This window comes from Artemia franciscana, chromosome 12, assembly GCF_032884065.1.
Source record: "Artemia franciscana chromosome 12, ASM3288406v1, whole genome shotgun sequence".
Lineage (NCBI taxonomy): Eukaryota > Metazoa > Arthropoda > Branchiopoda > Anostraca > Artemiidae > Artemia > Artemia franciscana.
The window spans coordinates 2,091,063-2,162,211 of record NC_088874.1 but is presented as its reverse complement, the minus strand read 5'-3'; the positions used below and the strand labels follow the sequence as shown (position 1 = coordinate 2,162,211).

At 35.7% G+C, this 71,149-nt stretch overlaps 2 protein-coding genes across 4 annotated transcripts in view; both read left to right on the top strand.

Annotated features, from left to right (window-relative positions):
• The window catches only part of LOC136033572 (membrane-bound transcription factor site-1 protease-like), a gene marked incomplete in the record, with an annotated part of 67,459 nt that extends 55,683 nt beyond the window's left edge, over nt 1-11,776 (top strand). Inside the window, 2 exon segments of one of the 2 annotated variants that reach the window (XM_065714330.1) lie at nt 6,091-6,555; nt 11,579-11,776. In XM_065714330.1, the coding sequence (XP_065570402.1) occupies nt 6,091-6,555; nt 11,579-11,734 (621 nt within the window). 2 annotated transcript variants of the gene reach the window in all.
• Nucleotides 11,777-20,305: 8,529 nt separating this feature from the next.
• LOC136033573 (peptidyl-prolyl cis-trans isomerase NIMA-interacting 4-like) lies at nt 20,306-54,594 on the top strand. Of its 2 annotated transcripts, none has more exons than XM_065714332.1 (4): nt 20,306-20,406; nt 42,906-43,053; nt 48,276-48,395; nt 54,421-54,594. In XM_065714332.1, exons 2-4 carry the CDS (start codon nt 42,967-42,969, stop codon nt 54,577-54,579), a joined length of 366 nt encoding a protein of 121 aa, XP_065570404.1. In that variant the 5' UTR covers nt 20,306-20,406; nt 42,906-42,966; the 3' UTR covers nt 54,580-54,594. The 2 variants fall into 2 exon arrangements, with proteins under 2 accessions (XP_065570404.1, XP_065570403.1); XM_065714331.1 differs by having other exon boundaries at nt 20,313-20,450.
• Nucleotides 54,595-71,149: the final 16,555 nt, after the last annotated feature.

Genomic DNA, 71,149 nt, shown 5'->3' with positions numbered 1-71,149 from the left:
GTGTCCTTTTAATGGTCGAAAGTGGATGGAGGGTAACTAACACCCCTCCCGCACTCAACATTTCCGCAAACACATCCCATCGAAATTTTGAGATAGCCATTTCGTTCAACGTAGTTGAAAGGCCCAGAAACTATGTCCGAGGATGCTCCCCTACAGCCCCCTGGGCAAGGGTTGTAAGTTATGCCCTTGGGGTATATAAGGTATATAGAAAGGGTGATCGTATAAATATCGGAGGAGGCTCAATGGATTAGTCTTCAGAAGTTTTTGTGCCTTTTTTGAGATTCAGAAAGATGGGAGGTTGGTTATCCCCCTACCCACACCTCGTATTTTCCCAAAATGCATATGATAGGAATTTTGGAATGGCCATTTGTTGTCGTAGAAACTTTGAAAAAGGCTCATTCTATTATAAATTGAAAAGGCTAGTGCCATTTTTAACAGTCTAAAGTGATTGGTCGGCAACTAACACCCCCCCCCTCCACATGCCCACCATTTCCCCAAACACATCCAATCAGAATTTTGTTCAACGTAGTTGAAAAGGTCGGGAAATTTTGTTTGAGAATGACACCCCCCTCCCACATCCCCCAGGTTAAGGGTTTTAAGTTATGCCTTGGGGCATATAACGTTTATATTGAAAGGGGGATTGTTTAAACTTCGGAAGGGACTCATTGGATTGCTCAAATAGTTGCATTATAAGTAATAGTAGTAGTAGTAAATGTAGGAGTAACAATAGCATTAGCAGTAGTGCGCATATATTACTTTTTGGTAACATGATCTTCCCCTTTAAGTATTCTCTGATTATTTCAACTTAACACCCAAATGAATTCTTGAGATACGCTATTTTGACAATGTGCATGCACAAAGCTTCGTTTGATTTAGTTCGAATTTCCACTTTATACTGTAAATGGAGTAGTGTGATAGTAGTGGTGGTGGTAGTTGTAGTAGTATTGATAGCATGCAAATATTACCTCTTTGATCATCTCCCTTATCATTTCCTGAACTTTCCAAATTAATATACTCAGTTATTTCTGTGTTGTACCCTTTTGACAATCCGTATACACATAGAGAGTTTTGATTAAAATCAATATTTTCTGAAAGGCTCAACTGAATACCCTTTATCGTCTTGGAAAGTAAAGTTCAAACATGCTTACCTGACTTAATAACATGGACTATGTGTAACCAATGAACGAATTCCCTAACTTACATCACTCGTCCTGAATATTGTGGGGAGGTTTACATCCCTACTGCTGGACCTTTCAATAATGCTGAATAAAATAGCTCGCTTAAAATTTCAATCATATACCTTTTGGGGAAAGATCGACTTGGGCGGGAGGGCTGACGTCCTTCCATTCACTTTTAACTCTTAAAAAGGGCACTCAAACTTCCGACTTCTAATCAAATGAGCTCCATCCGATCCAAAGTTTACGCTACTACCCGTTCCATGAAAACCTTACTTGCCCTGGGCATAACTTACAACCCTTGCCCATGGGGTATGGGGGATTGTGCCCACCCTAAGGACATTGTTATATGATTTTTGGACTATTCGTAACAAAATGGCTACCTCACAATTTCAAGTGAATGCGTTTTGGGAAAAGAGGATATCAGGGAGGGGGGCTAGCTGCTCTCTCTGTCATTTTTGAACTAGAAATATTCATTCAGATCAAATCAGCCTCTTCTAAAGTTCACACGACTACCGCTTCCAAAAAAACCTTATATGCCCCTGGGGCACAGCTTACAACCCTTACCCCCAAACTCTGGGGGATTCAGTCCACCTCAAGGGGTTTATATGATCTTTGGACTATTTTTGAGCAAATAGCTATCTCAAATTTTTGATCGGATGCATTTATGGAAAATAAAACGCAGAGGGGGGGGGGGTTGATTGGAGGTGTTTGGGGAAATGGTGGGCGAAAAATGGAGTGGGGTGTTAGTCGCCCTCCAATCACGTTCGAGTATTAAAAAGGGCACTAGCCCATTAAATTTCCAATCGAATGAGCTCTTTTCGAAGTTTATACGACAAAAATGGCCATTTCAAAATTTCTATGAGATGCATTTCGGGAAAATACGAGGTGTGTGTGTGGGGGTGGGGTGTTTCCACCACCTCAGCAACATCTTGAGAACGACCGGGAGTATTAACTTGATACTTTTGGAAGCTACTACTACTACTACTACTACTACTACTTCGGCTCTTAGAATTTAAATAGATAAAAAGAGTGTAAGTGTATCCAGGTTGTCAAAGAAAAAATATCGTTTGTGTCAGGATTAAAACTGATTGAGTAAGTCTCTCCAATATACAAATAGCAACCCATACTATGGATTCTTTTAGAAGAAACTAAAAGATATAAAATATTATTTTTTCCATGAAAAAGACTATGTCAGTTAAAAACGAACAGAAATTAATTTAAAAACTTTTTCGACAAAAAAAGCTTTTCAAAGAAAAGTAACGAGCTCCATTAAGCCAAGAATGAGCAAAAATGAAGTCAAATAATCTTCCAAACGTAAAACTACCACAAATCACTATCAATAAATAAATGAAACTCAAAACAAACAGAAATTACAATAAATAGCCAAGTTAAACTCAAAATGAGCAGAAATTAATATGAGTTGGGCTGATAACCCCCATGCCTTCTCAAGACCAGAACACAATTTTTGCATTACTGAAAACAAAATACATTTGAAATGTTTTCACTTTTCTTACTTTCATAAATAAAAAATTATCAAAACTTTTAAGGAATAAATATCAGTATATATCAATTACTATCAGTATATATCAATTACTGAATAAAATTGCTACAGGAGAGTAGTATTAAATTACAATAAAGTTACGATTAAGCCACGGCTAATTGGAGAAAAAGGCAAGAAAGATAGTCTGAGTGAAAGACAAATCCATGGGCATTTGATTTTTTTTTTTTTTTTTTTTTTTTTTTTTTTTTTTTTTTTTTTTTTTTTTTTTGCTAAACGGAAAGCAAGTCGTCCTCATCTGGGGTGGGAGGATTTCATAAAGAAAGATTAAAGGAAATGGAAACTTCCTGGGAGGGTATAAAGAGGGAGGCTTTGAATAGAATGGGATGTAGGAGGAGCGTGCTTAGCTTGGTGGCCTCAGGTGGCTTGATGCTGCGGTGAGTTGTTAGTAGTAGTAATAGTATTTTAGGGAAAACTGTCACAATAGTTTTTTTTTTCAAATAGCCTATTCAATGAATAATCATTTAAAGGAGAATGCAATGAAGCGCGATACTTCCGTAAGACGTTACAAAAACAAATTATTTATATATATATATATATATATATATATATATATATATATATATATATATATATATATATATATCTATATTTGTGTGTGTATGTGTGTGTGTATATATATGACTATCTGTCTTAGTTCTGCCCTAGGGTGGACGGATGAGAGACTATATATCAAAAAGTGAAAATGTCGTAATTTTATACAATCCTGAAAATGGCTTATGCCAGCTTTGTCTTTCACTCAGACTATCTTTCTTGGCTTTTTCTCCAATTACCCGTTGCTTAATCGTAACTTTATTGTAATTTAATACTACTCTCCTGTAGCAATTTTATTCAATATAAACTTTTCTTTAGAACAACTCAAATTTTGTCATATTGAATCTTAAATAGCTATATCAGTTTCTCCTTCTCCGCTAAGGTCACTGTCAATTTAATTACAAATTGCGTTTTATGGAAAGCTCTGTTTTAATAAAATATGTTATCTTCTTGAAGGAGCATATCAACTGAAAATTAATCGAGTGTCTTCTATAAGTGAAGATTCCGTAACCAACATGTTCAAGTCTACTTTAAGCTTTTGGAGGAAGGGGATGCAGTGCCAAAGCGCTTGACTGATTCTCTGTTTTATACTGCTACAAGCATTGTCTCCTCTCGCTCTCTCTAAAAAAAAAAAAGAAAAAAAAAAAAGATTATATTAATAAAAATTAGGAATAATAAAAAATGTTTGCTATCGTATAAGCCTAGTTCAAGCCATTCTGCGATGCATTTAAGAACACCCCATATTCAGGCGTCTAAAAATATCCCCAAAAAATTGGGAATTTCTAACGTCAAAACTTTAAAAACAAAAGCAGTTTTGAATACTCTATTTGAATTTTTTTCAACTTTTTTTTTTCAAATGGTCAGATTGGCTTGTGAAAGTTTCACATTTGGATTTTGGGCATTTCAAGCTTAAGTTTATGAATTGTACTTTTCTTCATAGAATCACAGTTATTTCAAAAATTGTTCTCATTCTGTTAAAAAAAAAACTATTGAGGGGTCGCCACTTTCCCCTGTCCCAATATAAATTACCTAAAAGATGCAGATTCGATAGTATTAAACCCTGCTCATGATTTATGCATTGCTCTTTCTTTAATAGACAGATAATTATTTCAGAAGTTAGTCTCAGTTCGTATCAAAAAAATACGAAGGGGGTCACCGCTTTCCCTATAGCAGTCTATATTAGCTAGAACATTCAGATTTGACGGGAATTTTATTTGAAATCTGTTGGAGTCAGGGGGGATAAGATGAAACTAGGATTTATTGTGAGTGTATATTTGTCTTCAGAAGGTGCTGAAAATCACTGTAAATTTCAAAGGGCAATTACAATGAAATCCCGCTTTATAACCTACAACGCAAAAGGAGCAATTTTTCTACGAGAATATTTTTAGGAAATAGTACTACTACTACCAACAACCAACCGTATCAACAATCTGCCTGCGGCCAACACAGCTACACATGCTCCTCATTCTATTTAAAGCTCTTTGAAACTTCCCAGGAAGTTCCCATTTCCCTCTAGTCTTTCCTTATGACATCCTCCCACCCAAAGCGCCGAGACCATATATCAACCAAAAATATATATATATATATATATATATATATATATATATATATATATATATATATATATATATATATATATATATGTATATATATATATATACTACTACTACTACTACTAATAACTCACTGCAGCACCAAGCCGCCTGAGGCCAACACAGCTACGCACGCTCCTCCTCCAACCTAATCTATTTAAAGCCTCCCTCTTTACACCCTCCCAGGAAGTTCCCATTTCCTTTAAATCCTTATTTATGACATCCTCCCAACCCAGACAAGGACGACCTGCTTTCCGTGTAGCCCCAGACGGTTGGCCAAAAAGGACAATCTTCGGTAATCTGTCATCCTTCATCCGTAGAACGTGGCCTAGCCATCTCAACCTTTCTTTCATTATAGCCGCAGAAAGCGGGATTGAACCACACTTTTCGTACAACCTACTGTTTGAAATACGGTCAGTCAGCCGGGTACCCAGAACAATCCGTAGGCAATTTCTCTGGAAAACATCTAGTAAATTTTCATCTACTTTTCGGTGTGTCCATGCTTCACATATATATATATATATGTATATATATATATATATATATAATCAACTAGAGGGATTTTCTCTCTCTTATGGATATCCCCCTAAAATTAATACGATCAGGACCTCTCTCAAAAAATATATAATATAGTGGCCTAGAAATGCATCATTATGGTTCTTTCAATCCACCCTCCCTCCCCCTCCAAAACATGGCTGTTTTCACGTATGAGTGGAAGGCTTTATATTTCGTTTAAATTTTAATAATAATGAAATAAGCTTTACAGTTTACTTAATTTACGTTCTCGTACATGGTCTTAATATCAATGTGTATATCTTACTTTCTGGACCAAGGGTCTGAAGTGTTAGGAGTAATTTTAAATATTAATAGTTACCAGTGATTTAGAAAAAAAGATTAGAAGTTTACAAACTAAAGTACAGGAAGTATTTACAAGTACGAAAAACTCTTATTTAAGAGAAGGATTTGTTGTGTGATCCCTTGAAAGACATTTAAAAAAAAAAAAAGAGGACAAAAACTGTTATTCTCTGAATACACGTTTGAAAAACTACAGGCCTTTCCTGGTCAAAGGTAATGACTGATGGAACCTTTTTTGATGGAAAACTCAAGTAAAGCGGTTTTTATATAAACCAAGGTTTTGATTAGACTAGCTGGAAGCCTCAAATTCTAGAGAACTTGCCTACCATCATGTTTAATTGCTTTCTTATCAATGTTTATGTCTTACTTTCAGGACCAAGGAGCTGAAGTGCTAGGAGATGAAAGTAAATACTCTGAAGACGTTGCCATCCTAGGGTTTCATCAGGTGAAGCAAAGAGGAAAAGTTGTACTTTATGGTGACTCTAATTGTCTTGACAGCAGTCATATGCAAAAAGACTGCTTTTGGTTGCTTGAAGTTATTCTAGGATATGTGAAAAATGGCAAAATCCCATTTACCCAACATGAAGTTGTAATACCAGTTCATGGAATTCCGCAAAGATTAGCTGGCAATCAACTGCATAAGTATTCAAAAGTGCTTGCCCCGAACTTAGGTGGCTCTGTGACGCGGCCCTTACCCAACTGTCCAGTTCCTAAATATACTGTACCAGTGCCTCTAAATAAGTCAGCGCCAACGAACATCTACCAGCAACAGAAGTTATTATCCGCTGAAATGCAGTTCATTGTCGTTGATCCCCCGCGTCCTTATGAAGAAGAAGAGGTAATTAGCTGGGATGAATTACGAACATCAGAGAATCAACAATATGTCAAAAATATTTTCGCTCGAGAAGTACCTCAAGTAGCCAAATCTCTTCTTGTCCTAATTAGTTTTGTGATGATGATAATATTTTATGCGCTGCATAGGAAAAGGACAAAACCAAAGAGAAGGCGACATAAAATTGGGAAATCGGTTGTGAGTTCTAAAGTACCTGATGGGGGTTCAAAGGGGAGTGTAATAAAAGCTTAAAAATAAGAGTCAAATAATGCGGGATTTTATGTAATGATAGGAGTCATATTCTACTTCAGCAGCCCAATTTCCTGCTGTCCTAAAGGAAAATGTCCATGTATGAAAATAGTTGGTTCACTTTACTTTCAGGTCGAAGTTGGCAAAATCCGTATCTTCTAACCACAAGATATTTCTTAAAATAAAATCTTCACATTTATTCACTGATGAAATTTAACCGTTGTAATCTCTTATAGATAGGTATTCAAAGCAGTGTTGTTATTGTGTTTTTTTCACTATATTTCATACAAAATGTGATTTCATAGATTTCCTGAATAATGTAGGCACTAGATCATATACATCAGCCTAAGAAAATGTCCATGAATGCAAATATTTTGTTTACTTATGTTTCAGATCAAAGTTGAAAAAATTTGTTTCCCCGGGCAAGAAAAACGAGTTTAAACTGAATCTTCATGATAATTCGCTATTAAAAATGTAGCATTAACATTCTCTCTGGATAGAAACATTTCTTTCTGGAACATTCTTATTTTAAAAAGATATTTTAAGGAGACTTCCAGAGTTCTGCTTTCAGTCAGACGTGGCAGCTGTTAAATGCTTAAGGCCTATTTGAAATGAGATTATGCTCGTACTGAGATTTAAATGGAAGCAAATCAATTTCTTTGAGTTTTGATTGAATAATCTATACCTAATATCTGTATCTTTAATCGAGGAAAGAGGATTGAGGGCATTCAAGGCCGTATCCAGGGGGTTGATTTGACCCCCACCGCCGAAATGCTTGTTCGGCTCGTAAAAACGTCACAAAAATGATTATAAAAAAATTTCTTATGCGTTTCTTTGAGTTTCTTCGAAATGACATTTTATTCGTACTGAGATTTAAATAGCGCTAATTGGAACAAATCAGATTCTTTGTGGAATTTTCTCGGTGGCTGAAACATTCTGATTGGCTCAAATTAGCGCTACTTAAATCCCGCTATTAGTCAAATCCCATTGTGAATGAGCCTTTAACGATTCGTTTAGTCGTTTTTCTTAGAGAAATATGTCGTCCTTTAATTTAAAATTGCTGACAGCTGAAGAGCTTTTGTTTGACATTTTAGTAGACATCACACTTTTTGCTTGATTGTGAGTGATAAATGCGAGGCAGTTTGTTTCTTGTGAAGCTTTATTTATTTTTTTTAGACGTCGAATAAAAACGTTCGTCTGTCTTCAGCCTGAAAGGCTGAATAAACGCAGGGTTTTTCAAACTGCAAACCGTCATATCTTATCAGTACGGCTGTTTCTGTAGGCCAGTTTTTGAGTTTTTAAATATTTCTAGATTCACGCTAGTTTTAAGTTTTTTCTACCTTATAAATTTGTCTACCTCATTTCTAAATTATTTAAGTTTGACTCTACAAAGCTGAATATTTCTCTGGGCTATATAACATGCCCAGATACATTTAGCCCAGGAATTATAGCCCATTTTATATGTGGTGTGCTCATCAAAGTCACTTGACATATTGACTGCAAGACATAACAGATTTTCTTCTTTGAGGGTCCATGTTTTGCAAATTTAAAATATTGCCTGTGAAAACGCTTCTTTTTCTTTTAAATAAATTACTTCTGTCATTTTTTAATGGTGTATGTTTATTTATGTGATTTTGCTGTTGAATTGGTGATTCCTTTTTTCATTATATTACATTCATGGTTATCATGAGAGTTGCCACTCCTACTCCCTCCCCCCTAAACTACCGTTCTTTTTTCAAAATTTATCATTTATATAACAATACTTCAAGATAAATATTCTTTTAGCTTTATTCCCTTTTGCTTTCATATATATATATATATATATATATATATATATATATATATATATATATATATATATATATATATATATATATATATATATATATATATATATATATATATATATATATATATATATATATGTATATATATGTATATATATATATATATAGTCTGCCTCGGCATGCGGCAGACTTCTTTTTATGGATTCTTATTGTCGCTTGTCTTCTAACAGCAGGCAATTTGAGCCTTTTCTTGATGTCATGACGTCACCACAGGTTCGATACGGCCACCCTGGTAAAAAAATACGAATTTTTCAAGCTTGTGATCTATTTAGATTGTTTTGCCAGAAATGTCAATTTTCTAGTTTTAAGATGAAGAAAAACTGTGTAGCCGGTTTTGAGGCCGAGCCCCGGCATGGCTACGCGACAGGATTGTATGTATTGATTCTCATTGTCACTTATCTTTGAACTGCAGACAATGTGAGTCTTTTTTGATGCAATGGCATCACCATAGGTTCGATACAACCACCATGGGAAAAATACAAATTCTTCCTTAAAGTATTGACCTTTTCAGATCGTTTTATTGGCCAGAAATGTCAATATGCCAGTTTAGAAAAAAAAACTCTGTAGCCGATTTTGAAGCCGGGTTCTGGCACTTGGCATGCTGCTACCCCATCCTCGAGAAAACGGAGGGCTCACTAGGGAGCCCTAGAAAGCTAATGGTCATAATGACTTGTAATGAACAGTTGCATTGCCATTACCATTCGTTTATCCAACATATATACAAAATTTTGTGGAATTAATATTTTTGTGGCTTACATATATCTTGTCAATCATTTGCTTCTTGTCTACTTTTGCTGCATCATAGACGCTGAAAACGATGCGACCACTATTGAGGCAAATATGACGTATGTGAGCTTTTCAAATGTATTCGTAGAAATGACTTCATTTAAATAAAAAAAAATTCCAAAATTAAGGCTCTCGACGAATCTTCTCAAACTTCTGACCCATCTAGATCGTTTTTTAGGCCAGAATATTTCAGGATAAAAATTTTCCCGAAAAAACATGGGGCCGTATTCGAGAAAAAATGTACAATGTGCTCGTTTATAAAGATGGTATATATATGTTTTTATATGTGTTTATATTTTTGGACAATTACAGCTTAAAGTTTGAATGTGAGGATAGATTTGAAGAGTACTGAATTTAAAAACTTAAATAAATTTTCTATTATGGTTTTTGTAGTTGTTATACCAAAACCAAAGGGCATACCTGACGTCGCACAATCTACAGCAGAGTAAAACAGCGTTTTGATTAGCTTTTTGCAAAATTAATTTTTTCTTCGATTATCTATGAACAAAAAATCTTCAAAAATTGCTGTTTATGGCTGAATAATATATCTTTATTCTCGTATATACGTAGCTTTTAAAATAAAGTCTGTTATTCTCAATACTACAGCTACTTAAATCTTTTCTTTATTCCCATTATTACTTACCCATATGATTCAGTATACCACCTAAGATGGTTGAGATGCTTTTCTGGAATAGTGACTTCTGTAAAGATTTGAGATACTTCCTCAATTTTGGGAATTACGACACCTACTGGGTGCACCAAAGGTACAAAAGTTGTAGTTACAATGTCAAATTGCAACAGTTATTTTAGAATAAAAATAAATGTACTGGAAATGGTTATGCTAAAAAACATCAGAACTATGCTATGGCAAAGTGGACATCACACTGTTTTGCGTAAAAGCGCTAAACAAAAAGAGAAAAAAAGACTACCAAAAAAAAGTGTTAAATCCAAGAAACGAAATTCTTTAATGTTTTCTTTCTTCGTTAATTATTATTGTTATTTCAGCACATTTTTAGAAGGAGATAACTTCTAACTCCATAAATGAATCTGGCATAAACATTGAAATAACAAAAAATTAAGCAAGAAAAACAAAATGGAAATGGAAAAGAAGTTTGGTCTAAGTAATTATCTAAACTTGAAAATTTAAAAATGTCTGTAGCTCTTTTTGGTAAAAAGAATGTTACTGCTGCGAGTTTTGCGTAATGCTATTAAAATATTTTTGTCTAGCTGGTAATATTTTATTTATCTTTCTTCCCTGCTTTAACAGTTAAGTAGTCATGTTTCAGTTAGCTATTTGACAACCAACTTAGATCTGGTTGTGCTATACAGGATTTGTCTGATTTTATCGATTTTTTAGCCAGTGACTAACTGCTGATTATAATGACGCCTGAGTGTTGCTTGTTTTTAATATAGTTTTTTTTTTAATGGAGTCCTTCTTTAATTCATATGTGAGGTTCTTAGACTGAATACAAATTTTTTACAAAGAACAGTTAAGACTTAATCTTTATTTTCGATTTGACTAGCCCAATTAAAGTTTGGTGCTCAACCTTAGCCCTAGTATAATTCTGAGTGTATGAGGAATGGGGACTCTTGGGCATTTTCTTAGAATTAGCCAATGGCCAAAATACAAAATTTTTACAAAGAGAAGTTAATACTTTATCTATATTTTGGACGTGACTAGCCCAACTCAAGTTTGTTGCCCAACCTTAGCCTCAGAATAATTCTGACTGCAAAAGTAATGGGGATTTTCGGAATTTCTTAGAATTAGCCGATGGCCATAATATAAAATTTTTACAAAGATAAGCTAAGACTCTATCTATGTTTTGGATTTGACTAGCACAACTCAAATTTGGTGCCCAACCTTAGACCCAGCATAATTCTGACTACAAAAGTAATGGGGACTCTTGGGCATTTTTTTAGAATTAGCCGATGTACAAAATAAAAATTTTTTACAAAGAGAATTTAAGACTTTATCTATATTTTGGATTTGACTAGCTTAACTCAAGTTTGGTGCTCAATCTTCACCTCAACCTAATTATGAGCGCATAAGTTGGTAATGGGGACTGTTGGGCATTTTTTTCAAAACAGCCGATAGACAAAATACAAATTTTCTACAAAGAGAAGTTAGAACTTTATCTATATTTTAGATTTGGCTAGCCCAACTCAAGTGTGGTCCCAACCTTAGCCCCAGCATGATTCTGACTGCAAAAGTAATGGAGACTGCGGGCATTTTCTTAGAAACATCCGATGGCCAATATACAAAATTTTTACAAGGAGAAGTTAAGACTCTATCTATATTTTAGATTTGACTAGCCCATCTCAAGTTTGGTGCCCAGCCTTAACCCTAGCATAATCCTGATTGCAAAAGTAATGGGTACTCTGGGCATTTTCTTAGAATTAGCCAATGGCCAAAATACAAAATTTTTACTAAGAGAATTTAAGACTTTATCTATATTTTGGATTTGACTAGCCCAACTCATGTCTGGTGCCCAATCTTCACCCCAATTCAATTGTGAGTGCTTGAGTTGGTAATGGGGAATTTTGGGCATTTTCTTAGAAACAGCCGATGGCAAAAATACAAAATTTTTACAAAGAGAAGGTAGGACTTTATCTATATTTTGGATTTGACTAGCCTAACTCAAGTTTGGTTTCCAACCTTAGCCCCAGCATAATTCTGACTGCAAAAGTAATGGGGACTCTTGGGCATTTTCTTAGAAACAGCCGATTGCCAAAATACGAAACTTTTACACCAAAATCGAGTGGAATTTTTTTCATGAAATATAGCTTTTCTTGATCAGTTTTAGTTCTTGTATGTCTTCTATCCAATGTTTCTTTTTTTATTAGCCTATATATTAATATAATAATCGGATAAATTAGTCTGTAACTCGGTATCTTGCACCTGAACCACCGCAGGCTAGTACCCATAGCGAAGTAAAATGTTATTCATTGATAATAGTTGAAAATTCTTGTTCAGTCTTGTTTGAGAGTTCATACAGTAAACACCTTTATTGGATACAATCTGGATATAATCTCATTATACAGTAAGACTCAATCGTGATTCCCTATGGACTTCTCTTAATCAACCTTGAACTTGGATGTTCTGAGTGAAAATTCCCTTGGGAACTTTGATTAAGAATTAACCTGAGTGATTTCCCAAGAGTTATTTAGTATCCGATTGTTTTGATCTATTTACTATTGACATTTTTGCAATTTGAACTTTGTGTACTCAGTAGCGATATTTATTATGGATCCGGAGCAGTGTGGTATCTGTTTAAAAAGAATTACAAGCAAAACAGGCTGCGTGCAGTGTATCAAATGTAATAAATGGTCTCATTTTAGTTGTGGAAAAACTAAATACTCTAATGATTTGAAGAAGACCTTTGTGTGCGTAATTTGTACACAAAAAGATTCCCCTAAGACCTTTACTCTGAAAAAACTGAGATCGAAAAATAATAGTCCGAAACAGAAAAGTAACAACGATAAAATCCAGGATCAACTTAAAAAGATCTTCCCAGTAGAAAACTTGTCATCTAAATCTCCAGGCATTCCTGGGGGTGCACTGAGAATTATGGATACTATAGAAAACATCACCGAGGAAAGAATCGATACTATAGAAAATATCACCGAGGAAAGAAATGACTACTCAGGTCCTGATCTGAGCTGCCTCTTATGTGACGAACCGACAAAAGACAGCCCTTCGTTTGATTGTTACCTTTGCTTACACCGCATGCATGCGGCCTGCGCTGCAATTGATGCAGACATAGTTCTTGCTCTGCAGAAACCCTCGGGACGTTTCTTTCTTTTTACCTGTGAGAAGTGCTTAAACCAGGGTAATATAACCAGCTCTAAAGTTCTCAGTAATAATGTATCTGTTCAATGCAGTAGCTTTCTTACTAGTCAAACAACACAAACCGACCTAGAGTATTCTCAGTCTCCGCATACAGATGAAGAGGGTGTTACAACAGTTCATATTCCTGAACGACGTGTCTGCAGATTTCACATAAGGCGAGGCTGTAGAAAGGCGGAGATGCACGTTTCTCCATATTTGCTTGGATTATTTCAAAGGCATCTGCCGTGATGAGTGTTGTATTCTGCCTCACAGATCTCTGTGTAAACAATTTGCTCATGGCCTTTGTTTCATGAACTGTTGTCCTAATGTGCATCTCACTTCCCCCAGAAGGAAAAAGCTACGTTCCAATACTGAATTGCGAAGTTCAAAAAACGGGGAGCGAAAAATTCCACCTCTGTTAAAACATGGTTGCCAAAGACAACAGTTTACAGTCCCACTTATGAGTTTGAAGCTCAAACCACCTGTCTTAAATCAGCCAATGCAGATCCCTCCCCCCTCATACCAACCACTCCTCGTGAAAACTTGGAGAAACTGGCAAGAACCAACATCTGGCAGCCTTCCGACAATATATCCAGTACTAACAACCAACCAATTTGGAATTTCAAAGAAATCAAAGATTCACCCACCCCTCAAACCATGTCTTCCGAGTATCCCAACTTGGAACCGATTCAATGTTTTGGCAAGGAGATTCGAGACCGCAGTGTAAAGCCCCCCTTTCATCCCTATATATTTCCGAAAATACTATTATCAAATGTCCGGTCACTTATGAACAAATTAGAAGAGGTTGAACTTTGCTTGAAGAATGAACTGGTTGATATTGCTTGTATCTGTGAATCATGGTCCGCGACTGAAGATGTTGTAGCATTTGAAGGAGATGATACCTATTTCAAACCTAGAATGACACCCAATGATATTTCAATAACACATGGTGGTGGTGTTGGTATTATTTGTCGATCGTCTGTAAGAAATCGAGTTCTCACTTTCAGTAATATACCAAATAAGCATGGTTTTGAAGTATTATGGTTGTGGTGCAGGCCTAAGAAGCTTCCCAAGGAAGTGGCATCACTGGTGATATGTGTTGTTTACTATCCGCCCCGTGGCCCCTATCGTAAAGACCTTGTGAATTACTTACAGAATTGCACTGACAATTTACGATCTTTGTATCCTAATGCTGGTATCATAATGTGTGGTGACTTTAATGACTTAGATGCCAAATGGCTAAGTAATTCACTATCACTTAAGCAGGTTGTGAATGTGCCCACAAGAGGTAACCGTATGTTGGATGTCATTTTTAGCAACTGTCCTGAATATTATAATACTCCAGTTACATTTCCCCCATTAGGTTTGAGTGATCACTTGTGTGTTGCTTGGACACCCAATCATTTTATCCCAAATCGACAAATTAATAGTGTGGTGTACAGGCCTTTCTCACCTGAACTAGTAAATCTCTACAAGAATTGGCTCACAGATCGTGACTGGCGTGATATTCTCTCATTGTCTGACGGTGACAAAATGGCAAGTTTATTCTGTAAGGAACTATTCGAAAAACACTGTGAAATTTTCCCACAAAAAAAAATATATGTGAAATCTAATGATAAACCATGGATTACTCAAGAGATTCGGAATCTGGTAAAAGTGAGGAACAAATTGCATTTAACTGGATCCGTAAAAGATTTCAAAAGAGTAAGAAATTTAATTGTATATAAAATAAGATGTTCTCGTAAGCAGTATGGGTCTAAAATAATAAGCAAAATATATAAATCCAACCCAAGGAAGTTCCATGACTTAGTTCAGAACATTATCGGGAAAAAAGTAACCAGAGTTGAAGTGAGAGATGTCAATGGTAAACCCCTGTTACCTAGTGAAATTAATAACTTTTTTGCATCTGTTTGTAAAATTCATCCGCAACTAAGAACATTACCACCGAATGATTCAGTTTCAAATATCCCTATACTAGAGATTTTTTCAGTTGCTAAAAAGTTAAAGGCACTTGATTCTCGTAAATCTAGTTATCCTAGTGAGATACCAATTAAATTGATTATTGAGTGTGCTGATCTTTTATCTACTCCTTTAACGGCAATTTTTAACCAGTGTTTTATTGATGGTGTTTTCCCATGTATTTTTAAACAGGCATATGTAACGCCAATCCCCAAATGCAAGGCACCTAAAGATATAACCGAGATGAGGCCGATTTCGAAAACTCCAGCTCTCTCAAAAGTATTTGAAAGTTTTATTTTTGATTGTTTATTTGAGGACATAAATGATAATATTGATCCCCAACAATTTGAATTTAGATCCGGGCATAGTACTGTTCATTATTTGGTTGCATTATTGGATACTATCCTTAAGCACTTAGAGAATAATGGGGCCTATGTTGAAGCATTATTTGCAGACATAGTTAAGGCTTTTGATAGTCTTGATCATAATGTAGTTGTGGAAGAAGCAAAGGCTATGGGTGCCCGTCCATTTGTTGTACGAATGCTAGCTAGTTTTCTTTTTGAAAGATCTCAGTGTGTCCAACTTCCTGATCATGAGCCATCTGAATTTGTAAATATTTTTTGTGGTTCGCCACAAGGGAATAAATTAGGCCCGCTTTCTTTTCTTATTGTTTTTAACCGTATTTTAACAACAATACGTGAGCGTTTTAAATTTGCTGATGATTTAACTGTTTTATCACTGCGACTAAGCCCTCCGACTACTGAACAGTCTGACTTGATCAAAATCTATCATGATCTAAAAGCTGAATTAGGAAAGGTAAAACTGGCGGTCAGTTAAACTAAGAGCTCTTATATGACATTTTCCTTCCTAAAGGGTAACAACCACTCTTCTCATAATTCCATACTGCCAACAAAGAAAACTGTTAAAATACTTGGGATTCTTTTGGACGATGATTTAAGATGGAATTCGCACGTTGACTATCTGACTAAAAAAGGCGCCTCGCTTTTACATTCATTTTCCAACCTAAAAAGATTTGGTATACCAACTGAGGTTTTAAAGTCTGTATACTGCAGCTATGTTAGACCTTCTCTTGAGTATGCATGCCCTGCTTGGCATCCGGGATTGACAAAAGATCAAACAGATAGACTTGAGACGATACAAAAAAGAGCTGTAAAAATTAAACTTGGACAAAACTACTCAACTTACGAAGATGCACTGAAACAACTCAATTTGGACTCACTTGATAGTCGTAGACATGGCTTAACATATAGATTTGGACTAAATTGTTTAAATTCCCCAGCTCATTGTCGTCTACTACCCAACTTTGCGAGCCCCCCAACTGGGGGACCAGTTACTAGACTTCGACAAATAAAAAACAATTGTCCACAGTTACTGACTTGCTCAGCATATAGTACTGAGAGATATCGCAAATCATTTGTTCCATATTTTACCCGTCATTTTAATAATATTGACGCGACTAATATTTAATGTTTGAATAAGATATTGTTTGTTTAAATTTTCCTGTGAGTGTTTTTGAAGGTATAAATTATTTTTGTCATGACATGCTAATACTAGCTCCGGCTATTGTAGTGAATAAATATATTCTATTCTAAATAGTAATTACTAAAAAGGAAAAGTGGAAAAATGTGGTAAAATTTATCTGAATAATTCTGTGGTTCTGGGGTTCAGTTTAGACAGAGAGATAGGGTTAGTTGTTCGTATATTTTCCTGTAAAATATAGAAAAGACCAATTGCAGATTTTATATTAATAAAATATTTGTCTATTAACGTCTGTCTTACATTTACCTAAAACTATCATAATTTATTTTGGTGTAGTAATGTTTGTGGAATCCCGCGCGTGAATCACCTCTCTTGCAACAAAACGAAGAGAAATAAATGAAAAAAAACAACAAAGACTCCTTGGAGTTCGCCAGTGAATACAAGGGACCGATTCCTCTTCCCCCAGCGAAATACAAAAATCTGATGGACTTATGCCGTACTCTTATAATCCCCAGGACTTTCCACGAGTACTACGCTGCTCTTCCTTAATTGGAATCAACCAGGGACGCCTTGGATGAGTCAGACGTCAAAGAAGATGATCCAAAAGATCTTTAAGTGTATCCGTTCTAATTTGAGTTCCTTTTTTTCTGTTAGCTGAATAAAAAAAGAAAAAACTTGAATCCTGTTACACTTTATATGTTTGTCTGACATCAGGCTAAAATATTTGTTACAGGTAGATGTCATATATGCCTAGTAGGCTAATCGGTTCAACTTAGCAAAAGTCTCTGTTAACCAGCGGAAAGCCCATAATTTACATACTCAAAGTTTGACTGAACATACATTTCCCTGCTAATTCTCCCTTTCGAATAGCTTTGCAAACAGTGTTTATTGAATATTTTAGAAGCGTAAAAATGTCAGTTACGACCTTTAGGCGTAACAGCGACAACATGGAAGGCTTGTCCCGAATAAGACAAGATTTAGTCTTAATATTCTAGCCTTGTTATATAATATATTTGTTCTACCACATTATGTGCACATATCTCCCTTTTGGAAATATTTCACTCTGACAAATAAGAAAAAGCTGCGTATAATTTATTTTAAGTATGCTAAGTAATTTATTGGGCTACCACCGTGGACCAGTAACCAGTATTTTATTAAAAGATTTGGTCTGATAGATCCAGTTTTTGCTCTCCATATGAGTGTAAATTATTTTCAAAATAAGTTCCAGATTCTAGATAACCCTTAGGTGAGTCTTCAGAGGACGCTGTTAAATTGGAGATCATATTTAATGTTGAGCGTATTCAATCTGTCGTATAAATTTGTGTTAAGTTGTATTTTGTTACCTTTTTCTTTCTTTTATTCGTACTCTGTCCCCCATTGTATTTGTACAGTTTTTGGCAGGCAATAAATCCATATCAGATCATATCATATTTTCATATATTCCAATCATTACAATAACCACCATTGAAGTTGCTTCTGTCCTTCCGTATAATTTGCTAGGGATAGTTTTTGAACTATTTTATTCTGAAGCCAAGCTTGTCGTATACAGAAGATGTCAACATTTTTATCACCCATACAATTTAGGAAGTTTTCTTTTTTATTTCTAAGAAATGACTGTGAGTTCCATGTTATTATCTTCAGATTATGAGTTGTTCTGTCTGTTGTAGTGAGTATTAAAGTACGCCTTTAATTTTGACAATGTCTAATTTTACACTGGTCGAAGTTTGGATTACTGTGCATAAATGATTTATTCTGCTGTTTATGCTGCTGTCCTGTATTTGATAAATTTCAGGCGTGATAGCCAAGGCTGAAATAATGGGTATAAGAATATTTGCTGCTGATGCATCATTATTACTTTTCTGACTCAATGAGCTATGGTTGAGGGATCCTTTGCATACTGCTTGTGCATATGTTCTGTAAACAGCCTGGGTTCTTTTGCATCCATATAGTATTTTTCTGCCATTAGTAATACATTTCTATTTTGTTGCCTGATAAGAGATTCCCTAGATGTTGAGAAATGACAACCTCTACAAATATCACATCTATAAGTTTGTACTTTTTCTGTAGGATCTCTGTTTTGATAGGGCTATTCATAGACTGCTGCTTTCCAGAACATATTAAACAAACTGGCTCATTTGCTTCACAATTTTTGTGGACATGACCATAAAGTTGGCATTGGAAACACTGAAAAATTCTACGGTTATATACAAAAACTCTCTTTCTCCATCTACGACACCATACAATAGGTGACAAAGGCTTTCTTGAAAACACCACCATAACAGCATAAATATCTTCAAGTTTCCTGGCCTTCCTGTTGTATTTTTGCTGCAGTATAGCCTCAGTGATCTGAACAGATGACTCTATGCATTCTTTTAGCTCATTGAATTGTTCATCACTCAAATACAAGGGTACTCCCTTGACAATTCCTTTTCAAGTACATTCCCTTTACTGAACTTTCAGTTTTACATCTCCTATTGATTGTTTTTTTTAGCTTCTTCTGCTTCCTTATTGGCATTACCATAAACTGAAAGCGAATTTCTTTCTCAGTTATATTCAAATTCAAACCTGAAGGGGGAAACACACTCCTTTAGTGACTTAAATCTGGAAAATTTATCTGCTAGTTAATGATTCATGTCTATCACTTCAAATTCTACCTTTGTCAGAAACAGTTCATTTATAGGAATGTCACAATGGCTTGCAACTGCTGATTCCGTTTCTTGCATTTATTGCTGTGTACTCACACCTCGGGATCTTACTCGTTTCCTTACCAAGGAAGGTTTCAATCCTGGACTTGGGAATCAAGTTTTTTCCATTCTCAGTGCTGTTAATTATTCCTTCTGCCAACAGAGAATTAACATTTAACAGATCTTCATCAGAGTGTGCTAGTAATGATTTAAAATCATTATTATTGTCAAGAACCAGGGGCCTTTTATTGACAGGTAGACTGTAACCACTGGTGCTGACTGCACTAAGTTGTCGATTAGAGTTATTCACTAAGACATGCAACAAATTATAGCTGGGGCTGCCACTGCCCCTATTGAGAATAATGGCGAGGCTGATTGCCAAACATCGTCCTTTTCGTCCAACCATCTAAGGCCAAATGAAATGCAAACCATGCTTTATTGGGGAGGAAAAACAGAAAAGAGTCACAAGAGAAGAAGGTATTTAAAAGAAATAGGGGTGTTTTTAGGAGGGTTTGAAGGTAGATGCTTTGAACAGACTGAGATGGAAGAGGAGCTTACGAATCTGTGCTGGCTCCAGGTGACTTGATGCGGCAGTAAGTTGTAAGTAATAGTATCAGTGTTCTCAACAGCGGTACAATTGTACCATTTTTGTGTATTTTACCTCTAAAGGCTCATTCTGGTAAAATCACAAATTTTCTGGCACATTTTACAAAATGTGGTACAATAAGATTCGACTGGATGTTAGGACGTAGAGATTGGAGGGAGTGGCAGTTTTCTTTTCTCTCTTCTAGAGTTTTGAGTTTTCCTTTACAGATTTATTTAACTGCCTGTTGTATGCCTCTTATGGTTATAATGTAGCATAAAGCAATACAGCCATCTATATGATAAATATAAAACAGGTTGGCGTAAAACAAAAATTTCAAACTCTAAGCAACGTGATATTGACGGTCGTGTGGTGTTTATCTAATCAGTGGAAGCTACGGAGCCTAGATAATTGAGCTAGGTATGCTTACAACAAAATAAAATACATGGACTTCATGCAAAGAGGTACTACAGCAAATTGTCCCCATATGAAGAACCAGTAGGCTTAGTCACACACAAATCCTCAAGGCTCATATTGTGGGAGCCATGGGTTGCCTAGAAAAATTTTTTGGAATGAGAATCCCAACTTTAAATATTTTTTTTCAATCAGATTAAGCCTTGAAACATGAAATGGTGTCTCAATATTGTAAATATGAGTTTTATATTGTGGTGCCTCAATATTTTTGGGCTGCCCCCAAAGGCATAGGCCTATCTAAAAACTAAAGTTTGTGTATGACTGAATAGATTACAGAAAATTGAGTGCAAAGCACAAAGTTTGGTAAAATTCTAGTTAATCAACTTCTTGCTAGGCTATCTTGGAAAAGGTTTAGGTTAGGAAAATGAAACTTTCAGGGATGGGTCTACATGCTAAAGTATGTCCCGGGAAGTTATTTTAAAGTACCCACCTCCACTCCTTCTCCCTCTAGAGTGCCCTGAAATTTGCCTACATGGCAGGTGTATTGCATAAAGCAATACAGCCATCTATATGATAAATATATCTATATGATATACCTAACCTTACCTAACCTAACCTATACCTGCTGAAATTTTGACAAAACAACATTTTACCTTAATTTTCAGTTACTAGTTGCTTTTTCTCTGCCTTTAGTTCTGAAAATGCAATTCCTGTTATTTGAGCAGAATTTTGAGCCATATCAATGGTTTTTTTTTTCAAAATTAGGAAATGTGTTTGCATATCTTTAAAACGTATAAAATGGAATTAAGCAAAGTTATGAAGCTGAAAACAGTTTTATTGTACTTCAATTAAGCAGAAGATCTATTTTGCAAGGTTTCACTTTTATAACACACATATTTTTAAAGGTCATCAAAGGTCAGGGCCCTCTAGAAGGAGGAGTGGAGGTAGTTGCTTCAAAATACCTTCCCAGGACATACTTTAGTCTGTAGATTCATTTTTGAAAATTTAATTTTCTTAACCTAAACCCTTTCTGAGATAGCAAGAAGTCAATTAACTAGAATTTTACCCAAAGTTTTGACATAGGCACATTTTTTAATCCATGTAGTTCCTTTGACTCTAGATTTTGTTTCTTGACAATTAAGAAATTTTTTTCTAAGACTTAGGCCTATGAATACTTTGTTATGTATGTTCAAGGTTGGAACCTATCCTGTAAGTTCAATTAGTCATCATACAACTTTTTGTGGAGATTTTGTTTAAAGGGCCACACCATATGCTTAACACAGCAGTATAAATAGTACCTAGGCTAGGGAAATCACAATTTTTGCAGGGAAACACAGGGTCTAAACCAGGTGTCAGTTCTAGTTCATCTGAGGTATTCATTTGCCCTCTCAAAGCCTCAAATTTGATTTGTAGTCCACTTGGTCTGAAACCAGATTTGGGTTGCCTAATTTATTTTTTCTGTCTATGAGCTTGTTGGGTATAGAATGAAACCTTGACCCTTTTATGTCCACTGAACTGAAGGGTTATGTTATTTTTGCTTTGGGTGTCATTATAAAAGATATATTAGCCTCTCTTTGACATTGAGGAGTCCTCTGTTATAAAATAACAATATTAAAGGGTAGATAAAAAATGTGGAACCCTTCAACTCTGTAGGTCTAATACAGTATATAAAATATTCTAAAGGAATTTAATAAAAGAACATTGTTGCTCTTGATTTTTCCTTTTTTTAGATAGCACTAACCAAATTCTTTTTTGGGAGTATTCCAGTCAACCAGAAACCCCTGATTTTTGGATACCCTATGCCAAACTCTGAAAATATCTAGTATTTGACATAGCCTATGCATAAAAATAGATACCCTATGCCAAGTGCTGGATAGCTATTGGTACCCTAACTGTGGCCTACCTCACTACAGATGAATTATGATTAGTGGATTTCTGAGCTTCACTCAAATCATCAATATTTTATTGTGTCCCAGTATCCAGCATTTGGCATAGATGATAGATATACCCAGCATTGATCTCAGTTACCACAAGCATTCTTTAAAAAAAAAATTGAAAAGTGGGAGGATATGACACTGAAAGTCTTACCTTAAATTGCAACTTGGAGCAATTGAAGGATTTTTCATCCTGTAGCATTACTCAGTCTTGCCTGAAAGATACAAAATGTACAAGAGCTTCACTCATTCATTTTCAGACTCCAAAATTTTTCTCTGATTGGTTGGCTTCTGAGCTTAACTCAAATCATCAATGAAATATGGCTATTCAGATCCAATTTTACAATATAACTAATTGCTTACACAGAAACTGAAACAATAGAGTTATTATATCCTAAATAACATTGATCATGTTTCAAGGTGGCATTTTGTTACGGGGTGGTTTTTTTAAATAATAGCTTGTGTTGTGCTTTTATCTTAAGGGGGGTTTGCGTTGAGTTGCTTGGGACTTTTCTAAGTCTTAATAGCTTGATGTGGATGTGGGAGCTAAATTATCAATAAAATAAAAAGGCTTCGTATATAATCCCCGGTAACCTGGGAGACAGGAACATCTCAGTGTAGTTTGAGGTCTCCTGAAACAAATATAGATTCCCTTGGGACCGTACCTGAAAGCTAGAGGAACTGTACCTGATGCCCTAATACATAGACATAAGATGATTAAATACAATAAGGTTTATTTACTTACAATATACAACTATTGACAAAACAGCTTCAATGACTTATTGCATGAAAAGGTGAACATGAGCAAAATTGATCTTGACAATTCAAATCCTTCCTTAAGACTAACTATTTGCCCTTCTGTTGGACTCATATATCCAACGCGCGCACTTGCCGGACAGGCTTGGTGACCTGCGGAAGTTGACCTCCACTACTATTGGTAATATTTAATCATGTGACTAGTCACGCATCCAAAAGCTATTCTTATGGCAAGGATTTCTCTTTTGGTTTTGAGAAAAACCCATAGGTCAGAATAACTGGTTACTTTGTTGAGTAACATTTTTTTTTTATCTAAATGCACGTAGTCTAATTGCGTTGGACTATGCAGACTGTTGAAAAACTCAGGGGTCAGAATAACTGGTTACTTGACTTGTTAAGTAACCTTTCACTTATCTAAATGCACGTAGTCTAACTGCGTAGGATTATGCAGACTTGTTAAATTTAGCAACTGTTAAATTCTAAATGATTTTATTCAAACTTTTTTCAAATTGAAATTTACTAAAGGGGTGTGACTGAGAAATTTAGTCCTGAATTTAAGAGTTCCTAGAAGAGTATGGATGAGAGATTTGGTCCTATATTTGAGGATTCCTAAGGGGATGTGAATGAGGGATTTGGTCCTGAATTTTATAGAGGGGAGGGGGCTGGTCTATATGTTACATATCCCCTTTCCCATTGTATATTGATGTCCCCATCAATCAGTCTAATCTCTTTCCTTAAATATTGTATTTATTCCTTATTGTCTATAAAAAAATTTTATTATAATTCCATAACCTTATAAATGATGATTAAAATTTCAGAAATATTTTCCTACACCTTATATATATATGTCCTGCACCTAGCACTAAAAAAAATTATTTAACCACAACACTTGACATTAACTGTTATTACACTCGAATACCTGGTTCCAATTGTTCATTTTTACTTGAAGTTTTAACTGTTATATCTGATTTTTAATTGATCCCAGGTAGTTTAACAATAAAAATAAAAATACACGACGTAATATAAAAAGATTTTCACTGGCACTTTTATTTACTTAAATTTATAATTCACTATTTGGCATTTTTTTTAAATGTTCATCACTTATTAGTTCTGGATATTAGTTTCACACCAATCACAATTTTCGTGTCCTTGCCCTATTTACTGATTGAACAAATATATTGTCATTTTCTAATTTATCACCATTTAGCAAAAGTAAAGATTTTTTTGTTTTTACGCTTTTACAAAATGGGAAGCGCGGGACTCAGAATCACCTATCCCCAGCAGTTTAAGTACAAAGGTACGGCCGGTACTACAGTTCTTCTGTCCTGCTCCCGCTCTCTTCTGCATTTAAGCGTTATCTTAATTATCTTTTGCGTTATCTTAATTTAATTCAATAGACTGGAGTACTATTTAACACCTTACTTGTTAGTTGATTCCTAAGTTAAAAAATTAGGATTTTAGGATCTCCTGTTCTAAATCTTCATTAGGTCTGTGAGGGTTTCCATGTTGAATTGGGTTCACTAATGGTGTTGTTGTGTGGGTATGTTGTGGTTGTACCCGCTTGCTGGATGTTTCGTCTTCTCTAGTCTACATTATTCAGTCAGAAATGAAAGATGATAGTAAGTAGTTGGTTTTATTTGGGATGTCGCTTGGGTGATAGTTGTACGGTTGAATCAGACGTGTCTTGGGCATTCTTCTGTGGTTGATAAATCATGATAGGTGTTTTGTAGTCTTTGACCATGACGTTTTGTTGGCCAATGTTAGTAGTATGCCAAATTCTGTAATAAAAATTTCCAAGCAGAATCATGTTGTTAACATATAAAATGGTACTAGTGATACGATAATATAAAGCATTATTGTAATTTTAAATTGCATAATAATAGCACATAATTGCATAACAGTAATATTATTTTTTTTTTTCAAACAATCAAAGTGAAATCGAATGTACGATTTCTTAAAAGAAGTTTTAAATTCTAATAATTCTCAGGTACATTTGAAGTAACGTGAGGTATATTTGGTCATATAGCAACTGAAAATAGTTTTATTGGTACTACACTATTACTATATTATTATGATTACATGTAAATATAAGAACACGGCACTAAAGAGGGTTATATATATGTAAGATTATATAGAGGTCTTAATGTTTTAGATCATATTTTAATCAAAAAAAAATTGAACCTCCAATGCGTGATTAGTCGAAAAGTAATACATTTTGCATCATAGCCTTTCAATTATCACGCCTTGGAACGTTTTTTTTCCCTTTTCTTGAAATAGATTAGCAAAATTACAAGAGATGACCTCTTAAATCTCTTGTACATAAAAAGATAGAACGAATTTTTTCGTTCTTGTTAGAGGTCTATATTTACATAAGGATTTTCTGCCAAGAGTATTTTTGATGTATATGCCAAAAAGTAATACAGTATGTTGTATCATAGCCTTCTAGCTGTTATACACCAACAATATTTCTACAGTAGGGAAAGGATGTTACGTACGGAGAAAGACCTCTTAATTTCCCCGGATTATTACATCCTCCCTGTTAAAATGGCTTAAATATCATCAGGAGCAGTAGGGTTCAATTGATGCATCTCTTGTGCTTCAATTGTATCATTATTTATCCTTTTTCTCTTCAGCAGTTTCCCATAGTTAATTGTTAGTAGTGCTCTTATTGTTAGTGAAATAAGAAATACCATGAATACAGTGATTATAATATTATACCATGAGTTTGGTGAGAACAAACCGTATTGGCTCTCGACGTATTTCAATCTTTGGTCCTCGTCAGTGAATAAGGGTACTTGCATATCTAACGCTTCCTTTATTTTTGTTAATTGCATTGTACCTTTAATCTTTTCTATTTTTGGCCATATGGATGTTTTAGATTCTATTCAACTCGTGTGCCTCAATTATATTATTTTGTCCTTTTTCGTCTTAAGACTTTTCATAGTCTAATTTTCTCTGTGTTCTTATGGTTGTCGAACAAGAGGAACTCATATCATTATGATATTGACGGGAATTTTTTTACAAGAAAAATCCATATTTATTGTTGACATGTTCCAACTTTTCACCAGCGAATGTTTTGACCAACTTTATGAATACTGCACATATTCACCTAATATATTATGGCCATCATTGGAGCTTCTAAAATTAACCTAGGCATTAGTTGGCCATATACAAAAAAAAACAAAATTAAGAATCCTAAAATTTGTCACGTATTGGGAACTTTGACAAAATACCTTGGAAAGTGGTTTCTTTATATTTTTTTTTTTATTTTGACAGATGTATTTTTTCCTTAGTCAATTTTTTTGCCATGCATTTCATTAGCCGTAGTTTGTGCCAAACCTTTATTATTTTCATATATGTATAGCCTTGTTGATTACAGGGCGGTAGGCAAAATTTTCAGATGCATAGTTGAGCAAAAAATAATTAAAGAATTTAATAGTATGTGTTTTTTTACAGCGAATGATGTTAGGCTAACAAAAATTAGTTGTTCAATAAACCTTAATTTTTTTGTTTAAATTGGGGATATGTAGTTCTCAGAATCGTAATGGTCATATTACTATTAAACAAAAGAAATGAAATAAAACCTTAAATGATAACAAGTTGTTAGCGATCTTGGTTGAAATTTCGTTTTGAGGTCTGGTAGAGGATTAACTTTTATTTCTGTTAGTTCTTTATTTCCATCTGTTAGCTAATATAAGGAATTAGGGCAAAGCGAGTAAACGTTACCATATCAGTTCATAAAAAAATTATTATATATATTTTTTCTTTATTTAATAAAATATGGGGTAGGGCAGTGGTAAATGCTATTAGGGCTATACTACTTGATAATTTAGTTAAAAGTAGTATTCTTTTTTTTTTTCTTTTTTTAATATCAGATAAAAGTATGAAATAATTATTTGTTTATTATGGCCTAAAGCTTAAGTTTCTAATTTGTTATGAAGTAGAAATTTATTAGCCTATTTTGTTACAAAAACTTTTGATTTATGGTTTAAATCGTCTTTAAATTTAGTAGGATCTTAGCCTAACTTAATTAATAAGTTGTAGGCTACTAGTCCTTTGTAGTATAAATCTATATTGTACTCATTTAAAATAAGTTAAACTTTAGATTAAGAATTTGAAAAGTTTCACAACTTGTTTTCTTTTTATTTTTTCTTTCTTAAAGAATGCTTATTGTAAATCATATTGTGATAATTTATGGGGTAAGTAAGGTTTATATGTTTAAATTTTATACACATATGCACACATGTACTAAGCATGTTGCTTAAATATAGCCTATAGTTTAAAATAATAGCCTTTATAATATAGCCTATATTTTAAAATAATAGTATTTATGTTTAAATCAAATTATAGATGTCTTGATATAGTCTAAAGCTTAAAATGAGGGTTTGTAATTATATAATAAGATTATAAGGCCTATTAATTTTATCTCAAGGATATAGATCACAGCTTTCCTGGTATGCACTTTGGGGAGATAATTATAGCTATGCCAGACGGGCACAAATTGGCTGAAGGTGTTATATTGAGGTACAAGGGTTTAATTTCGACTCGTAGCATCGTTTTATGCTTGGACTTCTTTCCGCTGAAAATTAAGTAGCCTAACTGGGAGAAAAGAGAAAAGAAAAACCTTTAACCACTTATTTAAATTCGGTTGAATTTTAGCCTAGTTTAAGTGAAAAAGTCGTGTGTTGTTAGTTTCTTTGTATATATAATCTTATATTGTTTTATAATTAAGAATAGATTGTATCACAATCATAGTGTAATACGGCGCACTTTCATACGATTTATTAAATGTTTTTTCTCATTAAGTTATTCCTTGTATAAAATTTTCAGTTTAGTTATGAAATAGATAAGTGTGTTATTTCCAACTTGATTGAATAAGGAAAAAAAAAATAAGCATTTTCTCATTATGCAGAAATACTCTCTTATCCCAATTATCTTGTCGTTAAAAAAAATAAGCATTTTCTCATTATGCAGAAATACTCTCTTATCCCAATTATCTTGTCGTAAAAAAAAATAAGCATTTTCTCATTATGCAGAAATACTCTCTTATCCCAATTATCTTGTCGGTTGAAGATGTGCCGTATAATTATGGCTTTTCGAAAAACCTTTAGATTTGATGTATTCACTGCCTCAGGTAGATGTAAGTAGATTATAATTGAGGGTTTTATTACAGCACTTTGCATTTGGAATGAGACCTAGTCAAATTAAGAACAATGTATTACTTTGTAAGTAGCGATATTTCAATAGGATGATGCGACTATTTTGGCTTTATACTAAATAAATATAGTAGTTAACTTTAGTTATTATAAAGTATAACTTTACACTTTCTTTTAAAAAGAAAGTTGTTTTCTTTTATCATTATATAAAAGTCTCGTTTTACCATACATTGTTCAGTTGTTTAGATGGGAAGACTATATTCTGTTATCTAAGCGAGATACATAAGTATACTTTGTGAACAAATGTTTATCAAATATAGTTATTATGTTTTGATATGTTTTTAAAGCTTGTATTTTCAAAGCTTGACATTTGAAGTATTTTTCAAAGTTCGGACCATGTCATGAATCCATGTAGATCGCATAAGGTAAGAGATTGAATTTTGTTAAATGTTTTTTGGACATTTTTTGTTAAAATTATGCGAAGAGAAAAAATTTTTTTTTTTTTTTATGTAGTAGGCTAAAGGTTAGTAGGCTAAGTGTTAAGTTTAGATTTTTCGTGTGTTATATGCTATTACACTTATTTATAATAGTTTGTAAAGTTCACAGGTCCGGCGATTTTGGTAATTTCTAAACATATTTATCTTACTATAAGTATATGAATTAAGATAGTTATACGGAGGTTATATATATTTTTTTGTAATGTTAGTTTTGGTAAGCGTAATTTATTTTGAAGAATCATTACCTTACCGCCATATATTTCCTGTTTCGTTCTCCTTTCTGTTCCTGAAACGTTTTTGCTTCATTTGATTTTATTTTTTTTTTTTTTACTTTTAGTTGCATTTAGGGGTGTCTTGTTCAAACGCTACTTCTGCTATTATCTCGTAATAGTTTTCTTGGCTTTTGGGTCCGAAAATTGATAGTAATTGTAACCCGTTTACAAGTTCTCTTCCAAATTTCATGTTTTTAAAATTGGAAGTTAAGGAGGGGTGAAGTTTTCGTGCCTCTTTCCTTAGCTTTTTTACTTTTCTTAGGTCAACTAACGTTAAATGTGGCTTCCAGTTTTCTTGATTTACAATTCGTACTCCGCTTTTGGTAATTTTTTTCGAGATTTCTTCTATGATTGGATTTAGGCGCGTTTTAACTACCTCTTCGTTCTCTAATTTCGCATATATAGTTTGCTCAAAGAAATCCCCGATGCCTTGAAAATCAAGATAAAGTTTTTCATTTATGAAATTTTGTCTATATTTTTCTACGGTCTTGACAAAAGCAATTTTTACATGTTCAATTTCAGTATTATTTTTCAGATGCAATACTTTTAACGTTAGATGGAAGGAGTTTTGTTTGATTAAGGCTTTTGTTGACTTAGGGTTTGTTTCAATTACGTGTTTTTGCATTAATGAAGCATTCATCCTTATCTGAGGGTTTTTAACTTGGATTGGGAGGAAGTAATTCGGCTGAGATTCCATTACTTCATATCTTTAGACCAGTCCAATTTCTAAAAAAAAATTAAGTTGGGTTATATTAATAATTATTGGGTGGAGTTAGGCATGTTTTCATGGATAATTTCGTGGGATTAGCTGTTTGTTACTCAGAGGTTTAAAATTTTTTTAAAGTAGACAGTTTTGTTCCACAGTTGATGTCGAAATTATTTTGCACGTTGAAAATTGGTCCGCCTATATATGTTAAAAAATCTTTTGATCTAGGAATAGGAGCTGACCAAAAGGTTAATTCAGATATTTGACCTTTATTTTCTGAATTGTCTTCCGCGAACATAAGATATTTTTGTACATTTTTAGGTATTTGAAGGCTCCACAGGGTATAATTTATATTTCTTTTCCGCATAAGAAGTCGGACGTGCCTTCTGCACTGTTCTTTTAAGGTTAAGAGTCCTGACACGTTATGGATTACTTTGAAAATTAATATTTTATGGAAAAATAGGGGGTCCTTACAGTTCATTAATTTTTCAAATACGATTATATCTGTTTGAGGCGCTATTTTTGACGCAAAGTTGTCATCGCATTCGCTACAGGTAAAGATTATTTGTTTCAGTTCATTGTAATCTGGTTCATAAATATGGAATTTTTGGCCGTTTCTTATCAAATTACTAGCTGAATAATTGGGATCTCCTGTTCTAAATCTTCATTAGGTCTTTGAGGTCTCCTGAAACAAATATAGATTCCCTTGGGACCGTACCTGAAAGCTAGAGGAACTGTACCTGATGCCCTAATACATAGACAAAAGATGATTAAATACAATAAGGTTTATTTACTTACAATATACAACTATTGACAAAACAGCTTCAATGACTTATTGCATGAAAAGGTGAACATGAGCAAAATTGATCTTGACAATTCAAATCCTTCCTTAAGACTAACTATTTGCCCTTCTGTTGGACTCATATATCCAACGCGCGCACTTGCCGGACAGGCTTGGTGACCTGCGGAAGTTGACCTCCACTACTTATGGTAATATTTAATCATGTGACTAGTCACGCATCCAAAAGCTATTCTTATGGCAAGGATCTCTCTTTTGGTTTTGAGAAAAACCCATAGGTCAGAATAACTGGTTACTTTGTTGAGTAACATTTTTTTTTTATCTAAATGCACGTAGTCTAATTGCGTTGGACTATGCAGACTGTTGAAAAACTCAGGGGTCAGAATAACTGGTTACTTGACTTGTTAAGTAACCTTTCACTTATCTAAATGCACGTAGTCTAACTGCGTAGGATTATGCAGACTTGTTAAATTTAGCAACTGTTAAATTCTAAATGATTTTATTCAAACTTTTTTCAAATTGAAATTTACTAAAGGGGTGTGACTGAGAAATTTAGTCCTGAATTTAAGAGTTCCTAGAAGAGTATGGATGAGAGATTTGGTCCTATATTTGAGGATTCCTAAGGGGATGTGAATGAGGGATTTGGTCCTGAATTTTATAGAGGGGAGGGGGCTGGTCTATATGTTACAATTTGAATTGAAAATAACAAGAAAATTTGTCTGGGGATGAATTTTTGTGAGTAGGGGGGTCTCTAATTTCTGATTTGGGGAAAGTCTATGTCAAATGCTGGGTATATCTATTGTGTATGCCAAATGTTGGATACCTTGACCCATATAAAATATTAATGATTTGATTTAAGCTCACAAACCAAGCAATCATAATTCATCTGTAGTGAGGTAGATCAGGGTACCAACAGCTATCCAGCATTTGGCATAGGCTATCCAGCTTTATGCATAAGCTATGTTTCAGTTTTTGCGTAAGCAATTAGTTACATTATAAAATTGGATGTGAATCCCCATATGCCATATAGTCATAATTCCCACATCCCATATAGTCATAACAATCAGTGTCTGCTCAAGGTGGGTATCTTTATTTTTCTTACTAAGGTTCAACAGAAGTCAGCCTGTTTGCTTAATTCCTGACTGAATGCACTGAGTGTAATAAAAATAAGAAATTGTGAAATATTCTTTTGATTTTTCATTTCTTTTAGATTTGCTTTTAGATGAGCAAATAACAGCTATCTATTAACCACTTTTTCAAGCCTGTTGGGAGACATCTATCTCAGACCAAAACTGCAAATGTTAGTAAGGATCACCCTCTCATTCCTACATGTCCTATTTCTCAGCCCTCTTGCAACAGATATGAAACTGAAAACTCACAGAACAGAATTCCAGAAATGGCCAGAAAAAGTATATTGATAAACAATAGTGATACCAGTGAAGAAGACAAAAGCTCAGATATTTTGACAAACATTAGAGACCAATCTTCTCATCTTGCTATGAGGAGGATGTTTGCAGACTCTGAGGTGATGCAGTCTGTAAGTCCTGACATAGAAGGGGAAACAGAAGGTCAATCAGAGACCTCAACTGTAGGTGCTGTTGTTGATAGTACCCCGACGTGTAGATATTTGTATCAAGTGCCCAGCATGTAAATATGGATCAACATCTGTTAATACTCAAAATGCTAGTGTTGAGAATATCATAAAAGCTACAATAGATAGCATGAAAAATGAGATTATTGATAAAATCCCATCTCAAGCGGCCTTTCAAGAAATTGTCCAAGCATCTTTAAAAGACTTGGAAAAATCATTAAAAGCTGAAATCTCAAAAACTGTCAGTGAGATAAAATCACAAGTGTCAGCACTGGAAACCCGGGTGTCCAAAAAATGCTCACTCTCTGAAATGCGTTCCGAAGTCCAGACGGTAGTTCTTCAAGAGACAACAAGCATCAAAGCCAATCTCACCCAGCATCTTGATAGTGAGATCCAGCGCCACTTTTCTGAAGAAAGGGACAGACAACGTAGAGCCCTTAACATTGTTGCGTTCGGGATCCCTCTGCAACCCAATGACCAACTATTCATCAAATCTTATATTGATCAACAGTATAAGCTCAGAGACGTTCACATCAAATATGTGAGAAGACTTCCAATCCCTACTAATTCTCTGCCATCTGCATGCCCTCCTCCTGTCCTTTTTACTGTCCCAAGCCTGGACATCAAAAGGTCAATCATCAACTGCTCCCGCGAGCTCCACGAGGATATACAATTTCGTGGTGACGCATCCAAGACAGAGAGAAACAGGAGGAAGGCTTTAGTTGAGGAGTTGAAAAGAAGAATAAGCTCAGGTGAGCCCAACCTCATGATCTTCAAGGGCCAAATCGTTCCAAAAAACGAGGCTGCTCATCGCAGTTGGGAAGCGCCAACCCAGTCCCCTCCAAAGCAATCCACGATGGAAACCTAGTTATATCATCACATCCTTATGTAAATAGTTTTTTTTCCCAGTGCTTCGTTTTGATAAATCGTCAGTTGATATTTCTTGTGAAGCTTTATCCAATCCTTCTCCAAATATTTCCCATGTCGATTTAAGAGCTATTCCTGCTAATGTTAATTCAAATGTTATATCTAATAATTCGCTCGTGTCATGTCAGAATTCAGCTGATTCAAGTTTTTCAAGTACTATTGTAACTGCGGAGGCTTCCCAGGAAGAAGAAGAAGACTTGAGCTTTGTTTCTGTTGAGGAAGAAAGTGACTCTGGTGAAAATAACAACAGACAAACCATACTGGACAGAAGCCAACCAGAACCAGCAACCGTAAGTTCTGACTTTAGTGTATGTGTTACTAATGTTGACCAGTTGCCCAACAAAATTGATGAACTAAAAACCCTAATTGACTCAAAAAAGTTCGATGTGATCTTACTGACTGAAGTCTGCCCTAAAAACAGTAGTAACAAACTTCACAATTCCCATGTGAAAATCCCAGGTTACCGAGTTCTCTCAAATCTGTTGTCCCAAGGTTGCAAAAGAGGAACACTAGCCCTCGCTAAAGCAGGATACAATACAAAGATAATTGATGTTCCTCTCCTTTGCCCCTTTGTTGAGGCAGTTTGCTTTGATCTATGTGTGCCAGGGAGCCATGAGTCAGAGACAGTCAGAATCGGATGCATCTACAGAAGTCCCTCAGCCCCAACCCAAGTTGTAACCAAACAAGCAATAGCAGAAATAATATACACATTAAATTCGAACCTCAAAGGACATCTGCTCATTGCCGGCGATTTCAACCTTCCATCTATAAACTGGATAGACGGGTTTGGATTTGGTGCCACTCCAACCAAACAAGACAAGCAACAGCCTTTCCTAAATTGCCTCAGTGACTTGTCCCTACACCAGATAGTTGACCAACCAACTAGGTACAGATTGTTTCAGCGCCCAACAACACTTGACCTGGTTATCTTGAATGACAAAAGCTTAGTTCAAAGTATTGATTACTCACCACCCCTTGGTAAAAGCGATCACCTAACTATAGAGCTCATGCTGAAAGTGAAGGTACTTAAGAACAAGCTAGTCAAAAAAGTGTTTATCGACTACATTGCTATTCGAAATGAATTATCCACTACAGACTGGCCAAATGTACTAAGTGGCACAGTTGACGAGCAATGGACCAAATTCAAGGGTGTTTTGCTGAAAGCTCAGGATGCCCACACAAAGACCAGTTTCAAACCAAAACCTAGATCCCTCCCCTACATGACAAAAGACATCAAAAGAGAAATAAACAGGAAAAAGAGGTCATGGAAAAAGTTCAGGCAGTCAGGAGACCTGCAGCAACACACAAAATTCACCAAGGCACGAAACAAGCTGAGAAACCTCACCAGAAAACTCTGCGAAAATCTGGAGTCCAATCTTGCCAAAGAAAGTAAGACAAATCCTAAAAAATTCTGGAATTATGTCTCTAGCAAGAACCACTCCCGTCGAACTGTCTCCAGACTGGTGAAACCCGGTGGCACTACTGTAACCAACATAACTGATGTAGCAAACGAACTAAATAGGCACTTTGCTTCAGTTTTCACTTGTGAACCGGAAGGCCCCCTGCCAAACTGCCCAGGCTATGAAGCCCCCACAACGATGGAGCAAGTCAGCATCGACCCCTCCAACATCCTCAAACGGCTTCAAAATCTTGACACAAATAAATCGGCTGGACCAGATCACTCACACCCAAGACTGCTGAAGGAACTGGCAACCATCATCGCAGGACCACTGTCTGACCTATTCCAAAAGTCCATTAATGCCAAATCTGTCCCATCTTATTGGAAAACTGCTTTTGTGACCCCAATATTCAAAAAAGGCAGCAGACTTAAAGCAGAAAACTACAGACCTATAAGTCTCACATCAGTAGTCGCAAAAATCCTTGAAAGAGTGGTCAATGATGCAATACTGGAACATCTGAAAGTCAACAATATCCTATCCCCTAATCAGCATGGGTTTCAACCAGGTAAGTCAGTTGGAACAAACTTACTGGAAACATATGACATCATTACAGATTTGCTTGACAAAGGACTGCCAGTGGACCTAGTTTTACTAGACTTTGCTAAGGCCTTTGATAAAGTCCCACACAAAAGGCTAAGAGAAAAGCTTACTGCTGCCCAGTTACACCCCAACCTGGTTGATTGGCTTATGGACTTCCTGTCAGGACGAACCCAGAGAGTCAGGCTATTTGGTGCTGGAGGTGAAAAGGTCTTTTCCGCGAGGATATTCAGCGAGGTGGAAAACAACTTGTCTCTCTATGCTGACGACTCAAAGCTATTTGGAGCAGTGAATGTAAAATCCCTGCAAACAGATGTCCAGAAAATCCAGCTGTGGGCAGACAAATGGCTCTTGTCGTTCAATATAAGCAAGTGCAGCATGCTACACTTTGGATCCTCAAACCCATGCGCCCAATACCATATGCATGAACATGCCTCCAACTCTGATTCACCCATCAAGACCAGCACAGAGGAACGTGACCTTGGGGTCATCGTTGACAGCCTTCTCAAGTTCCATGCCAACACCATCAAGAGCGTGTCCCAGGCCAACAAAAACTTAGGTCTGATCAAAAGAACAGTTACCAGCAGATCCCCACTAGTTTTCCTGAAACTTTACAAGGCACTAGTCAGACCCGTTTTGGATTTTGGCATGTGCGCTGCCTTCCCAACATACAAAGGAGATGTCAGGCTAATTGAGGGAGTCCAGAGGAGAGCAACCAAGGCCATCACAAACCTTGGAGACAAACCTTATCAAGATCGTTTACGGGCTCTCAACCTCCCTACCCTCGTGTACAGGCGCAACCGTAGCGACATGATGATGACCCGCAAATTGCTGAACTCATCATATGCCAAGATCCTGCCCATCCACCCAGGCCCCCCACAGTGCACCAGAGGACACTCAAAGAAGCTGTTCAAGCAGTCAGTCAGAACCAGGGCCAGAAAAAGTTTCTTCACCAACAGAGTCGTCAACCCCTGGAATGAACTGTGCGAAGCAACAGTCTCAGCCCCCACCCCCAAAGCATTCAAGAAGGCACTGGATAAAGAGTGGGCCACGAAAGACTGGAAGTATGAGTGGGACATTCCGTCCTGCTCATACCTGCTATGAGACATCACCGATTCAACTCAGGAGCATTCAACAGATTTACAGATCTTAATTTTCTCCGAAGTGCAAATTAAGGTAATTAAGGTAATAGTCTTGGCAGCACTTCCCAAGACAAAGAACCTTCAGTTGCTGAAGAATTGGTTGTAGAAGCTCAATGTCAAAAAGCTTCTGTAGCAAAGAAGGGTGCCAGAAGTAAGAAAGTAAGAAGTAGAAAAGAGAACATTGACATTTAACTAGAATATTGACCCCAAGGGTAAACATTACATTGGTAAAAGGCCTGCAGGAAAGCCATGCTGTATTTTGTGTAACATTGACTTGTCAGGCAGTATCTTTCATATTTGGTGCCATTTGAGCAATCCTACACATTTGAAAAGTGTGTTCAACTCTTTGTGCAGTGTCCATAGACCAGTTTAATACAGATGTTCTGGAAGCAAATGAGGATAGATTTTTGAATAGTTTTGATAGATTTTTTCATGAGGTGGCAGACTTCTGCCACCTCATGAAAAAAAACTGTTTTTCAATAATAATCGACGAGAATACTGATGTGAGTAATTCCAAAAGCCTAGCGGTTGTAGTATGTCACATCAATGAAGTGAAAAAAGATCACAGTGGTTGATGGAAGAAGGTTGTGAAAGACTCATTCTTGAAGCTGATTGAAGTACAGCAGTGCACAGCTGGAGATCTACACATAGTGTTAACAAACTTTCTGTTTAAAGAAATTGCAGTCACAAAGCAGAATTTGATTGTTTTTGCATCAGACAATGCATCTGTCATGATGGGAGGATAAGGTGATGTGCAAGCAAAGCACAATGCTTGTCCTTGGGTGCAATGTCGAAAAGCTACTGTAGCAAATTAAGGCGCCAGAAATAAGAAATTTGACAAGAGAACATTGACATCTAACTGGAATATTGACCAGGAGGATAAACGTTACATTGGTGAAGGACTCACAAGTAAGCCGCACTGCATTTTGTGTAGCATTTACTTGTCAGGCAGTAGCTTCCATATTAGGCGCCATTTAAGCAATCCTACACATCTGAAAAACGTGTCTTCGACTCTTTGTGCAGTTTCCATGGACCAGTTTAATACGAATGTTCTGGAAGCAAACACGGACAGACTTTTAACTAGCCAGAAAATCAGACAGGAGGAGTTAGTTTTAAGTGGATTTGTGGCACACCATAACTTTCCAATCAACATCATGAAGGAACTTCCTGAAACCTTGAAGAGGGCTTTTCCTGACTCTGAAATTGCAAAGAGAGTCCAGTGTGGTTTCACTAAAACAACACTAGTGATAAATTTTATAATTGGAGAAGTTGTATTTGATGACTTGGGCTGCCTCATGAAATAAAAAAACTGTTTCCTATGATAATTGACAACAGTACTGATGTGAGTAATTCCATAAACCTATTGGTTGTAGTTTGTCACATTGATGAAGTGGAGGAAGATCAGAGTGGTTGATGGAAGAAAGTTGTGAAAGACTCATTCTTGAAGCTGACAGAAGTACAGCAGTGCACAGCTGGAGATCCACACACAATGTTAACAAACTTTCTGTTTAAAGAAATTGTAGTTACAAAGCAGAATTTATTTTTTTTTTTGCATCAGACAATGCATCTGTCATAATGGGAGGACAAGGTGATGTGCAAGCAAAGCACAATGCTTGTCCTTGAGTGCACATGCCATTCAATTCATTTGTGTGCTAGTGCAGCAAGTCAGAAGCCATCTCCAGACGTTGAAAAATTCTGTCAGGACATCTATAATTATTATTTGCAGAAGCCCCAAATGGACTGGAGGGTTCATCAAAATGCAGAAATTCATGGAGCTTGACAAGCATGACAGTTGGCCATGTCACAACTAGTTGGCTTTCCTGACTCCCAGTAGTTCTCTCCTATCTCGAGCAATAGGAATGCTTGCTACTTTTGTTTTGGAGTGAAAGCTTCAAAGAAGAGAAAAAGCCAGCCAAAGCCACAGCTAATCTGAGAAATTGCTGTCACCAATCTTCAAAGCATATTTTGCCTTCCTAGCGTATATGCTACCATTTGTTATGGACCCAAATAGATAATTCCAGTCAGAGAAGATGCAAACTCAGATTCTCTATAATTGGGTTAGTGAGTTGTGCAAAGCAATTGTCAGTCATTTTTTTAAGCCATCATATTTGGAGAAAACACAAGCATCTCTGATACAGCTCAGGGACCCGCAGCATTTCTGAGATATGAAGGAAGTAGATTATGGTAGTTGTGTAGAGGTCCTGTTTATCAGTGAAATGATTTTGTTATCAGCTGCAACTGCTTCAAGACAACATGCTAAGACAACATGCATACTTCCAGAACTAAGCAACAAAAGAAGGAAAATGTTTTTCAGTTCAAAGTACTCATCTACTAAAAACCTGGACACACTATTACCAAAGATAGCAATGTCTCCAGACAATGGGAACTTGAGCATTGTCTCAAGATGTCAAAACACTTTAATCTGCCTATCAAAGATGACCTGATGTGAAATAGGTTACCCAAGCTAAATAAAATATTCCTTTGTTTTTCTTTCTTTTTGAAATTTGGATTAAGTCCTAATGAGAAATAAGTAAAAAAAAAAAAACATTATAAATCACCTAAATCCATATTTTTTTAAAATTGCATATGCCTATCAGTATATCCAAGCACTATTGATGGAGAGAGGGTTAGTAGTAGCAATTGTGTTATTCAAAAAAAAATATTGGTAAAGAATAAGACCTGTATGTATTCAAAGGTAATCCTACAAGAATCTGGAAACCAGTTTACAACCGTGATAAATATTTACTAAACTCATTCTCAAAGGTGCATTGCTTTATCCCCCCTCTTCTTATTGATAAATATAAAGCCCACTTTACATATTCCCAGTATATTTCACAATAGCAAACAATTATAAGGTAAAAGGTAAAGGATACAGCATTAGACTTTACAGTCCCTACCGGCAGTGCTGATCTCCGTTTCTTGGCCCTTCAGCCAGGAAGTGCAATGGGGGGTTGGGGGCCAACCATCCTGTGCTTTCGCACACCCTTCCTGTTTACCTTCCCCAGATTTCTCCAGGTACCCATTTAAAGCTGGGTCGACTCTGGCTAAGCTTACAGAGTCACGCCACTGACTCCCGTCCCAAACTGAACAATTGGGTACACTGGTTGTAACAGAATCTTATTGTAAAATCATATTTGGAAAATCTAAGGTACATCTATCCATCAGAGTTGAAGAGTAAGAGGAAGGTGAAGTAATGTACTTTTAGTAATAAGATAAGTATTTAGGACTGTTTAAGCAGTTTTCAGAATTTTTGGGGGGTTTCCTTAAATATACCCCTGCTTGACTAATTACCTTACCAAAATATTAAGTAGTATATTTCTTTTCTGCTATAAGATTTATATGTTCTATCAAAATGTTGGCCAAATTTGCATGCAATGTGTGATTTTCTCACCAAATCCCCAACATTTTAAAATCTCAACAAATCACAGGGTAGAAAGTCACTTACTAGAAATTTTCTTTGATATTAAGGAAAATTTGTATTCAGCTAGTTTTACTTTTTTCCATGACTGAAATGAAATAAGTTCATGGCTGTGAATGAAACTGGATTTTTATTCCATGTAATTGCCACATTCATTAGAGAACAATAACTAGATTTTCATTGCACACAATAATGAACTAGCATAATTTTATTCCACAGCATAGTAAACTAGATTTTCATTCCACATTAATACTACATCCAATAGAGCACAATAACTAGATTTTTATTTTACACAATAATAAATTAGATCAATTTTATTCCATAGCACAGTAAACTTGATTTTCATTCAGCGTAAATACTTCATCCAGTAGAGCACAATAACTATGCTTACTCAGTAAGCTTTTGCAATTTGTTGTAATGAAATAGGAAATTTTGGAAAGGTTTGGTAGCATCACTTGAAACATGTCTAAATTTTACAAAAATCATATTATATCTTTTACACCGTATGCTGATGTGTATGTGAATTATTAAGCCTCTTCTTTGCTGAAAGAATCCAAATGGAAGCTATATTTAACAGCACATAGACATGTGGTATATATGCTTAATATTCCAAATATTTAGGACTTAAAGAAAACAAGAAATGAACATGAATTGTAATTGCCAATTTAGTTCATAATCTACTTTACTAGAAACTAGTTTTTAGCTGGAAAATAAGTGATTTTTTTACTATTAAAAAAGTTTGTCTAAGAAATAATTGTTTATCTCATTGTATTTTAACAATTATGAGTGTAAGAGTAAATTTCCCCTGCAAGTGTCTTTTTAAAATGAGGAAAGAAAAGCTATTTTTTTGTCAACATATGGTAAAGATGGGTCAGTCATATTGACAACCTGGAATGTTTTTGGATGAGTTGGTGTGATTTCATAAACAATGGAATTGTTTGCATTCTATCACTTGTTTGGTGCCTTTATAAAATGTGGCTTCTTTATTATCATTGATCCTGTGCAGTTTTTGCTTCTGGAACAAGTTCAAATCGTGTCTTGTATTGTTTATTGTGCATAGGACTCTACTCTGGTTTGGTTTTAGGTGGGTAATCAGTAGAGGGTGGCTTTTTTTTAGTTTCTTTTTTAGTGTTTGTGGTTTTTTTCCCTAGCCATAAAGCCTTTTGAGGGGGGGGGGGCATATCATTATGTATTTGGTTTTACTGTTTGTGTATTGTACATGAATATATTTTTCTATCTCTCCTGTCGAGTTTAAAACTTGCTCATAATTTTGGTTGTGTTAAACTTCAATTTCATTAAGATCCGATCACTCGGATCTTACTTCGTAAGTTAAAAATACGTCATTTTTCTAATTTTCAGAACATATAGTTAAGAACATATATATTAGCTATAAGAACATAAAAATTTTTCAGAACATATAGAATTGTAGCTAAGTCTACAACAAAGAGATATAAAAAAATTGAAGATTTTAAACTATAAAAGTATAACCATAAACCTCCAGTAAGAGGAACTGTCACAATTAAGTATTGTCAGAATTTTTTTCGTGATTTGTGAAAAGTTATTTGACTAGTCTAAAATCAAAGCTTAATTTAATCAATTGATTTCAGCGTATTTGTCAGCATTGGATTTAAAAATAAGAAACCATTGACATACTACATAATAAACTAATAAAACCAAAGCAATCAATACAAATATGCCAGGGGCGGATCTAGGGGGCTGGGGGTGGGATCCTCCCTCCCCCCCAGATTTTTCTGGTGTCAATTATTTGTGCCCTTGTGACATTGGGGTCTGCCTTTGAAATATGCTAGTATTGAAAACAAAATTCTTACAGTTTGTTATTAAATTTTACTTTTTTAGATTTGACACTTTCTATATTCTAACTTCTGCTTATTTTAGATTTTTAAATTTGCTCTTTACTCTCCATAAAAATGTCTTATATAACTGATCTTAGTTTTGTAGTGTATAATAATCTTACTAATATAATCTAATAAGTTGTATTAACAAAAGTAGTGGAAGTTTATAACTACTGTAAGCTTTATGCTGACCTGAACTTTTCTAAAGTTTGCAAAATGCCCATCTTCTCTACTTTTACTCAATTTTAATAAGCTCTTTTTCAAACTATTATTTGCTGAGGTTATATTTTTTTTCTGCCCAATTAATGTGTTTTCTAAGAATTTATAGCTAACACTTCTGTCTCTGCTAGCCAACAGAAAGTTGCTAGTAAACATTTTAAATTACAATTGGGTGGCAGAAGAAAAAGCCATAGGTGATAGAGAGAAAACTATAAGGCAGTGTAATCAGCGAGCTTAGAAGGGCGTAATGCCAACTATGGCACAAATTAAAGTCATCTGTGAAATTTGTCTTTAGATTTAAGACGTTCTCCAATCTTATAGATTTTCAGTGTTTAATGTTAAAAAATTTAGGATCAATCTTTGAGCGATCACAAGCTGAAACAGATATACCATCTCTAAATTTGTGAGGTTATGAACATACTGTGAAGGGGTTCTAGTGGGGTTTGGGCCGTTTTTGGCAATACAGTAACACAGATGAAAAATATTTGCATACTTATGATTTGAACAAGATGTAATATATTGAACTTTCTACCAAAATCTAATTATGAAGCATCTGTTTTAAACGGCATTTTGATTTTGGAAGATTTTGAATTGGCCGTTTTGTCCCTTTGTTCTTGTGGCTGCATAGATTGTATCTTGTGATTTAATCACTGCTAGAAAGTAAGTCCACATCATTTTCAATTCTTATTTAGCTAACACGGGAAGGGCACTTTTAAAGATAATAACTGTTTAAACGCTAACACATCTAAGGAAAGAAAAATGAAACTCCCTATCCCCTTTGAAGGAACATGCAGGAAGACTGGAGATCCCCTTAGGAAATGTGCTGCTTCGAAACTAGTGTTTCAGTCCAATTCTGGACTGTTTTATAGCATTTGTTCTATTAGGAAGGGGGGGAGTTTAGCATTGGAAATGTTCTATTTTTTATGTTGTATTATATGACAAAAGAATAAAAAAGAAATTTCTTTTCCAAATGCAAATTTTTTTTTTCAAAATGTCTCTGATTTTCGACTTCAGTAATGCCTGTGATTTGTATTTCGTTTTTATCATTACTTGCTCGGCAACTTGAATTCGTTTCTTCTTTTTTTTTCTCTTTTTGTTTTGTCTGTGACAGTTGTTAGTCAAGAAAATATAATCTGTTACGCTGTTTATGCAGAATTGTTTGGTGTATAAGAACGTCAGTATACTTTGTTGGCTTTATACACGCTTGAAATGCTAATTACATGGCTTTTACTTTTCAGATTCATAGCTAAATTGTAAAGCATTGTTGCCAGCTAGAGATAAAACAGCTCTTCTGATAAAATGGCCCCAAAAAAGGCTGCAAAACCCAAAGAGTCAACTGAAGAAAAAGGAAAGGATAAAAAGTCAGGAACCGGCTCTTCGGTGAAGGTTAGTTCTTCTTAAGCCCTGTTCCCTTTTGACATTTTATGGACAAAACACCAAATGAATCAGCCCATGAAAGTATGCTTTTCCTGTGCTGTTTTGAAAAAAATAACTTTTTTTGAATTCTAACTAGTTAAATAGTTTTCTGTTATGTCTATACAACGCTGAATAAAAAAGGGGCTTTCGCAAAATTTGCAGGGAAAAAATGAAGAACAGTGTATAAGCGTTTGTTCCAATGTAAGTTTAGTTGTTTGTTTTATATAATCATTTAGTTTATCCCAGAAAACTTTGAAGTTTTTTCTTTCTTTGTTATGCTGCACTGTGCTTACTTAAAAACAACAAGAAACCACAAAAACAATTGTTGTTAAAAACAACAAAAACAACAAGAAACAATGTAATGTGTACAATTAAAATGCAATTTCGCTTACAAGCCATGGACTCTTTGTGGGGTTCAGTGTGAGGACAACTTAAAACTATATTTTATCTTATTCGTAATGTTTGTTGAACATTAAACTAATGGATGACAGTGGCAATAATTGAGGGGGAGGGCAGGGGGCATTTGACTCCCCCATCCCGAATTTTACCCTCCCCCCCTTAGATTCTGAAAAATAGCTTTCGGGGGAAATTTGATTAAAATACCTATTTTTTATGTATTTTTGATGATAAATGGCCAATTTACCCCCCCCCTAGATTTGAAAAGTTTTGATGACGCTATGATGAGTAAGTGGTAATACTGGCATGAAAGACGTTAATCCCTCAACCCTGGACACATTGTCTGGTTAATTCTATTGTCAATTAATACTTTGATTGTGTTCTAGTTTTTTCTTCCCTCGGGTCACCAATTTCATTCTGTTGCAAGAAATTACTTAGGGTCTTGTCTCTGAAGCTGTTACAAACAGCGTAAACTTTTACTGTGGAGTTGATGAATGATCCTATTCTTATTTAGGAAGCCTTATATAGTTGTGCCTGTGCTCAGAAAGGATGATTTTGCTTAATTTTTACTCACAGACAAAAGTGTATAATAGGGATGTCCAACTGTCCTTTACTGCAATGTTAAAAAAATAGGGGTCAGTTATCTGGTGGCCTTTGAAGCTATTTGTAATGATAGAACTGTATGTTGGAAGACGTTATTGGCATGTTTTTATTGGACAGTACTGGCATCCCCATTAAACGATTATAGGATTGTAATTGGCTCGTAATAACAAGAAAATTTACGATTATTTGGCAAGATGTTCTTAATTTTCGTGGATTTCTTTTGTAAAGATTAAATGGTTTGAACAAGCTTGCTTCTAAAAGGAAAATTGGTTTATTACGAAACATTGATAAGGGTCAAATATCTTTAGTTTTCAGTTTTTGTGAAAAGTCTTGACTTTTGGCCAAATTGATGAATATAACACTTAAATTTTTGAAAACTATAAGTAATTTTTGCCTGATTTCAAAAGAAATATTTTGCTTGTACTTAACCTTCCAGTGTGAACTGAAGTTAAATTGCATGAATCGTGTCAAAGAGAAATATCTGAGACTGTTCAAACAAGTTTCTTTACTGGAAAGCTCTGTTCAAGCAGGCAGGTGCCAGTTCAAATTGAAGTGAAACTAAACAGCAGAACTGCTTAAGGTGTATGGTTGCTTTCTGGCCCCATCCACTAACATTTTCTCGGAATAAATAGAAAATTACGTAAAGGGGATCCGGGATTTCAGCTATTAATTGGGGGAGGGGTCTTCTGTCCTCATTCTTAAAGAGTATTACATTTTTCCTGATGTTAAAAGTACGGTCGTCACAAAAAATATAAAGCTTTTCTTATGCCTCTTTCTTAATAGCAGTGAAAGTTGGCCTGTGGCAAGAAACCCAGCTTTTGAACGAAGAAAGACAGATTTGTGTTAATGTTATCATAATCATTGAAGAGATGACCAATGCGTTTTGACCCCACTTTTTTGAGTAAAGGTTCGCCCATAAGATGCATTATCTCGAAAATTTTGAGGGACAAGGCACTTAATTGTTGCGGTATATATATATATATATATATATATATATATATATATATATATATATATATATATATATATATATATATATATATATATATATATATATATATATATATGTGGAAAAAAAATAATAAATATGCAAAAATGGGCTAAATCCTGATTTAGTGTAAAAATAAGCTAAATCCTGGTTTGGTGCCATAACAAGCGAAGTCCTGATTCAGTGCAAACACGAGCTAAGTCCTGACTATGTGTAAAAACTAACTAAATCCTAGCTACACCTATTCCTGCCCCACTGCCAACTTTTTAGAGGTGTGGTAAAGGTAGAGATGTGGCACCTTGTTTGATTCGTAAACATCCAATGATTTTCATTGTGTCTGATTGGAAGCACGAGATTAGCCCATTTGTTGCAATGATTTCTGTTGGCCAGGCAGCGTGAATCTTTGTAATGTTTAGTTGTTTGATTCACAATCGGTATTAAAATACAGATCGTATCTTCCAATTTTTTAATCAAATAAAAGGTTGGTGGGAGAGTATACGGAAATGCTTTTTTTAGAAGTTGTTTCGTTATTCCCACGAGACCCATGCAATCATTACTTTTTAAAATTGTGGTTACATTGCTGCATTGACTTTATATCAAATATATTCAGACATTTAAAATATCATACCGACAACCGTGTTTGCACACATTGCACATTATGTTAAGAGGGATATGAAGCGGATATGTTTTATTACTATTTTTCCACCAACAGAGATGTCTTCTTTCCAGAGATTCCTTTGCCTTCCGGGCATGGAAGAGTTCATAGAGAATGGCAGGCTGACTGTCAATTTGGGTGATGATTTGTCTATGGCCTCCAAGGGAATTAAGGAATTGATTATTCCTAACATCACCATCAAAAAAAAGGAGGGCCTCCCCCAAGCACTGATGAAAACCATATTCCTGGGAAAGCTGGCAGAATATGAGGAATACATTCAAGTTTATACAGATGGCTCAAAGACAGTAACAAAATGCAGTTGTGCAGTAGTTATACCCTCCCAGAGCCTGTCTCTTTCATACCGTTTACCCCCTAACCTGACAATTTTCTCTGCAGAGCTTATGGCAATTAAGTTTTCACTTCAAGCCATATCAAGCCAAACACAGAGCAAATACCAGAAGTATATTGTCTGCTCTGATTCACTTTCAGCTCTGGATTACCTCTCACACCAGCAACACCAAGCAAGAAAGGTTGCCATTGAGATTGAAAATTTGGTTACTCAACTTGCAAAAAAGGGTATATCTGTTCTATTCATATGGGTTCCAGTACACTGTGGTATAACAGGAAACGAACTAGCAGATTAGGCTGCAAAACAAGCCTCCCAACTAGGCCTGATCACCCAAACCCCTATCACTGGTCCTGAACTTCTTTCTTTAATTAGCTCAAAAATTTTTGAAGAAGAAGAGGCCTGGCTCCATTCTTCTCATACTCAGCTCCTCGATCTTTATGATTATAAGCAGCCTTCAAAAGAAATGTACCTCACTTCTCGCATCCTTTCTACCTGCCTATTTCGTCTTAGATGTGGCCATGCAAAGACAAAATCAACACTATTCCAGTGGAAAATGGCTCCATCCCCCAACTGTGACACTTGTGGAGTGTATGAAGATATACGCCACATCATCTTTAACTGTAGAACATACGAAAAAGAGAGAGAAGTACTAAGAAATTGCTGTGAGAAGGAATTTAGTGCATTCACAATGCGTTCTGTTCTGGGACATCACACGTCTCCTCCTTGGTCTAAAAAACTAAGCACAAACCTATTAGGCAGATTTGTTAAGACTACTGGTTTGGTTCATTCCCTATAATTTTTTTTTTTTTTTTTTTTTTTTTTTTTTTTTTTTTTTTTTTTTTTTTAATTATTATTAACTGTTAAATAGGATTTTTAGAATTGCCCCATTTATCATTTTAGGTATATTTTATCAACATTTGGTTGTATTGTTATTGGTTATAATGTGTAAAACTTGTATTACTTTTTATTATTGTGTTGTACATGTATTTTAATTGCTGTTTGACAATGCATAGTTGCAGTATTTTGATTCCCGTTTTTCAACGCAGGCAGTTGCTGCGGGCAAATAACCCCCCTCCATTAGCAAGTCAAGCGATACTGTTCTGGCTCAGTGAATAATGACTAAGTGACACCCAAGCAAGCTAGTGATCATAGAAGGCACAGAACAACTGAGTGATACGAACGCATATGATTTATTGGTCGAACGCGTCAAACCCCAAACAACAACAACAACAACTATTTTTCCCGACTTTTTTTATTACTAATTTTCCCGGTATTATTGTTATGGTCACCCTAGCAGCAGTTCAGAGAGGAATGCTTTTTGTATTTATTTGAATTATCAGTATTGGTTGTACACTGAGTTCATTCTTATAATCAGTTTTGAGGAAATCTTTATTCCTGGCATGTCCATACTTCAACTTGTTTTTGCAAGTTCATGGACAGGCCAGTTTATTTTGTTTAGTTACATTTTGTTAATAAACGAAATTGAACTTAACTTAAAAACTTAACAGAATTTGAAAATCAACGGGTATCAGGGGTCTTAGGAATCACTGGGGAGGGGTTAATCTCTACTGTTTCTTGAAGGGATCATCTTGCATATTTTGTACATATATGCTCGGGGTTGATGGTGGATTGGGTCATTTTTCAAGAGGGAGATATATTTATTATACCAAACAACAACATTAATATTAACAGCCACACTTATAAGTGAAAAACTTGGCAAAAATACAATAAAATGATAAAGGACAAAATAATTAATAAAAAAATTAATAGAAATCGCACATCCTGCTCGGCATCACACACCTTACCACTAAACAATTTCAAATTTACTATTATAACCACACCCCAAGAGACCGTCAATATTTATTCAATTATTTAGTTACAACCCCGACCTAAATCCTGAAAAATACATTTTTGTACCTTCATAGCAAAATTGACAAAATTCCTTCCCCCTTTTCTATATTTTCGTGAACTGGTACCCCTGTTAGTTGTACGAACCGTGGGTTAAGTATTATACCAGACACGTCTTCTTAATTAGCGTGTTTTTAATTTTCAGATGCGTCACATCCTTTGTGAAAAAATTGACAAAAAATCCTTCCCCTTTTCTGTATTATTGTGAATTGGTACCCATGTTAGTTTTACGAACCGTGGGTTAAGTATTATACCAGACATGGCTTCTTAATTAACGTCTTTTTAATTTTCAGGTGCGCCACATCCTTTGTGAAAAACAATCAAAAATTCTTGAAGCTTTGCAAAAACTGGAGAGTGGTATGAAATTCAATGAAGTGGCAGCTTTGTACAGTGAAGATAAAGCTCGGAACGGGGTAATCTGGACATTTTTTATGCTATGCTCTAAACTAAATCCTACTTTTAGAAGAGGCTTAGCGATCTTTGAAATAGTAATTTTAGAAAATTTTTGAAAAACACCACAGCCATACTGCTTTTACTTCATGCGTGTTTGAATATAAAATTTCCCAACAAAATGTGCTAAACTTAGACTTTTTGATTGTTCACGTCACACTTTTTTTATTAAAACAAGCAACACATTTAAGAAAAACCCACGCAATTTTTTTTTAAGTTTAAGCTGCGGTAGCTCTTTTTGGGCTTTTCTAGTTCAAAGAGTTCTTTTTTGTCAAAGATTAAGTAAAAGAAACAAATTTTTTCAACTGAAAGTAAGGACCAACATTAAAACTTAAAACGAACAGAAATGATGACGTATATGATGGGGGCTCGCCCCCTCGTCAATTCCTCGCTCTTTACGCTAAATCTCGAATTTTGTCCCGATTCTTTAAGAATGACTCCTTAATCGCAATCGCTGTTTAATTAGAATATATAACTCTTTTAAAAGTACTAAAAAAATTCGCGTAAAGAACGAGGTATTGAAAAGGGGGCAACCCCCCTCATATACGTAATAAGTTATATTCGTTTCAAGTTTTAATGTTACTTCTTACTTTCAGATGAAAAACTTTTTTTATTATTATTATTAATTTCTAGTCGTTTTTTTAATAATGCTGGGAAAATCCGGCTCCCCTCTATGAAAAATTCCCTTCCTCCATGGGAAATCCTCCCACGTGATTTCCAGATCTTCTACGATCCCTGGTTCGTTATCATCACCCCTGGGAAAAAAACAAGTAAGCACACATCCGTGATCTTTCTTCTGGCAAAAAATGCAAAATTCCACAGTTTCGTAGCCTACATTGGAACTTGAAATCTCTACAAAAGGGTTCTCTGGTATGTTGAATCTGATGGAATGATTTTCGTTAAGATCACTTAATGTTTTGGGGGTATTTCCCCCTTTTTCAAAAATTGGGATAATTTTCCCAGGCTCTTAACTTTTGATGGGTACCATTAAATTTGATGAATTTTGCATATTTTGAATAAGCACCGAAATTCGGTTCTGTTAATGTATCTATTGTTATCGAGACTGTTTCTTAGACTTTCGGTTACTATTAAGCTGCATCGCTCCTTACTTACAGTTCGGTACCACAAGCTGTTTGATTACACTTAGATAGTGAATATATGGCTGCTGATTTCTTTTAAGATGAAACGAATTTTTAACTAACTGGAATTAATCGAATAACCATCAATTCTCGAAATGGGGTTCGTGGCCCCCCCCCCCCCGAAAGAAATTATCAAATGATAATTTCATGAAAGGGCCAGTGAACCCTTCAGCAATTTGTGAACCCAGGGCCATGCACGAAATTCTTGAGAGCCTCTGTATATAATATAGGTGTAGGATGTAGTAAGTAAGACCATCTGTCGTTGTCGCCTTTTTTATACGTTCCTTCTTTGAAGTTGCCCCTTCTTTGAAAATTAAAATAAGATAACATGTCTATAAATTCTGAATAAGGCTATCTACGCAAAAGTTACAGTTTAAAAAGTATAAGCATTTATTTAAGCTAAAATCAAAATAATAAACAGTATAGACTATGTTAAGTCTCATATAATGATGAAAACTTCTTAGAAAATGGGCCATCAGATGAAAAAATTACCATTTGCCTTCTGTCTTTTTACTTTTTTTAGTACTGCCTTTCTGGTAGTATTTTGATTTCTAGTGATTTTTTTTACTTTGTTATATCTGAGGTTATCTGATAAGCCTTAACTTGTTACCAGCAAGGTATGCTTGAATAATTTCCAAAAGTTTAAATGAAAGCTTTGTTCTTCATTATATGTGTAACACGGAAGTCTGGAAGAAAATTAAGGTCTCTCTTGAATTCAATTGTCAACACAATATACATCGCTCAGACGACCGTACACCTGTGACATTACATGATTCATTAACAAAAATGCTTGCCAGCTTTTTTAAGCATGAACTGCAGAATTTGATATTATAAGATAATTAAGATCATTTCTCAAGTGAAACGCCATGGTGTATTTTATAAGAAATTCTCATATTACTTTTTGTGACCTTATTTTTATTTAAATTAATTAAGCCATGGTATTTAATCTTGTAATTTTAATTTGGCTTTAAAAACGGCCTCTTTTACGGATCATGTTAAACAAGTAACAGCATTATAGCGCCGAATTGAATTTTGTGATGGTGATATAAAATTTATAAAAGCTTAAAAAAATGCACCATTACATATTTCGTTGTCTCTAAGCTAATGATTCTTGGAATCTTTTTTGCATAGTTTATTGAAATAACAAAGAAGTGTATCAGTGAATCCTTGTCTAGGATGACCCACAATGTAGGCCTAAAATGCAACACTCCAAATGGATGTCCCTCATCTACAGTAATGGGCTGAAATTTGAGTTTTTCTTTGGCTTTAAAAGGGAAATTTTTAAGTTAAGCACCAATTCACTATAGCTGCAAACTTGTCGAAAAACTTCATGTTTCAGTGGGAACATAATCTTCAATATAATTTATTAGGACAGGATAATAAATAAGTAAACAATATAAATAAGTATAGATAATAAATAAGTAAAGCTGAGTCGAGCAAAAAACAATGAAGGGATTAAAGCATTTTCATAATTTTATGGGGATGAAAAATATCTTTATACAAAAGATAGGTTTCGAAGTTCCTCATTTACATTTTTATTCGAAAAAGATTCTATAAAGTTTTCAGTGAAAATCTGAATAATTTGGGTTCTTTTGATATAGTACACATAGTTTTGTTGGTACCGTAATAAGAAAATCTTATCCCAGTCCTAGCTGATCTCCCCTATTCCGAATTGTAGATTATCACTAACTTAAAAGTTCCGTCTCACTTTCTAATTTATTTTCAAAATTTTTGGAAATACTTTAGTGTTGGGGGTAATGATATACGGACTGTGCCCCATATAAAGGTCCCTTGGCCAAAACAGAAATCTCTCTACTGATCCTTCTTTTCCTTATTGATTGACACCCTAGCAAATAACTTTGCATAAATATGTTATATATATATAATATAACAATAAATCTATATATATATAAATAAGTTGTTTGTGTGTTATGTCTGTCTGTCTGTCTGTCCGCATATGACGTCTGAAATATTTCATCATATACCAATTCAAAAACGAATGTATTCAAGCCAAAAAAAAACTAAAAAAACTAAAAAAAAAAGTAAAACTACAAAAAACTAAAAAGAAAAAAAACTAATAAAAAAAACTAAAAAAGCTAAAAAACTAATAAAACTAAAAAAAAAAAAAAAAAAAAAACTGAAAAATAAAGGAGAAAAATAAAACTAAAAAAAAACTAAAAATAAAAAAAAAACTGAAAAGGTAAAAACTACAAAAGAAACTAAAAAGAAAAAGAAAAAAACTAAAAAAAAACGCAAAACCAAAAAAACTAAAAAGAAAAAAAGGGGAAAACACAAAAAATTATTTCATCATATAACAATTCAAAAACGAATGTATATACAGACCGGGACACAAATGACGACCGGGACACAGGGACACAACTACAACGGGGATGCCGGGGGGCACAGGGGGATATGTAAATGACGACGGGGACACATGTAATGTTCGATTAGCAATCACCACCAACAAAGCTCAAGGGCAATCATTAGAATCATGAGGTATAACTAAAAAAAAAACTAAAAAAAGGTAAAACAACTAAAAACTAAAAAAAAAGACCAATTCAAAAACGAATGTATATACAGACCGGGACACCGGGACACAAATGACGACCGGGAGTTTTGGGACACAGGGAATATAAATGACGACCTGTAAGACCGGGACACAGGGAATATAAATGACGACCAGTCTGTAAGAAATTACAGACTGGGACACCGGGACACAAATGACGACCGGCACACAGGAATATAAATGACGACCGGACACAGGGACACACCTACAACGGGGACGCCGGGGGGCACAGGGGGATATATAAATGACGACGGCGACACAGGGAATGTTTGATTAGCAATCAACAAAGCTCAAGGGCAATCATTAGAATCATGAGGTATAGATCTGAATACGGATTGTTTTTCCCATGGACAATTATATGTTGCATGTTCAAGAGTCGGTAAACCTGACAATCTATTTATATGCACAGACAATGGGACATCGAAGAATGTTGTATACTCGCAAGTTTTACGTAGTTAAAACATATATATATATCTATCTATATTCACAGGTGGGACACAGGGACACAACTACAATGGCACGTAACTAATATGGCGCGTAACGACTTACGCGCGCGGGGGGTCTTGGGGGGGGGGGGCGAAGCGCCCCCATCAACTAGGTGTTGGGGTGGCGCGAAGCGCCACCCCAACAGCTAGTAAATATATAAATATGATAAGGATAAAGATCCAGCAGAGCCATTACTGGTGCGTAGGGTGTCGAATCGAAATTTTAGTTGCTGGGTCTTTTTACAAGCACAAGTAACAAGCTTGTCACCCGACCATGATGCGGTGAGGATCGAACCCCGGCACTGTCCTACAACACTGGTTTCCGTTTCATGGCCCTTTAGCCAGGAAGTGTAATTGGGGGCTGGGGGCCCGCCATCCTTTCCTTTTCCTCGCCCTTCCTGTTTCCCTTCCCCAGGTTTCTCCATGTATCCTTTTGGGGTTGGGTCAATTTTGGCTCTGCTTAGGGAGTCACGCCACTAACCCCCATTTCAGACCAAATAATCAGTGTCACCAAGACTTGGAAATCCAATTCTCACGGAGAAGTGTTCGTAATTTATATATGATGTAGAAAATATAAATAGTATTGATAAGTAAAAATAGATAAATATAGATTAGTAAATAATATAGTAAATATAAATAAAATATATCAGACAATATAAATATATATTGTCTTATCTTGACTTCATTTAATTAGTTAGTCACGACCTATAGGAAATGGCTTATAATTATAATATGACCTTTCACTTGTCCAGGAATTAGACATTATGGAGTGCTAATTTTACAACTTGTGAACTTCACGTCACAGTCAAAGATCTCAAATGTCTCTTATGATTGTGACCTTTATTGTGTGGATCTACTATTGGAATCTTTTGCATTTATTTGGCCTATTCTGAAAAATTTCCCTATTCTGTTTTTGTATAGGTTACTTCTAAAAGGTTCAGCAGCATCAGTTGAAAACTGTTGCTGTTGCTGATAGGCTTTTGGGCTATTGCCCAATGCACACGCAACAAAAACAATATATCCAAGAAAACAGCTCTTAAAAATTGTTGTCTCAACGATATTGGAGCTTGGTTTCATAGAAGACTTTCTTGAAGACGCCTAGCGCAAGTCCTTACCTTAGGTATTGTAGAAAACTACCACTGTCTCCTTCTCGTCAACAGTACAACTGCAATTTGAAACTGGGACTTGATAAGCGCTAATAAGTTGAGAATTGCTTTGTTTGTCAACGTAGCACTGTACCAAGCTGTGTTTTCGCTGCTCAATGTTGCCAAAGTAATATTTACACGAGATACATGATGTTTTTTGGTTGTTTTTTTTTTTTTTTTTTTTTTTTACGTCTAAATTGCGGTTAGGCACGCAGAAGAGGATCAGTTACCTGGTTTATGAAGTTACAGTACGACCTTTTAATGACCCATAAATTAGATGTTTTGAACTGCTAAATTTGTAACTCATGAATGATAGGCTGCAGCCAAAGCTGTATCTAGGGAGATTACGGCAGTGGCAGTTCTAGGTCTGGGCTGGAGAAGGGCAGCTGCCCCTTCCCTTCAGTTTTTCTCACATCTGACATTAAATTCCTTTTTTTTTAATGTTTTTACACTGCTATAGTATACCTTGCCCACCCTTAAGAATATGATGCCTAAAATCTCTACTGAGTTAGGGGTTTCTTTATTCTTTTCTTTAGATTTTTTCTTTATCGTGTATTTTTAGCCTTCAGTATCCATTATTATTAGCTATTACCAACTACCAAATTTTACTTAAGTATATTCTTCAGTGAATATTTTTGCTCTTTCTTCTTTAGGGTGACCTTGGATGGATGTCCCGAGGCTCCATGGTTGGGCCATTCCAGGATGCAGCTTTTGCCCTCGAAGTCTCATCACTTGGGAATCCAAAGTATACAAACCCCCCTGTGAAAACAAAATTTGGTTATCATATTATAATGGTTGAAGGAAAGAAATAAATTTTATTAAATTAATTCATAGATTTATGGTTGCTTAGATATCTCTACTGAATTGGCGAAATAGAATTTGGGGGTAGCATAGGTAGAATATTTCCTGGAATAATTCTTGATAAAATCTTGTCATGATCTCGTTTTTTGCTTCAACCCTTAACAGCATCTAGCTACTTGCTTGAATTGAAGAATCCATAAATTTCTTGTCATTGTACAAAAATCGGTCGAAATTAAGCAGATTAGCTAAGTACACATGAGAAGGGGAGCCTTAGGCCCTGTTCCCCCAATTTGTTCATGGGCAAGGCCGTATCTAGGGGGGGGGTTGAACCCTCCCCGAAATGTTTGTCCGACTCGTAAAAACGTAACAAAAAGATATTAACAAATTTTTTCTGCGTTAATTTAAAGTTTTCTTTTATCCTCCCTCCCCCCAAAAAAGTTACCCCCCTCGAAAAAATCCTTTTTATAAACTCTTCTCTCCCCTTACAAAAAAAAATCGTGGATACAACCCTGCTCTGGGGCCTGGCAAACTTGGTTCTAGGATGCAACAACGTCTGTGCCTGTTTTCAGTTTGTAATTTGTTTTCTTTTGTTTTTACGCATACACTTTTTATGCTCCTCTTTATAGTAGTTAAGCTGTAGCCAGTATGATATTTGGTCATGCATTGATCGCTAAATTAATCTGGTACTTGGGTGATGATAAGACGGCTAACCTTACTTGTAGAAGTTATAGATTAAAATCAATGTGGATCAAGAATTTGTGTCCAGGTAGCATAACAATGAGATCTTGTATTGACAATCTTGGCATGTTAAGACATTGATGTGAAGCAGTTAGTTCATGCCAGTTGCAGATAAATGTAGGAACGGGCTATCAGTTATTTAGAAAGAGCTTAGGTGTGAAGTACAGTTGAAGGGTTTTTGCTCCCTTTTTAGTATCCTGAATACAAGGGCTTATACAAAGTTTTGGTCTATGTTTTTTGTTTTTTTTATTTTACAGTATTTCCTTTTTATGAATAGATCCAATTTTTTTTCTGCTAGTAAGTAAATTTTTCTGAGTAAATAAAAGTTAAATTGTTTTTTATTAAATTAAAAGTTAATTGTTTTTAATGCCTGATTAAATAATTAATAAAATGAATGCTTGGTAAAAATAATTTCTTTCAATATTTTTTTCTTGCACCGCGAAATCAAAGTTCTGCAACTTATTTCGCTCTTATCACCCAGACGGGAACTCATTCTGCACATTGAACTTGGCTCGTTTTTGCGAACTAAGCTTGTTTTGCAATAAAGCAGGACTTGGGTCACTTTTATACTGAGAGCAAAGTCTTTTTTTTTCATCAGGTCAGAACATAGCTTTTTTTATATCACATCAGTCCATAGTTTGGACTAATATCGAACCAATACTTCGCTTGTCTTTTTACGGAATCCGGATTTCACCCATTTTTGCGCTTTTCATTGTCAAATTTAGCTTTTTTTGCGCCAAATCATTCAACACCTTTGACTTTCATCGCTTTTGTGCTTAATCAAGCCTGGGCGTCTGTGTCAAAACTTGTTTTTATACTTGATCACGACCTGATTCATTTTGCACCCAGTCAGGACCTACTCGTTTTTTTTGCAACGAGTTAGCTCGTAGTTTAAACTTTGGTCATTTTGTCCAGGGATTGATGATGAGTTTGTATGGGCTCTTGGCTTTTTACCTGATTTTAGCCAAAAAATTAAACGTTCAATTGCGGAAAGTCCATAGACTTTCCGCATCCATAGAAAGTCCATACTGCCTTTCTATGCCAAACAAATAAACGTTCAAATAGTAATAAGTAAATTTATTAGACAGACAAAAACCGATACAAGAGTCTGGATATTTCAACCACATATACAGCCGTCGTCGTCATACTTTTGTATCTGTTTTTACTGTCTAATAAATTTACTTATTACTATTTGAACGTTAATTTGTTTGGCATAGAAAGGCAGTGTGGTCTTGGGAAAAAATATCCGATTGAAGCTATTACGTCACAAATACGTCTATGATTTCTTTCTTTCTTTTTTTTTAACAAACGTTCATTTACAAACCTCTCCAAAAATAAGGTCCAACCATCCCGTGCCAATAGGTAAAAAATTTATAGGGGCAGGGTTCAAGGTTTGTTTTACTTTTAATATAAAAATACAAAACGGTAGTTTCCAAAATATAAGGCACTTCTTAAAATCCAGGGGAAATTAACCCCTCTCTCAATTGGCGCCACTGTTTCCTAGTAATTGTTCAAATGCTACATAATAAAACACAAATACATTTTCTAGATTTCTATAACTAAAAAAGCAAAAATTCTAAGTTCTTTTATATTTTCTAAAAACAAAAAGAAGAAAAGTTAATTTATTAGTTTCGGTGTATCCCTTAGTGCCGTACTTATTAGTGCCATGGCTTCATCAGTGTTTACTTCTACCTCGTATATCTGTAGAAAAAAATTGGTAATGCTGAAAAGAAGTAGAAATATAAAAGCAGTTATCTTCAATGGCCAAAGTGCTATGCCTCGAAGAATAATTGTCAGTACATTTAAAACGTTCAAAGTTTTGATTGCAATTAAGTTTAGTATCCAGAACTGAATAGCAAGCTGTTTCCCATTGATAAGTCGATTCAGTCCTACTAAGGTTTGAAACATAATGCCAAGACTGTTGCCGGTGAAGAAAACCCGTGGTGCTTCTGTCAAGTCTGTTTGGTTGAAAATGGTGTTCTTAGATGGTGCTGTATCTTGCTCGTCACAATAAGCTGAAATAAACGAAGGTTGTCATTATTTTCTAAGATGGAATATAGCATAATTTTGCTGTTGTGTTTTTATGGCACTTGGTATTAACCAAGTGACATATAGCAGTCGCCAATTCTGTCGGTCTGTCTGTCTGTCTGTCTGTCGGTCTGTCCCGGTTTTGCTACTTTAGGCACTTCCAGGTAAGCTAGGACGATGAAATTTGGCAAGCGTATCAGGGACCGCACCAGATTAAATTAGAAATAGTCGTTTTCTCGATTTGACCATCTGGGGGGGAGTGGGGGCCCGGTTAATTCGCAAAAAATAGAAAAAATGAAGTATTTTTAACTTATCAGCGGGTATTTGGATCTTAATGAAATTTCATGTTTGGAATGATATTGTGTCTTAGAGCTCTTATTTTAAATCCCGACCGGATCTGATGACATTGGGGGGAGTCGGAGGGGGAAAACCTAAAGTCCCGGTTTTGCTACTTTAGGCACTTCCAGGTAAGCTAGGACGATGAAATTTGGCAAGCGTATCAGGGACCGGACCAGATTAAATTAGAAATAGTCGTTTTCCCGATTTGACCATCTGGGGGGGGGAGTAGGGGCCGGTTAATTCGGAAAAATAGAAAAAATGAAGTATTTTTAACTTATGAGCGGGTGATTGGATCTTAATGAAATTTGATGTTTGGAATGATATTGTGTCTCAGAGCTCTTATTTTAAATCCCGACTGGGTCTGATGACATTGGGGGGAGTTGGAGGGGGGAAACCTAAAATCTTGGAAAACACTTAGAGTAGAGGGATCGGGATGAAACTTGATGGGAAAAATAAGCGCAAGTCCTAGATACATGATTGACATAATCGGAACTTATTTGTTCTCTTTGGGGTAGTTGGGGGGGGGAGTAAGTCTTAAAAATTAGAAAAATGAGGTATTTTCAACTTGCGAACGGGTGATCGGATCTCAATGAAATTTGATGTTTAGAAGGATATCGTGTCTTAGAGCTCTTATTTTAAATCCCGACCAGATCTTGTGATGGGGGCGGGGAGTTGGGAGGGGGAACCTAAAACTTGGAAAACACTTAGAGTGGAGGGATCGGGATGAAACATGGTGGGAAAAATAAACACAAGTCCTAGATAGATGATTGACATAAACGGAACGGATCCGCTCTCTTTTGGGTAGTTGGGGGGGGGGGGTTAATTCTGAAAAATTAGAAAAAATGAGGTATTTTTAACTTACGAACGGGTGATTGGATCTCCATGAAATTTGATTTTTAGAAGGATATCGTGGCTCAAAGCTCTTATTTTAAATCCTGACCGGATCTGGTGACATTGGGGGAAGTTTGGGGTGGGGAGACCTAAAATGATGGGAAACGCTTAGATTGGAGGGATTGGGATGAAACTTGGTTGGAAAAATAAGCAAAAGTCTTGCATACGTAATTTACATAATTGGAACGGATCCGCTCAATTGCGGGGGGGGGGGGTAATTCTGAAAAATAAGAAAAATAACGTATTTTTAACTTACGAAGGAGTGATCGGATCTTCATGAAACTTCATATTTAGAAGGACCTCGTAACTCTGATATCTTATTTTAAATCTCAACCGGATCAAACGTAATTGGGGGGGGGCAGTTGGGGGGACCGGAAATCTTAGAAAATACTTAAAGCGGTGAGATCAGGATGAAACTGGATGGGAAGAATAGAAACCTGTCTAAGATACGTGACTGACATAACTGGACCGGATCTGCTCTCTTTGGTGGAATTGGGAGGGGGGAGGTAATTTTGAAAATTGAGGTATTTGTAACTTACGAAAGGGTGACCAGATCTTAATGAAATTTGATATTTAGAAGGATCTTGTGCTATAAAGTTTAACTTTAGGTTCTGACCTTCTCACAAGTGCCAAATGAGCTCTTGGCTCTTGGCTCTTCCGACCTCGTACCATATGAGCTCTCGGCTCTTCCGACCTCGTCCAAATGAGCTCTTGGCTCTTCCGACCTCGTACCATATGAGCTCTCGGCTCTTCCGACCTCGTCACAAGTGCCATATGAGCTCTTAGCTCTTGTTTTCCTTTTGCTCGTTCAGTTTAGAAACAATTTGAAGCCGTAATCTTGGGACTGGAATTTGTAGCGAATATTACATATTTTCTATTCAATCTGATTATAGATTTCAGTTAAGTAAATATTTATGGTGAAGCCGCAGAGGATAAAGTTTGGCAGAGGCTTAAATTTGTTTGGATAGGGCACTTGTAGTAAAAATAAAACCTGATTTGTTACCTATTAAAAACTATGATATCGTTCAGATTGTATTAAACCCTCTTAGGAGGATTACTATATAGCAATACAGAAATGCTGATCTATATATATCCTGGAAGATTTAGTGTTCTAGGACAAATAAAATCATTATCTTATTTAATACAACCCTGCTAAGAGGGTTTAAAATTTATGCCGTATACCTTTCCCTTGTCCCGAACAGTAGTCAAAGAGAGACAAAAATATTACAGAACTTTCAGACTTTATTCTTTGACCATTGACGGATTGACGCTTTCTATTTTTTTAGAATTAATGATTTTTTGTTTTTCAGAGTTGATTAGAAAACCTACGGTTTTCTGTCAAGTCTGTTTTGGTTGAAAATGGTGCTCTTCGTTGGTGCTGCATCTTGCTTGTCATAATGCTCTGAAATAAATGAAAGTTGTCATCATTGAACCTTCTATTTTTTAGAAGGTATTGTTTAGAGTTGCAACATTTTTTTATATAAAATAGCAAGACTAGGCTATATTCCATCTTAGAAAATAATGACAACCTCCGTTTATTTCAGTGCATTATTGACGAGCAAGATACAACACCAACTAAGAACACCATTGTAAACCTAACAAACATGACAGAAACACCGCGGGTTTTCTCGTCAACTCTAAAAAAAAAAAAATAGAAACCTTTTCTACTCAAAGAAAAAACTGGGAAACCAACTCTATTGTTTCCAGTGAGAAACCAAAATATCAATGGGAAACCAGCTCTATATATATATATATATATATATATATATATATATATATATATATATATATATATATATATATATATATATATATATATATATATATATATATATATATATATATATATATATATATATATATATATATATATATATATATATATATATATATATATATATATATCATTTAATATAGAATTTTCGTCTTGTTCATCCCGTCTTCTTTCAGAATGTGAAATAAGTTTAATGATTTTCTGTTTTATTTTTAGCTATTTTTTCTAACGACAAAGCATAGTATTACAAGAGCATATACCTTAATTTGACCTACTTTTTTACTTTCAGTCTGTAGGTTAGCCACTGCTGACTTAATCTTTATATCTACTTAAAACTTTTGAATTTGGTAATGTTCAGTATACTAAGGAGACATTTAAAGCTATAAGAAAAGCCTTTGGGTTCCATAAGTCAAGTGGATATCCCCTGCAGAAAATTGCTGGTTGGCTCCTTGACTTGGTTGTTTTGGAAGGTACTCTTAGAGTATCCGACACATTTTATGTGTTGTGGAAACACCTTAGATGCCGTATGCATCAACTCTATTAAACAAACAAACGAGAAAAGGAGCAATGAGCATAGATATGCTAGTATACCTTTTCTTTTTGGTGTGTTTATTCGTAAAATCAGGTAGTTGTCTAGCAGTTGGTTTTTCGTTTTGGAGCTGAAGTAGTAAAGCTAAAAGCGGGAAACGAATTTTTATCTGCACAAAATTGTTGTTAGGGGTTTGGTTGGACTAAGCTTATATCTGGATATAATTATGAAAAAGTAGATATGCTCAAGATTGGAAACTTAACCATTTAAAATTGAACATAGAAATAAAACGAGTCTAGGTTTTTGTTGTGGTTGAATCATAATGTTACGGATAGCTGATAGCGTGGAAAAGAAATTTTTCATGCAATATAAATCTGCGTTTTTTTGCGAAAAAAAGCTATTAATGGATTTAATGTTGCGTTACAATGGTGAGAAGGTCTATATCACTTATGACATACCCAAAGGGTTTAAATCCTTTCCTTTGAAACTCGTCACAAAATAACGATATATTTTTACAAAAAGTTCTGCCCCTCCAAAACTTCTGATAATCAAAAGGACAATTGTAGCTTAGTTTTACACTAAAGTGAACCAACTGTATAACAACACTGTGCTGGGTAGAGAATTTAGAGTGGCGAAACCCTATATAGGCCACTGTATTCTCCTGATGAGCCCTTATGTTGGGTGTTGCCTTTGAATTGTTTGTCTAAATTATTTCTTCTATTGTTTGGTAAATGACGACTTATACTTATTGACGACATGACTGCCTGTCCATGGATTATTCTTTATGGTTGATTGTGTGTGGCTATGCTGTTTGACCTATGTGATTGTATGGATGAGTAGGGTTAAGGCCTCATTCAAGTGCTGGTCTATATTAATCACTAATTTAGGAAAACAGTCTTCCTTTTCTCCTTCTGTCTTTTTTTTTTTTTTTTTTTTTTTTTTTTTTTTTTTTTTTTTTTTTTTTTTTGTGCTGTAGCATTGGTGATTTCTCTTTTCATTATATATATATATATATATATATATATATATATATATATATATATATATATATATACATATATATATATATAAACTAGCTGTTGGGATGGCGCTTCGCGCCACCCCAACAACTAGTTGGTGGGGCGCTTCGCGCCCCCCAAGCCCCCCCGCGCGCGTAAGTCGTTACGCGCCATATTAGTTACGCGCCATTGTAGTTGTGTCCCTGTGTCCCACCTGTGAATAGAGATAGATATATATATATATATATATATGTTTTTAACTACGTAAAACATGCGAATATACAACATTCTTCGCTGTCCCATTGTCTGTGCATATAAATAGATTGTCAGGTTTACTGACTCTTGAACATACAACATATAATTTTCCATGGGAAAAACAATCCGTATTCAGATCTATACCTCATTATTCTAATGATGTGTCCCTCTGTCCCTGTCGTCTTTTATATTCCCTCTGTCCCGGTCGTCATTTGTGTCCCGGTGTCCAAGTTTGTAATTTCTCTTTGAGTATCCCGATCGTCATTTATATTCCCTGTGTCCCGGTCTGTAATTTCTCTTCGAACATTCCCTGTGTCCCGGTCGTTATTTCTATATCCCCCCTGTGCCCCCGGCGTCCCCGTTGTAGTTGTGTCCCTGTGTCCCAGTCGTCATTTATATTCCCTGTGTCCCGGTCGTGATTTGTGTCCGGGTGTCTCAGTCTGTAATTACTCTTTGAGGTTCCCGGTCGTCATTTATATTCCCTGTGTCCCGGTCGTCATTTGTGTCCCAGTATGTAATTTCATCAGTAGACAAACATGACGTCAGTCGACAAACAACTTCATGACGCATACAGCTCAATCCTTATAATGACATCAGTCGACAAACATGACGTCACTCGACACACACACACACACAGACAACTTATTTATATATATATATATATATATATATATATATATATATATATATATATATATATATATATATATATATATATATATTTATGTGTGTATATATATATATATATATATATATATATATATATATATATATATATATATATATATATATATATATATATATATGAAGTAAAGGAGAGACAAAAATATTACAGAATTTTGAAACTTTATTCTTAGGCCATCAACTTTTTTTTTCTTTTTTTTTTATAGAGTTGATAATTTTTTTAGAGTTTATTAGAAAACCCACAATGTTTCTGTCATGTCTGTTTGGTTGAAAATGGTACTCTTAGTTGGTGCTGTATCTTGCTCGTCACAATACGCTTAAATAAACGAAGGTTGTCATTACTGACAACCTTCGTTTTTTTAAAAGGTTCTGTTTAGAGTTGCAATTTTTTTTTTTTTTTTATAATATAGCAAGATTAAGCTATATTCCATCCTAGAAAATAATGACAACCTTCGTTTATTTCAGGGCTTTGAGACGAGCAAGATATAGCACCAAACAAGAACACCATTGTCAACCTAACAAACTTGACAGAAACAGCACGGGTTTCCTCGTCAACTCTTAAAAAAAATAGAAACTTTCTCTACTCTAAAAAAAAACAAAAAACTGGGAAACCAACTAAAAAAAAAGAAAATATATGTAGTAAAGAAGAGATAAAAATATTACAGAATTTTCAGATTTATTCTTAGGCCATTGACGTTTTCTATCTATTTTTTATCATCTCAATTTCTTTGCGTTATTTCTTTTTTTAAGGGTTAAATTAAATTATTTAGCTTATTTTTATTCTTCTAATTGGTTTTAATAAACTCACATTTAAGAATGGTGCGATATGAAACTCTACTTGTGTTCAACTAGTCAAGGTAAGACCGCTAAGAAGGGGTTCTCAGCCTTTTTCTAAGTCTGTGTTGTTTTCTATATTATAGCATGTTGTTGTACCTCTTTCGAAGAACGTTATAGCTTTAAGCTGAAATTCCGATATTCATATGTCTGTATACCCAGAATCAAAAGCCTATCTCATGTTTTCATTATTTTGTGGGGTTACAAAATTATTTTCAAAATGTTAATTTGGAGATAAAAAAAAAAAAAATCTGTGAGAATAACAAGCCCCTGTAATTAGATTACACTGCTATTGTAATTACGAGCTATCTGTAAGAATAGTCGCGTTACGCGTAATAGTAACTTATTGCAAGACTAACAAGGCTATAGAAAAATGATAAAATATCCAGAATTAGATTTTACAGTCTCTAGTGATCTCTGTTTCATGGCCCTTCAGCCAGGAGCTGCAATGGGTGTTGGTGGCCAGCCATCTTGAGTTTTTGAACAACATTCCTGTTTACCTTCCCGAAACTTCTTCTTCAGGTGAACCCCTCATATGCGTAATAATTTATGTGCGTTTTAAGTTTTAATGGTGCTCCTTACTTTCAATTGAAGAAACTTTTTCATATTTATTTTTTCATTACTCTTTAAAAAAATGCTAAAAAATCCTGCGCCCCCTTCATGGAAATTCTCTTACCCCCTGAAAAATTCCTCAATGGAAATTTTCCCCCGCATAACCCCCTCCCCCAACCAAAAAATCCCCCTGAAAGTGTCGGTGCACTTCCCAATAACCGTTACTATGTGTAAACACTGGTCAAAGTATGTAACTTGCAGCCCCTCCCGTGGGGGCGAAAACTATGTCCCCAAAGACATAGTTTTTAGGTTTTTTGACTATGCTGAATAAAATGGCTATCTCAGAATTTTGATCCGGTGACTTTGGGAAAAAATGAGCGGCCTAGGTGCCCTCCAATTTTTCGGTCACTTAAAAAGGGCACTAAATATTTTAATATTCGTTAGAATGAGCCCTCTCGCAACATTCTAGGAACACTGGGTAGATATGATCATCCCTGGGGAAAATCAAAACAAATAAACACGCATCCGTGATCTGTCTCGTGTCCCGAGACACCGGGACACAAATGACGACCGGGACACAGGGAATATAAATGACGACCGGGACACAGGGACACAACTACAACGGGGAAGCCGGAAGGGCACATGGGGGATATATAAATGACGACGGGGACACAGGGAATATTCGATTAGCAATTACCATCAACAAAGCCCAAGGGCAATCATTAGAAAAATGCGGTATAGATCTTAATACGGATTGTTTTCCCATGGACAATTATATGTTGCATGTTCAAGAGTCGGTAAACCTGACAATCTATTTATATGCACAGACAATGGGACAGTGAAGAATATTGTATATTTGCAAGTTTTACGTAGTTAAAAACATATATAGATTTATCTATATTCACAGGTGGGACACAGGGACACAACTACAATGGCGCGTAACGACTTACGCGCGCGGGGGGGCTTGGGGGGCGCGAAGCGCCTCCACCAAGTAGATGTTGGTGTGGTGCGAAGCGCCACACCAACTGCTAGTATATATATATATATATATATATATATATATATATATATATATATATATATATATATATATATATATGTATATTTGGTGTTGTGCTGAAGGCGGCTCTTGGACATAGGGCCGAAATATCCTCTGAATTGAATTCCACTGTCTTGGAAAAAAATCACTTTTGTTTTTACTTTGTTTTTGTTTCAACAAGAAAACGCTTTAAAGTTTTGCTGGGTTGAACACGGAGAACTTGAAAACAATTTTTGTCAAACCCGCTCAGAACACACTTCAAACCCAGTACCTGAAAACACAACTTTAAACTTTCCCTTAAAAAATCAGCATTTTCGTCACACTTGTGTTTCAGGAGTCGTTCTTTAAGAATTGGAAAAAAAATTCAAACTTTATGGTAAAGAGCGAGGTGGTAATGAGGGCGCAACCCCCCTCATATATGTAATAATTTCTGTTTGTTTTAAGTTTTAATGTTGCTCCTTACTTTCAGTTGAAAAAACTTGTATTTTTTAACTTTATTTCTGATTGTTTTTCAAATAATACCAGGAAATCTGGCTCCACCTACCCAGAAGAATCCCTCCTTCCCACAGACATATCATCTAGACAATTCAATACTGTTGAAAATTGACCTCGGACAATTAACCTCCAAATCTCCACACATAAAACTGAGTCGGCAAACAGAAAGCAAGATATGAGAAGTATTTTGTATAGGAATTCTGGCAAATTGCCCCAATGTAAAATTTCCCTGAAAAATTCACTACCTAGAAACTTCCCTCCCCATACAATACCCCAACAGAAAATTCTCCCACCCTCAACCCAAGAATTTCGTATAGGAATTCTGGCAAATTGCCCCAATGTAAAATTTCCCTGAAAAATTCACTACCTAGAAACTTCCCTCCCCATGCAATACCCCAACAGAAAATTTCCTCCCCCAGCCCGAAAAATGTATGCATACTTCCCAATAACGAATACTATACGGAAACAATGGGCAAATTTAATAACTTAAAGACCTTTCGCCAGGGGCTGTGTTATCTCCTAAGGCATAGTTATTCAGCCTCTCAAATATGCTGAACAGACTGGCTATCTCAAAATTTTGATCTGATAATGTTGAGAAAAAAGGGGCGTGGGAGGGGACCTTGTTGCCCTCCAAGCATTTTGGTCACTAAAACTTTTAGTTTTAGTTTGAATTAACCCTGTCCCCGATATTCTAGGACCACTGGGTCGACCCCTTGAAAAAAAAAAACAAAAAAAAAACAGATAAATACGCATCCGTGATCTTTTTTCTGGCAAAAAATATATAATTCCACATTTTTGCAGGTAGGAGCTTGAAACCTCTACAGTACGGTTCTTTCATACGCTAAATTTGATGGTGTGATTTTCATTAGGATTCTATGACTTTTAGGTGGGTGTTTCCGCCTTTTTTCGAAAATCAGGTAAATTTTATCAGACTCGTAGTTTTTGTTGGGCAAGACTAAACTTAATAAAATTTATACATTTGGAACCAGCATAATAAGTCGACTCTTTTGATATATTTATTGGTTTTAAAGTTCCGTGTTTTAGAGTTTCGGTTACAATTGAGCCGGGTTGTTCCTTACTTACAGTTCGTTACCACGAACTGTTAAAACACAATAAACACAAATAAGAAAAAGAAAACTTACCATACCTTCATGTACTGCATATACAAAACTAATCGATATAAATACAGCGTCCATATTTTGCAAAGATTTCTTCTGTCTATTAGCTATTTCTGTGTACCAGAGTTCATGTAAGACTAAAGAGACGATACAAACACATAAATTTGAATGTATTTGCAAAATAGAGCGAACTTAAGCCGGATACTTCTTCCTATGCAATGCATTCAATCGATTTTACAACTCGTCTAGTTCAATTCATCTAGAAATTTGTAATAATGAATATTTCCCACGTTAGTATACGGATTGTCTAGGATACCCGTCGGTCTCACCGTATTTCAAACAGTAAGCCATACGAAAACCGTGGTTCTATCCCGCTTTCTAGGGCTATTATGAGAGAAAAGTTGAGATAGATGAGACACATTCTGTGGATGAAGGACACAGATTGCCAAAGGCGTCCTTTTCGGCTATCTTTCTAGGGCTAAATTTCCCGAGGGGGAGGAGAAGAGGACGTAAGTTCGGATTTAAAGGAAACTTGATGTACTTGGCAGGGTGTAAAGAAGGAAGCTTTGGATAGGCTGGGATGGAGTAAGAGCGTGCGCAGCTGTGTAGGCCTCGGGGAGGTTAGTGTTGCATTGAGTAGTTGTTGTCAGTGGTATTTAAATAAAGGAGGCGCAATTATGACAAGGTAGCTTAGTTGCTTCTCTATCCTCGTAATCCTTAAGAAATCTATTTCCATGAGATAGTCACTAAACCCAAGACTGGGTCCTAAGGAAATCCCTCCCCCTTACCCAGCGACGAGGCTAGAGGGGAAAGGGGGGGTGGTTATCACAGGACGCTATCTTTGATGAGACGCAAAACTTTTTTTTACTCATTTTGTGAAACTGATGATATGCAGGAAGGGGGGGGGGGAAAATCAATGTTGTCCTGGCTGCTAAAAACCCTACCTATGTCTCTGCCCTTACCCTTTTTTTTTGCAATAGCAGTATAAATGAAGTGGTAAATCATAGCACTGTACTATAGCACATAGTTCCTTCAAACTTATTGACTGCAAATTCTGACCCGCAAGCAGGATTTTATTTTAACGGGTTCAATGTTTTGAAAAGAGGACACGGTGAAGGAGTAATTTTTAGTTGAATTTAAGAAAGGGTGAGCTAACATTCTAAATTGAGAGCGAATAGCTTACCACTTGAGGCAAGAAAAAAAAATATTTAAGGAGAAGGCGAGGACAGAATAGTCCTTATTTTTACCCAATGTGTGGAGATTTGGATGATACCTTTGTTCATACGATGAGTGAGTGTAAGTAATTGAGTGAGTTATGAAAGGAAGTGCATGGTAATTTTAGGTTTCATGAAAAATGGCTGGCAAGTATAAAGAAGGATGAGTATTTTTATGCTCATCCTTCTTTATATTCATCCTGGAAGGGCTCTATGGCCCTTCCATGGCCATAGAGAGAAGAATCTCCAAATTCAGTACCAATGTTTTAAGAGCCAACCACCCCTGGACTAGTGTTATTTTATAATATTGGTAGTGGAAGTGTATTTAAATTTTTGTGCTTTTTTTTCTTTTTTTTTTATACGAAAAGACGGAAAACGTCTTTTCCGTTTTTGACGGGTAATAAATTAATAATAATAATAGTAATAATTTGGAAACATTGTGACGATTTCTCAGACTAGTGATGCAGTATAGAAACAGATGTTTTGTAATGAGTGTAATGTTCTTGCTTAAGTAGTGTTCACATCATTTAATTTTATATCAATTTGATCTGAACTTTTTGTTTTTGTATGATTATAATCCTAGGGATTTTAGTTTCATTGTGTATTATGTTCAAATAAATTTATTATAACAATAAAAAAAATTAAAGAACGTACCGTCACTCATTTTTTCTTTGGGGGGGGGGATAAAAACTTGGCTCCTCTATGGGTATTTTCTGCCCCTGTAAATAGTGCAATTTTCTACCTTTTGTGGGGGGGGGGCAAGTGCTCCTAAAATCCCCGTGGACAGTTTTCGCCCCTCAGACCCTGCATTTAGTGTATTTTTTCCCTTCTGGGGGAAGTAAGTGGCGCTGAAACCACCCCTTCGATCCGCCCCTGGTTTTATGTTTCGAGATAATAATGGGGCTTCTTCATTAATCTTTTGATTGATTCGGTAAGAATTCTCCTTATCATTATTCAATTTGTTACAAAGGTTGGAAGCCTTCCGTCAATCTTTATTGTAGTTGCTGTTAGTAGTTTAAGTACCAAGGACAGTGAAAATGAATTTTGATTGCTCGAGGATTCAATTATAGGGGAGAGTGGGGTTGATTCGGACACGGGGTGAACGTGGACAGGGACTTCTCTTCCTACACCTCCGTCTGATAATCACGAAAAAAAAAACCTGTAGACTTACCTTCTAGCATTCTGTTTGCATATGAAGTTTTATTACCCCACGTGCAGTCGTTTTGCAAATATTTGAAAAAACTGAAAGCTCAAGGTAAGGCGTCCTGTATTTTCTTTACTTTAAAATTTAATTCAGCCTATATTAATAAACAGTTAGCTTTTTTAATGCATGACACGTATAACTTAGACTTTGTTAACTTGTTTTGATTTTTGGCGCCATCTGTGAGTTCTGAGGCGTAAGTTAGGTTTCAGGCTTTTTCTCTCAGGTGGGGCTGGTTTGGACAAGCACAGTGGGGTGCATTCGGACATTGTCAACCAACCCCAGCAACTATTTTGCCCCTTCCAATCGTTTTTCTTATCATTTACCATTTATGATTTTTACCTTTTCTTTTTTATTATTATTCAGAATGCCTCGCATGTAAAAAAGAAAGTGGCAAGATTCTCCTCCTGGTCGAGATTATATGAAGAAAGCCTTTGAGCTTATATCAAGAAAGAAGGCACGTTGGGAAGAATTGCAGAAAACTTCGGTATTAAAAATCTACGCTACTTGGACTTCAAGCGATCAAAGCCATCAAGAGAAGAAGCTTCTGAAAGTGCCAATGAAGAGCCTCAGCCACTCTCTATTAACTTCTCGATGAAAGCTAAACACAACAGGCAAGTTTTTGACATGGGACAGAAAAAGAAACTTGCAGACTATTTCCAAACCTGTTCTACTATGAACCACGGACTTAGGACAAAGAATCCAGATATTTGACATATTCTTATGCTCGTGCGAATAACATTTCTGTGGCAGAAAGGTGAACAGAAAACGAAGCGGCGTCAAAGGACTGGCTTCTCGCATTTCTTAAGCGGAATCCAGATATTTCAATCAGGAAGCCGGAACCCACAAGTCAGGCGAGAGCCTCCGGCTTCAACAAACCTGTAGTACAGACGTTTTTTGATAAGCTGCTGGATGTCTACGGAAGATTTGGAGCCAAACTGACACCCGATAGCATCTGGAATTTGGATGAGACTGGCATACCCGCGTTAGTTCCACCGCCTAAAATCCTAGCACCAACTGCACAAAAACAGATTGGTCAGACAGTGTCTGCGGAAAGAGGTCAAAATTTAAATGCGGTCTGTTTCACAAGTGCATCCGAAGCAACTATCCCTCCTGTTTTCATTTTTACACGAGTGAATTTTGTGCCTAGAATGAATAATGATGGTCCCCCTTGGTTTCCTGGGACTTTCTCACCCCAGTGGATGGGTCAATTGCGATTTATTCATGGAAGCTGTGAGACACTACGAAGATCGCCAAGCCAGATACAAAGACTCCGATCCTCCTGCTAATGGACAACCATGACAGCCATCTCGATGTAAGGATGATCCAACACTGCAAGAAAAATTTTGTGACACTTTTGACATTTCCGCCTCACTGTTCACATAAACTGCAACCACTAGACATAGGTGTTCTTTCTCCTTTCATGAAAGCACTATAAGGGCTATTCAATGAGTGGCTATAGTAACATCCCGGCCAGCGTATTTTGATTTACGAAGTGGCTCCGCTCAGTGGAGTTCCCGTTCTAGAGAAATTTAGTGGGTCGAACATTGTATCTGCGTTCCAAGGCCAATGGGATCTTCCCTTTCGATTGTGACATATTTCCGGAAGGAGCTTTTGCACTGTCGCTAGTGCCAGACAGACTGCTAGATACAACAACCGTTTTGCCAATTCCTCTGTCACAGACTGACTCCGAGTCCAGACCCTCAACGGTTTTAAATAAAAATCTAAACACCTACCTACCTTATTTTCCACGGGGGGGGGGTATTTTCCGCAGGGGGTTCGTTCCAAGGGAGGGGTATTTTCCACGGGGTCCGGGGTGAACTCCGGGGGGGGGGGTGGAGGATTAACGCAGGCCATCGAAATATCACCCTCTCTCTTTGGAATATGATTTT

What these genes read in the sequence shown, in the direction of transcription:
- LOC136033573 (XM_065714332.1), top strand. Translation starts at nt 42,967, where the DNA reads ATGGCCCCAAAAAAGGCTGCAAAACCCAAAGAGTCAACTGAAGAAAAA. An exon ending in GAACCGGCTCTTCGGTGAAG is followed by an intron (nt 43,054 to 48,275) that starts GTTAGTTCTTCT and finishes TTTAATTTTCAG; the next exon opens with GTGCGCCACATCCTTTGTGA. An exon ending in AAGATAAAGCTCGGAACGGG is followed by an intron (nt 48,396 to 54,420) that starts GTAATCTGGACA and finishes TTTCTTCTTTAG; the next exon opens with GGTGACCTTGGATGGATGTC.